The 72,089-nt window shown below is 44.7% G+C and overlaps 1 protein-coding gene across 1 annotated transcript; it reads right to left on the reverse strand.

The window, feature by feature from the left end:
• Positions 1-2,316: 2,316 nt before the first annotated feature.
• Positions 2,317-54,451, reverse strand: LOC142577909 (la-related protein 7-like). The gene is made up of 10 exons (XM_075687346.1): positions 54,147-54,451; positions 53,939-54,017; positions 53,539-53,639; positions 44,853-45,098; positions 38,852-38,960; positions 33,622-33,913; positions 22,700-23,036; positions 16,944-17,095; positions 7,235-7,328; positions 2,317-4,393 (listed from the first exon to the last, which is right to left on the reverse strand). Exons 1-10 carry the CDS (start codon positions 54,264-54,266, stop codon positions 4,328-4,330), a joined length of 1,596 nt encoding a protein of 531 aa, XP_075543461.1. The 5' UTR covers positions 54,267-54,451; the 3' UTR covers positions 2,317-4,327.
• Positions 54,452-72,089: the final 17,638 nt, after the last annotated feature.

Below are 72,089 nucleotides of genomic sequence, written 5' to 3' on the forward strand. Positions count from 1 at the left end.
CTCGTAATCAATGAAAGCTATATATAAGGGTTGGTTATATTCTGCACATTTCTCTATCACTTGATTGATAGTGTGAATATGGTCTATTGTTGAGTAGCCTTTACGGAATCCTGCCTGGTCCTTTGGTTGACAGAAGTCTAAGGTGTTCCTGATTCTATTTGCAATTACCTTAGTAAATACTTTGTAGGCAACGGACAGTAAGCTGATCGGTCTATAATTTTTCAAGTCTTTGGCGTCCCCTTTCTTATGGATTAGGATTATGTTAGCGTTCTTCCGAGATTCCAAGAATCTCGGAAGATACAGCTTGATAAAGGGCAAAAAAGTGTCACTGGAAACAAAGTTCACTGCACGCGTAATCACAAAACTTCGCAACAAGATAAATATACATACAAGTCCCCAACAAATCTACTTATATAAGAAAAAGTCACTGTATATAATGCGTCAAACAAGGCAAATAAACATGTTGCGCAAACACAGATTCACAGATCACAGCCCCCCCCCCCCCCCTCCTCCACTCCCCCTGATGATCGCACGCGGCAGGAGGCAGCGTGCTTTCTCTTTGCTTTTCCCCCTTGCGCACTCACCTATGCTGCCCCCCCCCCCACCCCCTGCTGCGTTTTCACTCGCATATACAGCATGCGGTCACGATGTTATCGCCCTTGGACTTGGAGGAAGAAGAAGAAAAAAAAAAAAAGAATTGAGGAGGCTCAATGTGTGCTCGTGAATAAAAGTCAAACTAGAAAAGTAAATAACAACGTAGTTACCTTTGCTGGCTTTTGTGTCTCGACATGGTTGCTTTGGCGCAGGTGACAAAAAATGTTGATATTCTTTTCTGTGCCATGACGGCACAATGAACCACCACAACGCTTCATCTCATCAGACCTCGCTGCGTGCTTTGTCAACTTGCCTGATAGTGTGTTGATTTGGCTTGTCTCGTTGTATGGTTCGATGTACCACTTTAGAAAGCTAATGCACCTTTGGCGTCAAATGTTTCAAACAACATTAAACCTACAAAGTTAGGGAATTAAAAATCGAAAGCACGACTTTGGAAATGTCAATGCACATTTCGCATCAAACGTTTGAGAACTTCATATCCATAAAGTTTCAGAATTGAAATCCATGCGCTCTGTAGATTCTGTGGCCTCTGCGAGATGCCGCGACGAGCCCGCTCGCCATCAAAATGCCCTTGAAACTGCTCGGATGGGGGCTCCTTGCGTTACAATATATGGCTCCCGGCACATGGGCGTTGCCGAGAAATCCAGCACAATTTCACAATGTTCGCGCTGAAATGTCTTTTCGAGCATGAAAAGGACATTCTAGAAAAATACAGCATGATTTCCGTCGCCAGGAGTTGTTTTAGTCGACGGCGCATGACAGCATGAAAAAATTTCGGGAAAGGGGGGGAAGCTGAAGCCTTATAGCCCCCCCTCCCCCCGGCTATGCCCCTGTCAGCATTGAATGAAAACTGTTTTAACCCTTAGACACAAACTGTGGTATATGACACTAGGAATCTTTGTGGATTTCAGTAAGCCCTTCGATTGTCTAGCCCATAATATTCTCTTAGATAAGTTAAACAAGTACGGCGTTAGGGGAAGGACACTTCAAATTTTTAGTTCATATCTTAAAGACAGTGAACAAATAGTGAACATAGACGGTTTTTGTTCATCCAAACGTTATCTGAAATGCGGCGTCCCTCAGGGCAGCATATTAGGACCTTTTCTTTTCAATGTCTATATAAACGATGTGATAACAATTTCAACAGAAGCCAATTCTGTAATTTATGCCGATTTCCCTATTTATCTCTGGTCTTTCGGCTACAGAAATAGTTTCAAAAGCGAACAATACCCTAAACAGCCTTTTAAACTGGTCTAAATTAAACAATCTCAAAATAAATACAACTAAGTCAAAAGCTGTTATTTTCCGCGCTATAAAACGCCACTTGGGGACTAACTTAACCATTAACCTAGGCAATATTATTACTGAGGTCGTTGGCCACCATAAAACACTGGGTGTTGTATTTCATGAGCATTTTCGATGGACTGAGCACACTAATTACATATCCTTAAGTTTATCAAAAGCTGTTGGAGCACTTTCCTGGTGTCGTGGCATTCTTCCAGTGCACATTAAAAAACAGATATATGTTTCATTATTTCAATCACACAATGCATATTGTCATCTTGTTTGGGGCACGGCGTCACCTACTAACATGAATAGAATTGTGAGCCTGCAAAAGAAAGCGATTCGTGTCATTGCAGACGAAGAGCACTGCGCACACTCCAAACCGCTTTTTATTCGGTTAAGAATTCTGCCCATAAATGTGATGCTGCCACACAATATTGTTTCTTTATTCACCACTAAAGACATGTTTCATACTAACTTCCTTATCAGAATATCAGCGCTCAAGGAACGCACACCGGCAGCCAACACTCGACAATTAGAAAAGTGGTGTGTTCCCAAAACTCGAACTAATTACGGTCAACAAATGTTAAAGTATATTACTATACCTTACACCGGGAGCGATAATACAACCTTAATTGATGGCCCGCAATAAATAAACGTGCTTTAATTGAATACTTTTTAAACAGAATTGCTAGATCGGCAACAGATTTATATCATGTAGTTTACATTCGGCTTTGTGCGTTCTTTTGTGTGCATTAGTTTGTAATGATTTTGCAGGCATTGTATAAATTCACTTTTTTTTTCTCTCTCTCGCTCTCCGTTTTTGTAACAGTTCATTTTTCATAAAAATTTTAACTTGAAGTTATACATGTGTGCACTTGAATGGTGAGTGTATATATGCCGCATGCGTGCGTATATGTGAATGTATATGTAGGTGTACATATATGTATATATAGGGGCGTATGCGCGCCACTTCTACGGGTGCTTGCGTGTGTATGTGTGAATATAACATGTCAGTGTACAATACAGTTTTGAATTGGTGTACGTATATGTAATAGTTTTTTTCTCGTTCTTAACAGCTTGGTGTGAACAGTTTCTTTCTTTTTATTTTGTTTGTTTCTCGTGTTGCTTTTTTTTTTTTGTTGTTCGGGTGTATGACATACACTGCTGTTTTGCCGCTGTTGCCACTGCCTGTAGGGCCCCAGGCCTCGTCAAGCTGCTCAATGAGCAGCTTTTTGTCTGGGGTCCATTTTTCCTTAAGGAAAATAAAACCGATTCTGATTCTAATGCATTGCTTTAGATCTATTTGCTTTTTGTTGCTTTCCATATTGGGTTTTTTTTTTGCAGCCTGTCTTGGTAGCCTCATGCGAATGCTGCGGGCATGAATAGCAGATTGGCAGGCAGATAGCTGCATCTGCTTTTGCGTCTAATCTCATAAAACTGATACGATGTTCAAAAGAATTTGAAGGAAATTTACACGAGGCAAATTTTCATGTGTCCGTATATTTAAAAAGAGTGAGAGAGGGAGAAATTGTTCAGGCTAGGGGTTGAATGCAGGCCTTGTTGATTCAGAGCTGAATCTCTCAACCACTCGACATGGAAGGAGTGGAGTGACACTTTTTGATGACCAAACTTCTGTAGCTTCCACAGCGTTGCACGCAAAGTACGAAATGAAGTACAGGTTAGAAGCTGTATGAGGAAAAACAGAAAAAGTAGTTCTGACCTGGTGCTAAACTACGAAAGTCAAATATTAATATAAAAAAGTTGTGCTGGCAGCGAAAGTTTTTGACAATGAAAATTTAATTTAGTTGACTTCCTGAGTCTTTAGAACAGTCGTCATGGATGAATGCATGTATGCGCAAAAGCAGGCAAGAAACTTGTGCAATGACAGTGCAATAATTGTACAAACACTGGTGCAGCCCCAGAATTTCTGCCAACGAGTTCGAGAGCGGCCAGAAAAACATTAGTTCTTTTAAACTACCTAGGAAAACTGCCTATAAGAGAAATGACAAAATACTTTTACATCGCAAGACTTCCTATATCAAAGTTTGTTATATATTGAGGTTCAGCTGGACTTCTAATTGCTCAATTAACTTCAGGCGTCATGCTGTGAAGTTGACCCTGGAAGTACTCCTGGTTATGTCTTTTCACAGGCCACCTAGTACCCTTGCAGAATAGAGAGAGCAATGCGAAAGCAATGGGCTGAGAACTTAAGCATGTGCAAGTGTATGCATAAGAATTATGTCATAGCTCATATCTTCACCAAACTGTATTTTTTGATGATGTAAACAAAAGCTGTGCTAGGTATCAGCTACTACGTTTTACTTTCATCCACATTTTAATTTTTGAAATTAAACGTAAGGTTTATCAACTATTCCCTTGTGCTGATCTGGATGTTGCACAAATATTTGATTTTGAAGTCTTGGCTTCAGAGGTCATCAAAACGGATGTGTAGATTTTTCTTCTCCATCATCTTTTGGGCCTTTGCCATGACCTGCAATAAGGAAACCCAGGAAAAGGCTTCAGCTCAAATCCCTTTCATTTCAGCCATAAAGCCCTTGCATGCCTTGCAGGCAATAAGGAAAGTGGGTGGCCACACAGTAATCAGACACTTTTCCTACTGAAAAAATCATCACCACTAGCGCACTGACCATAGTCACAATGTTGGTGTTCTAGCATCGAGAACTAACCTGTATTCTGAATTGCTTATTCCTAGTACTAGCAGAGACTGGAATCACTTTCCTGCCTCCATCGTCTTCATACAAGATCTCGCAATGTTCAAGTCTGCACTTTGTTATCACCTACACTAAACAACTTGCTGTTATTATTTTCGCTATTTGTTTATTGTTTCATAGTCATCCACTCCTTTCTGTAATGCCTGAATGGCTCTGAAACTAAGGTAAAAAAATGAAATGAAGTGAATACAGATTCTCTCCCGGGGTGTGGGAACCTGCAAGTGTTGCGGGAATCACAGCTTCAGGCACTAATCTATGAGCTTGTGGTGAGGATCAAGACACCACAATTTCTGCCCCTTCCCAACCTTGGCATCTACTTTTGACAAGAGTGAGGAATATAGCTACAATTTTCTGGATGGCCAATTTTTCAGACCTGCTCTATATTTTAAGACTTACCCCCCCCATGGCACTGCTGCTTACTCCAAAGTATACTGAACAGTAACCGAAATTTCGGACACTGCATGGTGTCTTACTCAAATTTCTCGATATGATCCATGCATGCAATGTGCAGGCAAACACGTGCGGTGGCTGTGAACAAACATCACACCACTCCCTTTGACACCTGTAACCTTGGCTTTTGTTGGCTAGTCAATTTCATGGCGCTCCGAATGCCGTTCAGCCCTGTGAAATGATCGACAGCTTGGTACCAAACCATAACTTTTGGCCTCCAACTCACATAAAAACGACACTCGTTAGGCCTAGCAACCTAGTTAGCAGGCATGATGGCGGACGGCAACTCTTCATGAGAAGCATGCCAGTACGTTCACATATCGGCAGTCGTCATCGGCAGTACGGCCTGAGACTGCACACACTGGCTAGACTGAGAGCCACAGAAGCAGTGTTTGGCCATGTGGGTGACCAGCTGACACCTACTGTAGGTGCCTATTAAAGGGCCCCTCAAGGCCCCATGGCAAATTATGGTTTACCCTGGAAGTTGTTACGTGCCCTCTAGGGAGCGTTCTACCACAATAATTTTTCAAATCGGTGCTACAATTCAGGTGGATGACAATTTTTTCCCTTCCATGTACAGTGAACCAAAAAAGTTTATGGGCAATGGTATCTCAGAAAATGTTGAATTTCCAAGCAGCCTTTAACAGCAGCCAGTACAACCGTACATCACAATGTTGTTGGCATGTACTAGTGGAGGTTGTAAATATGAATATCAGGTTGCACTGTGAGATTGGTGCAGATATTGTTTTTTCTCAGATCCCATGGTCCGTAAACTTTTATGGCTGACTGTACTCTCTGGCACCTTGAGGGCTTCTGCAGAACTAATTTACCATATTCAATGTCCCAATGCTTTGCATTCCCAATTAAATAATTTGCCTTAGCTCTTCAAATGTGCTCGCCTCCTAGTTAGCTTAGATGGTAGAGCGATTGTCCCAAAAAGGCGTTGGTCCCGGGTTCGAATTTCAGACCAGGACGAATTTTTCTTCAACTGCGCGGGTTTCTTTCTGAGAAACCCGTATGGATTTCCTTTGTAGTTTTGTGCTCCAATTCAGGTGGATGATAATTTTTACCTTTCAAGTTAACGGGCTTTACTGTATGTACAAGAATACACAGCTACAACTTGATCTATCAACTTATAATGCTGTCACAGGGGCAAATTTAGTGCAACTTTAGGAGAGTGTACTTTGTCTCACTGAGTGTCGAATCAGCAGTGCACTGCTACATGGGAAATGAAAGTGTCATTAAGATTTGATGGTAATGACAATGGATTATCCATCCCTGTGATGGAGCCAAAAGGACAGAGATGCATAAAATTTCGGTTACTGACGATTCCATAAAGCTCAACTTTCCAGTTTGTAAATTTCATGGTGCTCACCCATGGTATGCCGCCCATTTCCTGGTTTTTGTGCGAGTAGATGGGTTTGCGTTCTTTCTTTTCTCTTGTCCTTTGATCCATTGTTATATATCAAACCTGAATACAGTAGCATGCCGAACCTTTTGCTCAGCTAACCTCTCCACCCATCATTAAAATTAATATCACCAGTGTGTGCACAGATTTTCACTACTGGTTGATATTACGGTTTCCTGGTGACACATTCTCAGCATATGCAAATTATGCACAAAATGGGCAGGCCATGCGGTATGAATAAAGGATGATGGCAGGGTGTGTTCAAGAGGCTATTGCCTTAGGCTAGCGGTCTGGCATAACGCAACTCCAACATTCTGAACAGTTGAGCACACAGGACTCAAATACAAAATATCATATCTTTTTGTTCACTACTGTATGTTAGTAATACCACACCTTTTTACACAAGGAACAATGTTGTGCACCTGTTTCACTGCCCAATGTGCACAATGCTACGCTGTTGCTCATCTTGGCTTATGACAGCACACCATGTCCAGAACATTTAAAGCATGCATCCTACGACAATCAGCTCTGACAGACTTGTAATAAGCTCGCATATTATATAAAGGCACAACATACAATGTTTAAACCACTTCTGTTCCTCTTTAGATTTCTCAAATTACCTCTTCCATATTGTATCACTGAAAACTGTTTTGTCCCTATCACGCCATCAGGCTTGGACAGAGTGCATTACACATCTCGAGTGTCTGACTCTCACTTGCAGTTGATACATTCACAAGCTCACCTTCTCAACACCTCGTTTCTTCTGTCTGGTCTTCTGGTTGCGGCGTGTCTCCCGGTCCAGGTTTATCTTTTCCCAGTAAGACTTCTCCTCATCCCTGTAAGCAAATCAAGCTATCATTACATCCTTGCCTAAAAGAAATGTCATCCGTGACCCCCACTAAATATTTGTTTCCACTACCAGTATTCAAGCAACATGTTACAGATCAGACACTCACAGTAACCAACCCACTGTAGAAATTAAGACCAACATCCTGTGGCCCAGGAGGATTTGTTCAGGGAAGAAACTAAAGCTACTACAATGCAGCAGACATAATGCGACAAATACAAAGTTGTGCCAAACAATGATGTGGCAGTAAGCATTCTCGAGTTCACGCTGCTCCTCTGGCGGCCATTTTTCCAAGAAATTATGCCTTCCAACCACTCAGAACGCCAGAGGAGCAGCGTGAACTCGAGCGGCTTTGGAGACTGGGAGGGCTGCCTTGAAGTATTTGGACTTGAGGGGGGGCTTCGTTGACAAACTGTAACGCGGCAATCAGCACTCGAATGTAGTTGTGGCCCTAATAGTGGTTGTAAATGTTCATCTCATCTGTGGGATCTGGGGCGCGCGCTGTTTCTTGCCTCTGCGTGTGGTGGTTGGGAGAGCCAGTTTGGGGGCGGAGAGGAGGGAGGGAAAGGAAAGCAGACTTGCAGCGCCGTGGTTTTGGGGCGCAACCGTGGTAGAGAGGCGGAGGGGCGATATGGGCATGCGTGGCCGTGATACGCACGCGACGGGCTGCCTTGCAATGTTTGGACTTGAGGGGAGGCTTCGTTGGCAAACTATGGCACGGCAATCAGCACTCGAATGTGATTGTGACCCTAGTAGTAGCTGTAAATATTCATCTCATCTGTAGGATCTGGAGCGCGCGCTGTTTCTTGCCTCTGCGTGTAGTGGTCGGGAGAGCCAGTTTGGGGGCGGAGGGGAGGGAAGGAGGGGAGGGCGGACTTGCAGCGCCGTGGTTTTGGGGCGCAACCGTGGTAGAGAGGGGGAAGGGCGATGTGGGCATGCGTGGCCATGATACGCGCACGACGGGCCGCCTTGCAACGTTTGGACTTGGGGGGGGGGGGGGGGGGGGGGCTTCGTTGGCAAACTGTGGCACGGCGGTCAGCGCTCGAATGCGACGAGAGAAATTGTTGAGACGTGGAGAATTCCCTTGAAGTGGGTCTGGTTTGCGAGATGGGTGCTTGTGTGTGTTGGGTCTCTTAGGGGATGAGGGGGGAAATGTGCGCTCGCCGAGAGGGCGTCGTCAGCACGAGACCACCACCAGGCTCCTTGCGGGGATGTGGAGGGCTTCGCGGCCGGAACGAGGCCTCCCCTCTCCGCCGGCCAGGCGTGGAAAACGCTAGACGCTAGATCTATACTATTCCTGCGCAACCTTGAGCGATCGGAAAGCGCGTTTTCCACGCTCCTCTGGCGGCCATTTTTCCAAGAAATTATGCCTTCCAACCACTCAGAATCAGCAAAAATCGACTGTCGCGGACAACACCAGCCCCTTTCCACATAAGTATGAGGCTCGGAGCAGGAGCTATAGCGCTTGAAAGTAACCGCTGGCTTGACGAACCAACCGACTGAGCTACCTTTCCGGGCAACATTGAAGGATCACGAGTTCAAATCACAAGTTATGTTCCTTTTTTTTTTCCCTTTCTTTTTTTTTTCTTTTTTTTAAATGTCTTTTCCTTCATTTTATCACTGTACGGAAACCCTCCTAAAAGAAAAATTATATATCCTCAATTATGTGTGGCCACACATGTGCACGTCATAAATACCAGGTTCTCTAGCCGAGTGCAATCCATGCGGTATAACAGAGCTCAGATTGGCCCACCTTGACTGATCAAATTGGGCACCACTGTAGGTTAAATGAGGCGTACAACTCCTGCGGGACCCGCCGTGGTTGCTCAGTGGTCATGGTGTTAGACTGCTGAGCACGAGGTCGCGGGATCGGACCCCGGCCACGGCGGCCGCATTTCGATGGGGGCGAAATGCGAAAACACCCGTGTACTTAGAATTTGGTGCACGTTAAAGAACCCCAGGTGGTCGAAATTTTCGGAGTCCTCCACTAAGGCGTGCATAATCAGAAAGTGGTTTTGTCACGCAAAACCCCATTCTCCAATATTTAATTTAACTCCTGCGGGGACGGTAGAGTATCCGTCTCCAGTGCAAAAGGACCGTGATTCAAATCCCGGTGCAGCGCAATTCTCCACCGGAAAATACAAAAAAAAAAACGTGTGTTGAGAAAATTGCACAAACAGGCCTGGAGTGCGGCCTGATCCCGGTGACCAGAACCGGTAACGCACTCTCTCACCAGAGCAGGATTGGCCACCCTGGTGCAGTACTGGGCCACAACCTCCTATATGAATACAACAATTAAACCCCGGCCCTCAGTCCCCAGCAGCCGCGAAGCAACTGACCACGGCGGCGGTCAGATCTGTGACGCTGCAGAGGGTGCTAAGAATACCTGGCTCCGGGCAGGCCGCCATTGGAATCTGAACCTGGCAACGTTTAACGTTAGAACGCTATCTAGCGAGGCGAGTCTAGCAGTGTTATTGGAGGAATTAGAGGGTAGTAAATGGGATATAATAGGGCTCAGTGAGGTTAGGAGGACAAAAGAAGCATATACAGTGCTAAAAAGCGGGCATGTACTGTGTTACCGGGGCTTAGCAGAGAGACGAGAACTAGGAGTCGGATTCCTGATTAATAAGGAAATAGCTGGTAACATACAGGAATTCTATAGCATTAACGAGAGGGTGGCAGGTCTTGTTGTGAAGCTTAATAAGAGGTACAAATTGAAGGTGGTACAAGTCTATGCCCCTACATGCAGTCATGATGACCAGGAAGTCGAAAGCTTTTATGAAGACGTGGAATCGGCGATGGGTAAAGTCAAAACAAAATACACTATACTGATGGGCGACTTCAATGCCAGGATAGGCAAGAAGCAGGCTGGAGACAAGTCAGTGGGGGAATATGGCATAGGCTCTAGGAATAGCAGAGGAGAATTATTAGTAGAGTTTGCAGAACAGAATAATATGCGGATAATGAACACCTTTTTCCGCAAGCGGGTTAGTCGAAAGTGGACGTGGAGGAGCCCGAATGGTGAGACTAGAAATGAAATCGACTTCATACTCTGCGCGAACCCTGGCATCATACAAGATGTAGACGTGCTCGGCAAGGTACGCTGCAGTGACCATAGGATGGTAAGAACTCGAATTAGCCTAGACTTGAGGAGGGAACGGAAGAAACTGGTACACAAGAAGCCAATCAATGAGTTAGCGGTAAGAGGGAAACTAGAGGAATTCCGGATCAAGCTACAGAACAGGTACTCGGCTTTAACTCAGGAAGAGGACCTTAGTGTTGCAGCAATGCACGACAATCTCATGGGCATCATTAAGGAGTGCGCAATAGAAGTCGGTGGTAACGCCGTTATACAGGAAACCAGTAAGCTATCGCAGGAGACGAAAGATCTGATCAAGAAACGCCAATGTATGAAAGCCTCTAACCCTACAGCTAGAATAGAACTGGCAGAACTTTCTAAGTTAATCAACAAGCGTAAGACAGCGGACATCAGAAACTATAATATGGATAGAATTGAACAGGCTCTCAGGAACGGAGGAAGCCTAAAAACAGTGAAGAAGAAACTAGGAATAGGCAAGAATCAGACGTGTGCGTTAAGAGACAAAGCCGGCAATATCGTTACCAATATGGTTGAGATAGTTCAAGTGGCTGAGGAGTTCTATAGAGATTTATACAGTACCAGTGGTACCCACGACGATAGTGGAAGAGAGAATAGCCTAGAGGAATTCGAAATCCCACAGGTAACGCCAGAAGAAGTAAAGAAAGCCTTAGGAGCTATGCAAAGGGGGAAGGCAGCTGGGGAGGATCAGGTAACAGCAGATTTGTTGAAGGATGGTGGTCAGATTGTTCTAGAGAAACTGGCCACCCTGTATACGCAATGCCTCATAACCTCGAGCGTACCGGAATCTTGGAAGAACGCTAGCATAATCCTAATCCATAAGAAAGGGGACGCCAAAGACTTGAAAAATTATAGACCGATCAGCTTACTGTCCGTTGCCTACAAAGTATTTACTAAGGTAATCGCAAATAGAATCAGGAACACCTTAGACTTCTGTCAACCAAAGGACCAGGCAGGATTCCGTAAAGGCTACTCAACAATAGACCATATTCACACTGTAAATCAAGTGATAGAGAAATGTGCAGAATATAACCAACCCTTATATATAGCTTTCATTGATTACGAGAAAGCGTTTGATTCAGTCGAAACCTCAGCAGTCATGGAGGCATTACGGAATCAGGGTGTAGATGAGCCATATGTAAAAATACTGGAAGATATCTATAGTGGCTCCACAGCCACCGTAGTCCTCCACAAAGAAAGTAACAAAATCCCTATAAAGAAAGGCGTCAGACAGGGAGATACGATATCTCCAATGCTATTCACAGCATGTTTACAGGAGGTATTCAGAGGCCTGGAGTGGGAAGAATTGGGGATAAAAGTTGATGGAGAATACCTTAGCAACTTGCGATTCGCTGATGATATTGTCTTGCTTAGTAACTCAGGAGACCAATTGCAATGCATGCTCACTGACCTGGAGAGGCAAAGCAGAAGGGTGGGTCTGAAAATTAATTTGCAGAAAACTAAAGTATTGTTTAACAGTCTCGGAAGAGAACAGCAGTTTACGATAGGTAGCGAAGCACTGGAAGTGGTAAGGGAATACATCTACTTAGGGCAGGTAGTGACCACGGATCCGGATCATGAGACTGAAATAACCAGAAGAATAAGAATGGGCTGGGGTGCGTTTGGCAGGCATTCTCAAATCATGAACAGCAGGTTGCCACTATCCCTCAAAAGGAAAGTGTATAACAGCTGTGTGTTACCAGTACTCACATATGGGGCAGAAACCTGGAGGCTTACGAAAAGGGTTCTGCTGAAATTGAGGACGACGCAACGAGCTATGGAAAGAAGAATGATGGGTGTAACGTTAAGGGATAAGAAAAGAGCAGATTGGGTGAGGCAACAAACGCGGGTAAACGACATCTTAGTTGAAATCAAGAAAAAGAAATGGGCATGGGCAGGACATGTAATGAGGAGGGAAGATAACCGATGGTCATTAAGGGTTACGGACTGGATTCCAAGGGAAGCGTAGCAGGGGGCGGCAGAAAGTTAGGTGGGCGGATGAAATTAAGATGTTTGCAGGGACAACATGGCCACAATTAGTACATGACCGGGGTAGTTGGAGAAGTATGGGAGAGGCCTTTGCCCTGCAGTGGGCGTAACTAGGCTGATGATGATGATGATGAAGCATTCTTTATGCTAAATTATATTTATCGAAAGCGTGACAGTCCTGCAGGGAATTCTGGATGATGACTTGCCAATGGTACCATGCATGAGGAAATGCTTAACATCTGTCAGACAGCAAGAAAATTTTCAATGGGAGTTGATTCGTTGTCTTTGTTATATCTTTAAAAGCCAAATGCAATGAAATTTCACTTTGACTAAATTGGTTATAAGTGAGTAGCATAGCTAAATTGTGCCAAGTCTTACAAAACCCACGTGTGTGCTACGAGAATACAACCAAGTTAGCATTGCTCACTGTTCCCTTGAGCAACTCAAAGCATTTCTTACTATGAGCTCAGGTCATTAATTACAAATAATTAAATAGCCAACTTTTAAAGCATTGCTTTAAATGCAAAATGTTCAATGAGGGAGTTCTACAGCCTATTGAGAAATATCCAAATAGTCTCTTTTCATGAAGATAGCTGCTCTGGTTTTAGTTTTTCCAGGCTGCAAAGAAAGTGCAAGAGATTTGAAAATGTACCATGTGACTAAGCACTTTTGTGAAGATACATTAGTGCCCTTAAACATGCTACTAATGAATGAGCTATGTTGCAGTTGCATGCAGACTGAACACATGAACAGGCTGTAAGCAAAAATGAGAGGCGATGGCCACAAGGCCACACCCGTCATCTCCATTGCAACACCATCCACTGCCACAACCTCTTCACCTTTTTTCGTAGTCTGTCAAAGCAAAAACACTGATGCGATTTCAAAAACTGCCATGCACTACTTATCATACAGTCAAACCAACTAATAACAACATTCAAGTGCCAAGAAAATACCATTGCTATAACCGATAATTGTTATAATTGGGTCGCACAAAACAAACAAAGGGAGGACATAGATCAAAACATTTTAATTAAAAAAGAAAGAAGTACAGTTAAACCTCAATATAACGAAGTGTGCTTATACATGATTTCAATATAACAAAACTTCACTGCCGCCCATGAAGGAATACCGAGATAATAAATAGCAACTGCTGCGGGCGCAGATGGTCAAACGGCTGAATTACATGCAGCTGCTTGTGAACGCACCTCTCAAATTGCGCGCTGCATGACCAAGAGCGACCAGCAGTGCCATGTTCTGCATAAAAACCAACTGCGATAAGATCCCATCGTGCCCTGCACGCTGTATGCTTTGGGCTCAAGAGAAAGCTTGCGAGCGTGAGTCGAGAAGGATGGTGGCTTGATGAGCGCCATCTTTCGTGCGAGCAAGGAGAAAGAGGGAGAGGAAGTTCGGGGCACGTTGGTGCGCATTTCCTTTTTTAGTGCACCCGACTGCACATGGCTGTCAGTGCTGCTGGGCGCATACACAGCCCAAGCACTGTTTTAGAGGTATTCTGTCATGTGTGCAAAGAGTGGGCGTGCCGAGATGGTGTTAAATCAAGTGCACTGTCTTCCCGCACATTTACTACTGGAGGCTGCGTAGTCTTGAATTTTGGAGACGCATTGAAGCGAGAGACTGATGAAGCATTTGCTCCCCACTGCTGGCGCTATTCCTGATAGTGTCATCCCACTGCAGGTGACACTATCAGCCGTGGGGGCACAGTGGACACGCAAGCATGGCTGGCTTTGCTTAGTACCACCTATGTGAAGATATCGTCAACAACACGGCATGAAACCGTATATTTTGTCGCCAACTCTCAAATGAAAGAAATTGTTTTTGTTTTTCTCATTTAAATTTGTGTTTTCCGGTTGCCTGATAATTCTGAAAATGTTGCGGCCTCTTCAGGGTAAGGAAAATCCGTCGGCGACCACTTATTTGCAGTAAATTTAAGGTTAAAATTCAATATAACAAAGCAAATTGCCAATTTTACTGGCTTCATTATATCAAGGTATAACTGTACATTAGAACTCACTTACAACTGGTTACCGGTTTTAACTAGGTGTGTGCTAATATTCGAAACTTTCGAATCGAATAGTCACTATTTGTAAATGTGAATATTTTTCTAATACTTCTAGAATATTTCAGAATGTCGTCATTATCATGATCAGCCTATTTTTATGTCCACTGCAGGATGAAGGCCTCTCCCTGCGGTCTCCATTTTCCCTATCTTGCGCTAGCTGATCACAACTTTCGCCTGCAAATTTCCCAATTTCATCATCCCACCTAATTTTCTGCTGTTCTGGACTGCACTTCCCTTCCCTAGGCACCCATCACGGAAATGGTTCACCGGTTATCTACCCTACGCAATACATGACCTGCCCAGCTCCATTTCTTTCTCTTGATGTCAACTAGAATATCGGCTATGCCCGTTTGCTGTCTGATCCTCACTGCTCTCTTCCTGTCTCTCAACGCTATGGCAAACATTTTTCGTTCTTCCACTCGTTGCGTGGTCCTTAACTTGTTTTCAAGCTTCTCTGTTAGCATCAGTAGAATGTAATGATTGTACACTTTTCTTTTCAAAGACAGCGGGAAACTCCCAGTTAGGATTTTGTAATGCCTGCCGTATGCTCTCCGACCCATTTTCATTTATCTGTTTTTCCGTCTCATGATCAGGGTCCCCTGTGAGCAATTGACCTAGATAAACATACTCCTGTACAGACTCTAGAGGCCGATTGGCGATCCTGAATTCTTATTCCCTCGCCAGGCTACTGAACGTCAACTGCACCCAAATAAACATAAAATAGGATAAAAAATATGATAAGTTTTCACCCTCACGGGCACAGTATAGACATAAAATGTGAGAACTTGCGTAGCGGAGCAGGCTGCGTTGCTTAGGTAGCTATACTTTACAGGCTATACAGAGATCATTCGAATTCTCTGAAGAGCCCAGTACATTGGAAGAAACTACTTGCTTGCTCCTAATGTTCCATTTGTGCTTTTTAATGAACAATGCTTCATAACGTACAATGTAATGACAGAAACTGGCTAACTTTAAGAATACCAGGATGTGAGCATTGTTTTATATTGATTCTGACAACGGTTATTCATTATTTGAAAATTATTCGATTCGATTCACTTCGCTTCTGGCACTATTCGATTCGTGTTTGATTCGGTCTCAAAATTCACTGTTCGCAGACCCCTAGTTTCAACAATATTCTGATGTAACAACGACCAGCTGCGGCACTAAGAACTTCTGTGAGTGTTCTATGGTAAAATAAACTTTTTACTATATTCTGATATATTGTTAAAACCAGTATTGTTATAAGTGGGTTTGACTGTACGCACTGTGGGCGCCTCCTCCAAGTCTATACTGGCTGTTTCAGCAATTACTTGCTGCCAGTAATTATACCTAAACAGGGGACTTAAGACAATGATCATTTTCAATGCCCTACATTTATAGTAGTGAAATACATCAGAAATTGTGTGATAATTGGTAATTTATCCAATTAACTAAATTTCTCTAGTTAACATCTTCATTATTGACAAGTGCACATGTTGCAATTGCAAAAGTGAAGCTGGTCAGCGCTCGAGGCATGTCTGCTTAGTAGGAACCATGAGACTAGCACCAGTCTAGAGATAACAGACACCAAACTTGCAGCAAAATGGATGGGCATCCTATTTATAGTTTTCCTATGACTTCTTCCTTGAGCTATGTGAGGCACCAATTACAGTTATTATTTTTGGGGCAGAGGTATCGAAGTTGCTGCTACTGTCACAATTCCTGCCAAGCAGTCATACCTCAAGCACTGACTGCCTTCAACTGCTTAATGCCACAAGGGCACTAAAGTAACTGATTAAAAAATAAGTTGGTATATAAAGTGTGCATTTGCAATTATTGCACAAGTTGTGGTGTCCACACCTGCGATAAATTTTGCCAAGCAAGCATTACTACTTATCCCAAATCCCTTATTTATTAATTCTGCAGTTGTAGCTAAAATACACTTTTTATATAATAAAAGCATCCACATGTGATGGTAACTGGTGGTTTGTAAAATCGCTTAAATTGTTAGCATTGGCTGTACGCACTCGTGAGTAACACCTGCAATGAAAATCACCAGGGAATTGCAAGTTTCATCCACAGCAGTTCATCGACAACTGGAAACATGTACACCCATATAAAGAAAGCAAAAAATAGAAAATGCAGAAAGAAGGGGGGAAGGATGGTGCTAGCTAAAGGCAGATCTAGCCTTGCAAAGGCATGCCAGGAATTGCTGCACCTGAACATGTCATTTTAACTTGTGTGGGGTAACAATACCACAGAGTTACATGTAGTGCAAGCATGTCACTTATCACTAATGTTGTTAAGGGGGGATAAACAAGGTGGAGAGACCAAGCAAAGGTACGGTGCCTTCACTCCACTACATTGTCTTACACTACATCAAGCAAGTGGTGGCTATTAGACGTCACAGTCAAAAGCAGTACAAAACTCTCAATACTGCACCAGCAAGTAGGGAGAGGGCACCACAGAAAGACTCCTTCTGGTTCTCAATGAATTGGTAGGCTCCATCAGGATCAGCACAACGCACGTATGCGACGCTGTCCCCCTCCATAACATCCACGTAAGCCACATTGGCCAGCTGCCGGATCTTGTTCTGCACACACACACACAACCAACTACATTGCACACTACACACAAGACAACTCTCTCAGTGCACAGCCTTCACTGTCAAGTGTAAATTAGTTTTCTAAAGAAGGCATCAAGGCATGGACTTCATCTTGTTAGAACAATGTTTGTGATGGAAGGCAAAACAATATGAAAGAAAGCAGCACAAATGCAAGGCCCTAACAACAAGAGATACATGTACTGTTGTATAGAATTGTGAAAAATGGTCTTTAAAGCCTCTTTTAAGTACTCCCTTTGAAAAGTGTCAAAGGGCTCATGCTATGGAAATTAACAAGATCGTTTTATTCCACAAGAAAGTTCCTTCCAACAGCATAACTGGGGTTGCTTGGAAAGTGCGTGGCCACCGTCGTGGAAGTCTGCCTGTTGCACTACTCTAGGAATTTTCCAGTGACTCTAGTCAGGAGAAGAGGGATGTGCAAGGATGTGCCACAAAAACGTAATGTAAGTGCAGTTGATATCGGATATATCAAACTCGGATATATTGAATTACTGTCTATATCAAACAGCCATTACATCCCTTTGAATATTGCATGCAAAGTATAGCATTGCACTATGCATGTATATCAAACTCCCGTTCACCATCACATTCTATATACTGAATAATGCGCCGCGCGTCTGCAAGTGTGCTTCTCCTAGCGGGTACGCGATCACTTTTCACGCCATTGAAAATATTTAATGCCAACACATTTGAAACAGCAGTTTTGGCTGATGCTGTCACAAAAAGAGATTGAATCTGCAGGGCAGTACAGTACAGTCCACTTATAATGATACGTCGGTTATAACGATGAGTTCACTTCAGAGTATGAATGTATGCAATAAGGCTGTGAGAAAAAAACCCATATATAATGATATGCTATTCGCTGCATATCGGATATAACGGTCGAAGTTCCGCCTTTTTAGTGGCGTTTTCCATGCAGAATAATAGAGAAATTTGCTTTGCTAAGTTCCTCTTAACTGAGATGGGGCGAAAAGTTTGCCTACACGAGTTCGAATCTGGCGCCATTAGCGTGCAGCGCATCCCGCCAGCACGCCGATTGTGAAAGCCACGGAGAGTATCGCAAGTTGGCGCAGCCTGCCACAAGATGGTGCCAGCTGCTTCATGTCCATAAGAGGCGACTGGAAGATTCGTGGAAGTAGGGAAACGACAAACAATGGAGACGTACAAATACAAAAACAAAGATCACAATAGGGGTTCAGAAACTTTGGTTATGGCAATTCATCGTGTTTTTTTTTCCTTTTCTTTTTTAACATAGGTAGGACATTACGCAATAAAATAAGAACAGCTTGGTGGCGCAACCCACCGCCCCATTCCAAAGGGGACGTTCATAACATCCATCCACCTATCCACGTCGCCGGCGACCACCCAAAGAAGAAGAAGAAGAAGCGAGAAGTGAACTGCACATGTGCTCCCTTTCTACAATCTCCTTCTCTTCCTCAGCGAGCACGAAAATGTGCCGCGGAAGCAGCGGTAGGTGTGTCGACAAAGCGCAAAGCTGTGTCACCCGAGACGAAGCTACAAATTTTGCAAGACTCAAAGTACCAGCTCGTGCAGTCGATGATAGCGACGATTCTGAAAACTGCGAGTGCCACGATCATGAAGGCTAGAACCAGTGACCATGCGGATGAATGGAAACGGCAGGCTTAGTGCGCCCGGCCGAAACCCCCATGTATGAAACCAACATGGTGGCAGCCACTGACATTACCGAACTCTGGGAGCACGCTGCTACTGGTAATAAAATAGGTGGTGCTTTGATGGAGGAGTTTCTCACTGCAGATAGCACTGCCACGTTTTGTGAAGAATCTGTGACGTAGTGATCGTTGTCACTACAGTCGGCGGCATTATGCGACGGAGGCGATGACAGCAGCGGCAATGGCGACAACGTTGACAGAGGCCCGTATTTGACACCGACCCCGATGTTCACGCAAAGTGTACTGTCATCGATAGAGTCGCTCATTGATTTCATGCATGCTAAATTATAGCCGCCAGCGTTCGCGCAGCCGCTGATTCAATGCACACCACGGTTGTGAACCTGAAACTTCTGCGAAAGCAAGTGCAGATTTCTGACTATTTCACCACCTGCACCGAACACCTAATTGCACCTAACGCTTGACACTCGGTTTAGAGGTATAAATAAACATTTAATTTTTGACAGCCTTCTTTCTGGAACGTCAATTTTTTATCGTAGGTGGCAAATTTGGTTTCGGAGCTATGAAGGTATGTTCGGCAGTTTTTTTTTCTCTCTTTATGGCAGTCAACATATACAGTCAAACCCGGCTATATCGCAACTTGCAAAAAAAAAAAAAAAAAAAAAAAGACGCCTATCAGTTCGATATAGAGCATAATTCGATATAAGCCTGCTAAATAATTGGGTGTCATAATAGCACATGCCATTTATAAAAGCACTTTATTGATGAAACTAGCTTAGTTTTGCATGAAATAGTGCTGCACTTTCTTCTGCTTGGGCAGTTTCGCTGCCTGCGACTCAAGCATTTCTCCAGATTTGAGTCGGAGCAGCTGAGGCCGCAACCTTCCGCATTCACGCAGAAGCACCGGACTAGTGCGAGCACACCAATCGCTTCAGAGGATGTGGGCAAAGGACCATCGTTGCTTTCCTCATTGTGCCCAATTTCACTTGTGCTGGGTGCGATGTTGGCAATATAGTCTTCGTTTTCTGGCTCTCTGGCGGTCGCGATACCATCATCTACACTCACAAACTCATCAACAGCTTCTGGAAATTCTGACAGCTCGCTCCAAACTTCGGCAACATCGGCAACGGCTTCGTCGCATTCATCAGAATTTACAGTCATCGCCGAGCACGCGGAAGCCGGCATGGCTGAAGCAATTTCGGATGAACCACTCGTACACGGCCGTGCGTACGCGTCGGGCGCCACGGGCACCAGGTGGCGAGTTTGGCCGCTTTAGCCCTAATCTCCCCCTTATTCAAGATCGTGCTGAGAGTGCTCCTCAGAATCTTGAACGCTGCGGGGACATCTGACTTCTCACCGCGTTCGACCCGATTTATGATTTCGAGCTTTATGACGAAAGGCGAATTCTGCCGCTTCATCATGGCAACACTGCGGGAGAAGGCCCACAAGGCGCACACACAATGAACCAGAAGAGCAGCGAGACAACTCGCACTTTCGCCATCTTGCACGACGAGGGCACAAGAACCTCTGATTGGCTGTCTGACCAAGCGCTGCGGCTGGGCCAGAATAATTTTTTGCAGCGAGGTGTCGATAGCTCGCTCGACGCAGTGCGGCCACGGTAGGGAGAGCAGTTGGATGGAGCCGCGCCACCGGGTTTTCCTGCCACCGCGAGGCAAAGCCAACTTCTGGGGGCATTTTTCCACCACTTGACGTTCGATATATCGGGCGTTGCTGCTATTTTTGTTTGATGTAAACATAATTTTTGCTATATATACTCATTGTAACTATACCTTGTCCAGAAATTGTTCGATATATAGAATAATTCGATGTAAACGGGTTCAATATAGTCGGGTTCGACTGTAGCGATGATCGGTTATAACGATCAGATTTTTCGTTTTTCTTGATATCATTTTAAGTGTACTGCGCTGTACACGCCATGGAGGAAAGATGAGCAGAGTTAGATTTTGTCTGGTGCAAATATGGATAGTGTGTGGCCGTTCATTATCGGCAAGAGCAGATTGCCACTCTGCTTCAATAACACGAATGGCTTACTGGTCCAACACGCTTTCCAAAAGAAAGCGTGGATGAAACTCAAGCTTTTCACTGAAAGGCTCCAGGCATGGAATGCTGAACTGGAGATGTCTAGCTGCACCACCAGGTTTGTATTCTTGTAGACCCCGTGAACAGCATTTTAGTGTTCCGTGAGTGGCCAAAACGAATCCGATCACAACATCCTACCCACTACGTGAATGGATTTTTGCATTACAATCTGGATTTAATGAAACCACTGCACGCCACAGAGTTTCCCACAATAATTACTAGAAGGAACTCTGGCACTGCCATCGCCTCCTCTATGTTTTCAATGCCAGTGCAATCGCTCGCTCCCCAATGGGAGCTGTTGGTGTGCCTTAGTTCAGCGAGTTGCTGCGATGCGACGTTACCCAGATGGTACGACTGCTTGTGTCAAGCAAGTGTCTCAGCGTGCGCCGCTGCAATTACGGTGGAGAAGCGGTAGGTGCTCTTTCCCTGCGCCTGTGAGGTTACCACACGTCTGTCAGTCTTCCTCCAACTTCCATCGTGAGCCACCACCCAGATGGTACTCTCCCCTGCGACTGTAAAGCTGGCGTGAATGTTAGCCAATGGGGGAGAGTAGGAAAGGACGTTAGGAGAGGGCGGTGAACGGTCTGATAGGCCGCATCTGGTGGGCATTGAAAAAAAAGAGGATGAGCTGGCACTGCGCTTGTTCAGCCACCATGAGAATAATGGTTAGTGCATGGATTTGTCTGGTCATCGTGCTTGAGGCTTGAGATGTTCTTGTGGCTTTGTTTATTACACTTTACTTGCTTTCATTGTCCTAAATTTCAAACTAATCTATAGTTGTATACATGCAGAAGACTCTATGAACACGCATAATCGCTACTAATTGCAGCAATTCAACCTGTAAAGGTGACCAAATGAAAACACACTAAGCGTCTCGACTTAGTCGCTTGCCCACGAGAAATTCATAAGGGTGTTTTATGCCGCTTGTCGATGCATGCAAAACCAAAAGCCGACACAAAGTCTGCCTGGTTGACTCGTTGCCGACATATGATGATCGGCCATTTAAATAGTGTATTGTAACAGGGCACAGCGGTCGGGAACGTCCTCGCACGATTCGTAGTACAATTGTGCTGATAGCGGCACAGCACATATCCAATTTATACAGGCTGGTTCGTTTCTGCATTGCATCTATTTCTATCCTATACTGAATAAAAACGTGCAACAAGCACTTGTAGGCTTGCAAGGCGCACTGTGGTCTGGCAGCAGGGTGTGGCAGGTGTAGCATTGCGATCAGTACATCAAGGACCATTCCACAGTGCAAGCGTCTTCCTGCATTCGTGTACACAAATAATTGAACTTTTTGTCTACTTGACACGGCCTTGGAGACGCCAATAGGTAAGTTGCAACTTATTATGATCTCGGAAAAGTGTCCGAGATGTGTGGAGGTTTCAGATAAACTTTAGATAGGCATATTTTATATTTATTTATATATCTATTTCGCAATCCCCTTCGAGTTCGATGCCCTTTGAGTTCTGGAATCCACCTGTATTATCTGTTTGCTTGTGCAAAACGGACCTGGCATAGTGGTTAGAATGTTCTGCTTAAAATTGTGTGATGCTTGGCTCGATCCCAGGTATCCCCGTTCGGATGACTTTATGTTACATTATGCCATGCCTGGACAAAAGTATGCTGAACAAACATAATTTGCAAATTTTTATAGCTCATAACTGGTGTTTGCAGTTAAATAATTAAGTATAAGAAAAAAAGAAAGAAAGAAAAGAAAGCAAACCCAATTTGTTTGCCCATTATTTAGCTCATAACGTGTTCACAATTAAATAATTAAAACCAAAGTAAAAGAAATAAAGAAAGAAGAAAATAAACACACCTTGAACTCGGCAGTGTTGGAGACTGGCTTTTCAGTGACCAGCTTGACAATAACTCCAGGCTGAAACTGCAGTGTTGGCGGGGCTTGCGCTGTGTCCATGTTGTTTGGTAGCTCGGTATTCCCTTTGCTGTCCGAGGACATCTCCCAAGCCTCATCTTCCTGAGATGTGAGAATCATGTCGGAGTCAGCTGATGCTTGTACTGGGGAAGAAAGTGTGTAGCTTGGGGATGGAGCAGGGGTGCACCCCGATGGTGGTAGCAGCAGAGAGCGCTTGATTTGTGCCATTGTAGCCTTCTGTAGGGCCAGGTACTTGTTCCTCAGGCGCTTCCATTCGCATCTGTGGCCAGGTCAGATTTAGACAAGGTAAAACCATAGTGTGAAAAGCAGTTGCAAAAGAACGCGAAGTCAGAGAAGGAAAAAAAAAAAGGGGGTAACTTATGAAGTCTTGCCATTTAGGTAAAAGCTATTTCCCTGGCTTTCAATTAAGTATTGTGATAGCACAGAGAAAAGTGAACAAAGATCTTTGTCACGGGTTTCTTGCAAATAATTCTCTGCTATAAGGAAGGACTTTTGATTCCTGCTTAATGACATAGCAGTTTCACTTCTGCTATAAGGAAGGACTTTTGACTCTTGCTTAACGACATAGCAGTTCCCCTTCTGAAGTTCTATAGGCTACATTTACGTGATCTGCAGTTTGTCGTCTCGAGTTCCAAATGGGTTAAATAGTGGCACGGTCCTAGGTGACTTCCTTGATTGCCAACTTCAACCTCGATGTCCGCGTTGACAATGCCGGTGATTAAGTGAGCGAAGTGCTGGACAATGATCGTTCCAAAGAAACCTGCAATCATTAGGCTGTCATAGCACGGTCAACCTCTCAGCTCACAAGTTGCCACCAATGGATGAAGATTCTGTGTATGCATTGACTGTACTTTTGTCTATCTGTGGTGACAACACGGCAATGGTCATAGTAGCGACTAAACCGTCTACAGCAGCCGACTGATAATTTGGACTTGCTTCATTATGCGGACAGCTCCGTGGCACCACCTCTAGCCCCATAGATGTAATATAGAAGAACAACCGCAATTTATTACACCTTGCAACTGCGCTGTGTTATAATTTGGACTGTGACTGCATGACAGTGTGCTAATTTGGTCACCAAGTTGAGCAGAAATAGTGATATTTTCCTATGATGCGTCACTGGCATGGCTGTTAGCCATGTTACGACACGTCCTTGAAACTGAAACTAGTTAAGCCTAGTTAAACTTGTAGTCACCAATGAGAATTCAGTGCTTTTGTCTATCTGTAGCAAGTGCGTGACAATGGTTGAGATACGGGCCACAATTCTGTAGCAATGCCTTCCCCTCAATTCTATGCCAACTTATCATCCACCCTTCATGGCTGGCTTATCCCGTTCATGAAGTGTGCGGAGCGTCGCTCTGACCACTGACAAAGCACAAGAAGCGTGAAAAGGAATAGCGTAAAAGGCATTGCTAGAAAATCGTGGCCACAGAACGTCTTCACAAAATTTGTTCAAATTTATCCCACAATCTTTATACCGGCAATTTATATCTTTTTTTGTGATGCACATCTTGTTAAAACTTTTATGCATGAAAAGTGCGTTCATTCTGCTATTTGTTTATGTATTACATAATAAATTGAGTGCAGCAGCTTCTTCAGAAAAAGAAATCTGGTGTAACCTACAAAAAACACTTACTTTCCTCATGTGCGCAAAGCAACGCGTTGACAAACTTGGACCATATTTTTAGACAATCACTTTCGAAGATACTTTCATTTTCGCTATATTTCATGCGACTAGCAGTGGACACGTCGACGGGCAGCTATGTTTCCACACTGTGATAAGACAGCGTGCTTAGCACTGTACCAAGAATGTTGTTGCTGGTAGACGCCGATGAGCTTTGTGCTAGTCAGGCGAAAGATAGTGTGCTTGACTTTGTGCCAAGAATGCTTTCACTCGTAAACGCAGATGCATCTTGCGTTAGTCATGTAAAATTGAAGGCATCTCTAAAAGTGACAAGTCGAGAATACGGCACACCTTTTTTGGCCACTTGTGGAAAAAAATCTCCTTGACTCGCTACTGCGCCCATTGGGCATTGTTAGTCTGCTATCGGTGGTTTGAAATGCTGCTTTCGAGACCTTCCGTGCTGCTCAAGGACAGTATGCGCCATCAGACGTGAAGGAGGAGAACTATATTTTTGTTTTCTAAGCAGTTAGCTTTTTTCCTGCCAGGCGATAATTTTTGAATGCGCTGTGAAATTTCACGATCATCAAAGTAGAAAGCAAAAATGGCCGCCTCTGGGAGCGGTGTGTGCGCTTTGACAGATCGTAGATCTCACGATTTCGCTGTGTTTGTGGCTGATTTTATTGATAGATCGAGCAGCAGCGAGTCTGAGGATGTTGCCGTTTCATTGCATTTTGACTCTGACAGTGACGACGATGCAAACCAGCCTGGAACATCGGCGGCCACAGCATGGCACGCCCAACTGCAATGCTTGCAGTTAAATTAAATTTTTGTAGTGGAATATATGTTCAACAAAAAATTTTGTTTTCGGAGATAGTGCCTATTAGAGGGCAATACATTTTGTACATTTCATAATTTTTGTTAAATTTTTTTCTTAGTACATAGAAGCGTGTCCTTACAAAATTTTTTCAATTTTATCCCACAATGTTGATTCCGGCAATTTATATCTTTTTTGTGACGCACATCTTGCTAAAACTTTTGTGCATGAAAAGTGCGTTCATTCTGCTTTTTGTTTATGTATTACATAATATATTGAGTGCAGCAGCTTCTTCAGAAAAAGAAATCTGGTGTAACCTATAAAAAACACTTACTTTCCTCATGGTAGGGAAAGAGCTAAAGAGTTCCTCAGATGGTTTGGGCAAATTTTGTAGATGTGTAGTGTACAGCAACAGTAAAAGATTTCCACCACACTTTAAGTGAACTGTGTTATACTTGGAGAGCTATGGACAATTACCCTCCTCCCTGCCCATGCTTCTCCTCAACTTGTTCACCAAGCGATCGGGGTTAAAGGGACACTAAAGGTTACTATGAAGTCAAGTTAAAGTGATAAAGCAATGCTCTAGAACGTCTAAGGCGTCAATATAAGCACGAACAGAGCTTTAGTAACCGAGAAATTGGGGTAAAGACATGACACAATTTGAGACCCTCCAGCGACATTCTGGTACTAGCCCGATGACGAAGGCACTCCTATCATAATTTATGTCACTGGTACTCAACTACTCGTATTAAAAAGATCATTTCATTAGGTTATATGACGAAAAAAAAAATGCTACTTGTCTACTTCTGTTCGATTCTAAGAAACAATAACATTTTGACGTTACCCTTCAGTAGTATGGGTGGTCGAAAGGTTTCGTTTTCGCTTGACTCTGCGCGCTCGACTCTGCGCAGCGCACGCTTTGGAATTTCAGTTGTTTCGTTATCGCGTCGTGCTGCGCTGGTTCTGCTGGCTCGCGAAATTTGCATTTGGAACAAGCAGCGAGAATGCCACGTCCATGTTATGTCGTGGGATGCGCGAACGGTCTGCGGAACTTGGCCAAGGGCAGTTGCAGCGGCAAATCCAACGTTACTTATCACTGTGTGCCAACGACTGAAACTCTCCGTTCGAAGTGGTTAAGTGCCATACCACTGCCACAGCGCGTTGGCAAAGAGCCGAAAAATCGCATAGCGTGCTCGCTGCACTTTTGTCCAGAGGATTACGAGTTCAACGCCGACTTACTAAGGTAGTGTGGAGTGTCTTTCAAAGCAATGCTTTCCCGTAGCGCTGTTCCGTCAGTCTTGCCTGCATTCTCCGAAGCACAAGAACAACTGCAGGTCAAAGAAGGGGCGGTGAGTGTGGCATTTGGTTTTTACGAAGGAAAAGCTACAAATGTGTGAATATGTACAGCCATGACATACAGTTGCTGTCATAGTAGTATGCAACAACGCCGGCAGCGCGAGCCCTCAGCAGCAGGTCACGTTCATCAGTGCTTAAATCGCCGAAGTCGAGCCCAGCATCACGAGCCAATGTGTCCTTGTCAGGGTCGTCCATTGCAACGAGCGTCAAAGTTGGCGTCATAAAATAAAGAACCAGGTTATCGTCGCGCGCTTTCCCTTCCGCTAGCCACCATAGTTCTGCTTTCGCACTGCTGTTGGCTCTGTCTTGGCTCTGTTTCTCGCCGTGCGTTTGCGTTTTGCGCAGAAAAGCCGCAGCGCCATCTGTGGGTGCCGATTTACTCACCGACAGCGCAACGTCACTATGACACCATGACGTCACCACTCCTCGATCAGAGGGCAGGCGATTTGAACTGCATTAGAGGTACGCGGATGCTTCAGAGCGCATTTTCTCTTAAAATAAGTCTCTTCTTCGCGTGAAACAAGCTATTCGAGGTTTCTGGGATGGTATTTCAACAGTCCACGTTGACTTAATATTAACCTTTAGTGTCCCTTTAAGCTCCACCTTTACTGGCTCTGCATCATGATGTGATGCCGTGTCGTCTACTTCCAGTTGCACGCGAAGCTTCTTCAACCTCTCCGCTGGCCACCTAGCGGTCAATCCTCAGCGAGAGCTATCCAAGAAAGCGTATGTTGCAACCGCTCTGTCGCAGCACCAAGCGTGTTCGGTATTCCAGTAACTGCAGGTGACCTGGCGTTTTAACGGATGAGCGGAGGTGTAAACTAAGGACCACTACTGCTGTGATAAAGGGGCTTTAGCGTAAATGTGATTGGTGCAGGCACCTGGTGGTGTAGAGCCTAACCAGCCAAACACAGAGCTAATACAGTTGAACGCACTTATCTTAGTTAATTCGGGTTTAATGGCGCAAAAGCGACTAAGGCCATGCTACACCAGCCACAAGATATTAAGAAATCAAACGTTAAAGCAACAAAAGCTGTGCTACTTTATAGTCTGTGCAAAAGAAAAACAAAAACCCCCCCCGGTTTTTTCTAAAAAGTTCAACAAGTCAGTGAAAGGCACTAGCAGATCATCTCCCATTAATGAGGCCTAGTATGAAGGTATCTGTAGGTTATAGAGGTTCCATAAAAGCTTCCGCCTCTGTGTTTCAGTATGTGGACATCTCATAATAATTTGCATTAGTGTAAGTGGTTCATGGCACTTCTCACAAGTTGGCGGGTTTTCGTTTTGAAGCAGAAAATTGTGTGTCAGGTGTGTATGCCCAATTCGAAGTCGACATAGGATCACCTCATAGAAGCATTGCTGGTGACTGCACAACCACCACTTGCCAAGCAGGGGTTTTATTGTAACTTATTTATGCAAGAGTCCCATTCTAATTGCCACTTTTATGCCAGGGCCTTATGAATTGCTTGGATACTGTCTTTGCATGGAAGTGTTGTGTGCATTATGCCTTTGTGCGCTGCCATGAATGTGCATCTATCTGCTGCTTCATTCCCTGGTATCCCAACATGGCTTGGGACCCAGCAGAATCCTATGGTTCTTCCGTATTTCTTATTGGCGGTGAGGAGTTACGGAGTCGCCATCTGTTGGAAGCGCCTCCCTTGCGTAGTATGAGGGATCACGTGGCGCGCTCCTCATAGGTTTCGCTTACGGCGCTCAATAAAAACACCACGCGGCAGCCCTCCTGGACATTTAGGTAGGTACTCTCAAAACGAGGGAAGTTTTCGACTGTCGATATAGTAATCTTGGGCAAACTGAAAGCACAGAATCGTTTACACACGCTATCTCTTTACCGAATACGTACAGTGAATGCCACTGTGCGTGGCCGCCGCGATGGAGTCTCCCGAACCGGCTTTTTGCGTGAAAGGTAGCTAAACGCTGAGAATAAACTATGTGAAATATGTTCGTATAGTGGGCTATCTGCATAACCAAATGGAGCATAACAGAATGGAGCCTCAATCCAGCGATCGCACGGGTTCGCAGCGACTGACTGCGTATCTGCATAAATGTCCGCGCACAATGATTTGCTTTCGCTGTGAGTGCGTTTTCGCACCATGCTGTGAGCTTTAGGCCACAGCATTTGACAATACACTAGTAACCATTGTTGCGTGGACGCTATCAGCTGGAACTGTTAAAAAATAATTCCGTTATAGAGACTTCGACGCCTAGCTACGGCGACTGTGATGTGCCCTCGCGACGATACAATTTTTTTTTGTCTTCTAAATTCTTGGACATTTCAATATTATTTCTCAAGTTGCGTCGCACTGTATGTTTATCGGTCTTCTCAGCGTGCGATTTCCCTCTGCTTGTTTTTCGTAATCCAGTGCATTAATTCATAACACAAACATGACCATATGATGTGCGTCTTACCGCTCCCTCTCCGTTCCAGTGAACTAGCCAATATCTACATCAACAAGTTCATAGACCAAACCGTCATGACAGCGGCAGCGGGTGCGGGCGAGCGTCTCAGTGTGCGTTTTCTGCTATTCACCGAACATCGCGCAGTCCCGGCGCCATAGCAGAAATGTTCCTCACGTCTGTGCTTGTTGCATACCCGAGTTGTAGCCAATGGCTGTCTGCCGGTTCTAAGTTTCGCCAGCCAAGCTTTACGCAGCTCCTTGCCCTGTGGCTATGTGTGAATAAGGCTGACACTAGGCTCCGTTGCGTACGTCCGGCACTGCGGCACTGAGCAGTAGCCTACCATGCTGCATGCCTCCAAAGGCAGCCACTACCTATTATAGTACTTTCAAATGTTGTCAAGCAGACACCCAAGGCTGTAAAGCCTCCCCACTTAATCAGAACCGCGGCGCAGGTGGGACTTTAAACTTTCGTTTTCAGCTCGCTTCGGCGCTTCCGAAGCAGCCGACGCGGCCGCTGTGTCCACGTGATCCCTCATGCCACGTCATGCCGACGGCGGCGGTAGCTTTTCCAGTGGTGGAGCTCGCCCCCAATAAGCCACCATGTTTAGGATATCGCTAAGCAGAGGTTCCCTCGTAGAGTTTAAGTTTAGAGCTCTGGGTGCAATTAATGAGTCAGTACAAATGATAGCATTCTTCTGCTTGTCGGTGAGTGAGTGAGTGAGAAACAACTTTATTTGGTCCAGAATAGACGCAAGTAAACTCAACGTCACCTGGCTAGGCCCACTCACGGACCATCAGGTGAAGCCTGACATCCCTCTCGCGGGCCCTCCGGACTGCCAGGATTTGAGAGGTCTGGTCCTGCGCCCTAATGAGCTTCATCCTTCCCTCTTGGGTGAAAGGGGGACCGGCAGAGGTGCAGCCCCACAGGACATGCTCGAAGTCCGCATAACCACCACACAGGGAGCAGTCCGGGCTTGGGAACCGTTTGAGGTACATTGTGTGCAGTGCCGCGGGGCTCGGGTAAGTGCTTGTTTGTAGAAGTCTCAGAGTGATTGCCTGGGCCCTGCACAGCGAGGAGTGCAGGGCCGAAAGTGCAGGGAAAGGCAGGAGTCTTCTTGATAGATAATTATGCTTGCAGATCTCGCTGTACGAGCAGAGATGCTCGGGTCGCCCAGGAGAGGACGTGTTACCCGGTGCACGGTCAGTCAAACCTCGTGCAGCCGAGTGCACCTCCTCGTTGGGGTTGAGCGAGGCACCCTCAATGGTTCCAAGGTGCACAGGGAACTAGGCCAATGAGTGATGTTTGAGGTCTTTAGCGTTTTGGATGATATGTTGGGCCTGGGGAGCCACCATTCACATCTGAAAGGCCCTGACAGCGGCCTTGGAGTCTGAATAAATTGTCATGTACACTGTCCGTCAATGCAAGAGCAATTGCAACCTGCTCTGCAACGCTGGAACTAGAAGTGCGAATGGTAGCGCAGCTGAGGACTTTGGAATCACAGTCTATGACCACTGAGAAGACTTCTTGAGTGCACGAAGCAGCATCTACGAAGCATGTTCGATCCTTATCCATGAGGGCACTGGCGAGCAGGGGTTTACCCCTAGCTCGTCTTCGTCCTTCGTTGTAGGTCGGATGCATATTGCGTGGCATCCGGTGTATGGAAATCTTGGATCTTAAGTCGTTGGGCAGCTTCACAGCGTCGGGACCAATGACCATAGGTTTACGTCCCGGCTTGCCAAGTATGGCTCGGCCCACTGGGGTACCGGAGAGTCTGACAAACTGAGAAAACTCTTGGGCTTCAACAATTTATTCGAACGTGTTGTGGATTCCCAACTTGAGGAAGTCTTCTGTGTGCGTTCGGATGGGAAGGCCGAGGGCAAGCTCGAAGACTTCTGATTAGGACATTGATCTTGTTGTGCTCCGACACGAGCCAGAAGGTGTGGATAATCCGGATCAGATTGTCCTCCCTGATTCCGCGGTACCTGTTGGCGATTATTCGGATCAGACTGAGGGTGTTTTCGGTCTTGGAACAAATGCGCTTCAGGGCGGCTCCAGTGGCCCCGTTCAACTTGATAAACATTCCTAGGACCCTGACAGTGTCCACCCGTGGAACTGGGGAGCCGTTACCGGTGAATAACATAATGTGGCTCTCCGTTGCTGGCTCCCAGGACCAGCGAGAACAGCCTCTGGGCCTCTTCTTGTAGAGCAAGAGCTCGGATTTAGTGGGCTAGCACCTTAGCCCGGTGGGGATAAGATACCGCTCTGTCACATCGATGCCTCTTGAAAAGCACCCTCGACCTGACCCTAACATCCGCTGGGGCACCAGATGGCAATGTCGTCCGCGTAGATCGTATAGTTAATAGAGTGTTTTAGTTGAGCGTGTTTACGCTTCGCTAAGCAGCTAAGCGGAGCGGAAGCGCGAATGCGCATGCGCCGTCCGCTTAGCCGTAAGCGGGCTAGCGGAGCGAAAAACACGGTCCGCTAAGAAGCTGCCTGAGCGGAGCGTGCCGCGCAGCAGTTTGGCTAGCGTTGGCGTCAGAACAGATTGGATTGGATGCAGAAAGCAAGCGCGCTGGCTAACACGTGGCGTTCCCCAAGACGGTGCTTGGGGAACGTGGTCACCGTGGTCACCTCCAGATGAAGTGACCACGGACAGATCGTCCGTGGTCACCTCATCTGGAGTCGAGTCGGTGGCCAAATGGACAGCTTTTGCCAAAGCTCTCTTCTGATTGGACTTGGTGTTGCCATCGTGCAGTAGGCGCCGGAGGAATCTCCAGCTTTTACTGGTTTTGAGCTGGCCCTCCACTGAATCGCACAGCTCGTCCCATTGCTGCTTATATAGCACCTTGCAATAAGCCTCTATCGTCTTGTTCATTTCAGAAATTTTCTTGCGCAGTCTTTTGTTATGGCGCTGAGTCTTCTATCGCGCGAGCAGTGCCTGCTTGGCTTCCAACAGATGCGCAAGCCTACTGTCCATCCTGTCCTCCTTCAGATTGGTTGTCACCTCCTTGGTGGCTCTAGCCACATCCTCTTTTATCTCGTCGCACCAAGAGTCTAGGTTCATATCCTGGTTGAGGATGCACTCAGAGCGGTTGGCTCGGAACAAGTCCCAGTCAGTGAACTTAAAGGTCCTCGTCTTATTACGGGCAGCCTTGATGACAGTTTCGATGATGCAATGATCGCTACTGAGGTCCATGGCTGCGTTGGTCCACTTGATGTTTTCCAGGTTCTTGACAAAGGTAAGATCCGGAGTTGTATCTCGGCACACCGAGTTCCCTCTCCTGGTCGGAAAGTCTCCATCGGTTACCAGCGTAAGATCTTCCTTCGTTGCCGTGTGCCATACGTCTCTACTCTTCTTCGTATTGGTCCGATAGCCCCTCGCCTGATGCTGGGCATTGAAATCCCCCATGACGACTTGATTTTTTTGCTGCTGTCTGTATCACATAAACTTTGGCGGTAAAGACTGAAGAAAAAGTATTTATCCGAATGCTATTTCCCCAATTTTTCATTATGATTCCGACACCCACGTATTCTTGTGTTTGAGATACGTCGGTGTAAATTTGTGTGTAATTTTTATATTTTTCTTGAATAGCTTGAAACTCTTGAATTATGTGTTCTTGTGGAATGTCTTTTTTTTTTTGGGTGTGTTAGTGTCCAGTCCCATAGCTGTGTAATATTACACCATGGGGGCAACCTTGGTGGCCTTTCAGCAACCTGCAGGACCTCATGAGGAATATCATAAGTCTGACAGTATCCCTCGTGTCGTAAGATAAGTGGCCGAATCATGTTAGATTTATTTGTGTAGTGTACCTGCGATTTGCATTATGCTATGATGTTGTAGCATATATGTTGTGATGGTGACCGAATTCTCAGTACATAGGAAAGTGTAAGCAGTGCTCTGCGGTGCTGTAAGGAAGGCTCATTGCAGTCAACGTATAAGCTTTGGACAGGTGATGTTCTGTAGGCACCGCTCGCCAGTCGTAGGGTGAGATTATGAATTGGATCAAGTTATTTAATGTAAGATTGCCTAGCTGCACCATAAACTACACTACAGTAGTCCAGAATACTACGCACAAGGGACAGGTATATATGTAGTAGGCATGTTCGGTCATATCCCCAGTGCTTGCGTGATAATGCTTTGAGAATATTTAGTGCTTTATTTGCCTTGATTTTCGTTTTGTTAATGTGGGCACGGAAGTTCAGTCTTTTTGTGAGAAGTTACGCTTAACAATTTGTAGTCTTCTTTGACCAGCAGCGTTGTACCATCCAATGTCAGAACTGGATCACAGTGTAACCTTCGCTTCTGGGAGAATAGAACTGTAACAGTTTTGTGTATTCTCTTTCTGTTACTTTTTTCATAGAAACAAATTAATCAACATCCCGACTATTACGAACAACATTTGTTCACCATAAAGTTGGAGAATTATTGATGATTCGCAGAGTCCAAATTATAGATCGGCGACTGTAAAACCACTCATGCAGAGTAACCCTGTGCTATGCACACACAAGTGATGAACAGTGTTTAGTATATATATATATATATATATATATATATATAGGCACAGAAAGCAAATGAATGCACTCTATTATAAGCTGCTGAAGCTACTCGGTGCATACTGACAAAACACTCACTTTGGCATTACTAACAATGAGGGTTGCTGCTCTTTGGACTCTGAGTGTTGTGTCTTCTTCTTGCGCTTGCGTAATTTTTTCTTCCTTTTAGCTTGCACTAACATTGAGCATTCCATTCCAGTGCCTCCTGGCACTTCAAACTCCCCTTTTGCTGTGCCAGTGTCCGAGCTCTCGGCGTCAGTAGTGGTTGCTACGTCCTCCTTATCCTCATCTGCTTTGATGTCCACAGAGAATGCTACGTGTCCAGTTGTCTCGCTGCTCCCCTCTCTTCTTCTTTTCGCAGGTGGAGCATCTGCAAGTGGACACAGCACGGTGCGGATGGCATCAACATTTTGATAAAGGTTAATATTTCTATAAAAGGCCTTTTGGCTCAAATCAAAGTGTAGCCTTGTGAAAGAAGAAACTTGGAAACTTGACCTTATTGTTATGGAGGAAAATTGACAGTGTGCAGTACAATATGAGCATGTCTGCCATTATACAATGGCAAACTATTAATTTTTCTTCAGTTCAAGTGCACAAAACAAGACAATAATAGCAGTCTGCATCATGTGGCTTGCACAACCAAGTCAAAGTGTTTAAGTATCCGATCACAGCAAAGCATCCATGTAGACTGCGTGCATGACAGTACCATTTTGCCTTTTTATCACCAAACTTCATTCCAAATGACTATAGCTCCTTGTTTCTGTTCACACACAAAGGTGTTTTGGCTGTCACAGCTGCAATAGGAGCAATTACACCTGTGAGTCTTCTGGTGCTAATTAATTCTGTTTGTTTAAAGCTTAGTTTTACCACATTCCTTGCACCTTCAGCATCATTAAAGATGTGCAGAAGCAGAAGAGATGTTGAATCATGAATTTTTTAGCAAATTTTGTTTCATCCACATCTGTGGACTCCAAGCTCTCGCAGATACTCAAGGTGTGGGAACCATTTAAGTTATTTCATGTTAACTGTGCTCGGAAATAGCAAGCCACTTCAGAAATTTGTGTAATGGAAACTATTGTCAAAATCAATGAAAGCATAAGTGGACACCTTTCTCTAGCTAGGCCATTTTTAGTGCTCACTTTCAAGCATTAGTGAGACGGTACAGTGGCACTACACTGTACGCCCGTCAGAGAAAAATTCGCAAATGCCGAACTGTAAGACTCTGACGGGCCCATAGTTCTCACTACAGAGTGAGACTATAGAGTGAGAAACTCCTTGAGCAGGCCTCTGCTTCCTTCAATGACGATGATACTCTGCTGCTGGTTTTGCTAGCTGCGAACCATCGATGGAAGGAGTGTTTCGCTTTTATGCATGCTTTGGCGCAGGCTTGGTGCAATTTTCCGCTAAAATGCCGCTTTGGTGCAGGATGGTGTAAAGGGTCACTCTCGGCACAGTTTGGCACTATCGGCACAGCTGTTCCACTCTACTATTTAGCACAGCTGTTCCACTCCTCTACCTCTTAGGCAGCTGTTATCGCTTCATCCTCTTGCAGAAAGAGAGCAGAAAGCCACTTCCTACCATAAAAGGATCTAACATTAATTCTCTGCCAAAAAACATGACGCTTTCCAGGTCTTTGGGCAATATGTTGGCACAGCCACTGAGTGCCACAAATGTCAAATGTCGCGAACTCGCAACATACTGTAGCCAAAGCGGTAATGCAAAAATTAACTGCTGTCTCAAGCTCAATACACACCCGTCGTAATCTCTGGCATTAAAGCAATACAAAGACAATTTTGGGAGCATGAGCTAACTTTCTTTATATTCACAAAGCGTGTAGAATATAGTTGACATTGCAAGTGTCAGCACCTCGTCGATTATGACTCTAAACAATGGTGGCAAGCCTCCTATTTTATTGCTACTAGATGGCACCGCCTGTCACTCCTTGAAAACACTGTCGTGAATGCATGATAACTGGCACTTGAGCCAGGAAACATATTCTCAGGGCATAGGCTGCATTTATAAGTCGCAAATTCGTGCCAACCGACATCAAAGGGTTAAAGGCAATTATACAATTGACTAAAAGTGCAGTTTGACAGAAATGTAAAGGCTGTCCTTTAATTCAATCTCCGGATCATTCAAACAAATTTTGCATGCCATAGTGAGATTGAATTATTGGTTGTCAACAGTACTCATCTACTTAAAACATGCACGAAGGAAGATGAAGTCAGGCAGCCTACATGCGATGATTGCCCTCACAACACCAGAGAAAACACTCCATTGTGCGCTTGGTGCTTTAAACTCTTGCAAAAGAAAACAATGAATATGGTACTATACGCTACAAGTTTGCTGTAATAAAGCTTTACTGTACCAGCTCTGCGCAAATGTGTCACATCCAGACTAGTACAGCACTTTCAAGGATGCAAAATTCCAAAGAATAATAACTTTCTTAGTCTTTCTTTTTTCCCCGTGCCAAATTGCATAACTCAAGGTTAACCACAAGAGAGCATGTAGGATAACAGAAGGGGATGAAGAGACAGTGTTGTGTCTTCATCCCCTTCTGTTTTCCTATGTACTCTCTTGCGCTTAACCTCAAGTTATGCAGTAGCAACTAGCCCACAAGTCTGTTCTTTTGGCCAAAATGTACTTGAATAGTGACCATTTTTGGTTAAAACTGAATTCACAGAAATAAATTTGGACTGATTCTCCTGGTGCTTTGTGATGTTAATTGAAAATGTCAAAGCACATACAAAACTGTATACATCGCAAATGCGGTACATCAAAAAATGTACTTCAGAAGAGTTTGCTGTTGGACTAGTGGTACCTGAACAAAAAGAGCGCAAGAAATGAGACAAGAAAGAGAGAAGCAGCTTTTTGTCCTGTTTCTTGTGCTGTTTTTGTTCTTAGCAAAACATGCAATGAAGGAGCTATGCTGTAATTTGCAGAAAACGTATCACCATGTGACCTTGATATGAGGCAGGACAATGATAACAGCTGGATCACAGGCAGTAACCGCTGTTAATTTGCAACGCAGCCAGAACTATATGTTGATTGCTCTCCTGATGGTTTCAAAGCAGCACATAGAATGTTGATGGTGATCTAGCATTTTTCTTTGTTTTGGCTAACAGACAAAGTGGGGACCTATATGAAATATAGCAGCTGGCATAGTACTAAAACCCATGAACTTTCCTTCTTTTTCTGCTGAACTCAAGAGAGTGCAAGGAAACAGATTCTTAAGAGGGAAGAGCTACTTGATAGGTGGTAGTGTGGTAAATTGCACCAAATTTACTAAACTATTAGACGGTTTTCATTATAGTCTGAAAAATTTAAACTACTTTGCTCAAAAATCGGCAAAGCTAGAGGCAGTTGTAGCTGAATACCTAGGTCCGTTAGCCTTCCCCCTTAAAAGAGATTGTAAAATAGTTTTATATTAACAATTTCAAATACTATAAAATTTGCCTATTTAAAGCTTATGTGAAACCCCCACACATCTTGGACAGTTTCTCGGGTTTGTGAAGAGCAGAAAATTACCAATTTGCTTCTCCAAGGCCATGTACAAGGCGCAAACTTTTTTTCACAAGAATGTTGCAAGTCGCTCGTGCTGCAGAATTGCAACGCTAATCCATGCCTGTGTCGCCCAATCGCACGACTACGGTGCACCTCACATATCGAAGTGCTTGTTGAGCGTTGTTATTCAGGATGAAATAGAAATGCATGCAGTGCAGAAGCAAACCAGCCTGCATGGATATGCGCTGCACCACCAGCAGCACACTTGTACTGTGAGTGAACAGGCCAGGCCGCTGGTCTGCTACAATGCACCGTTTAAGCACCCTATCATCATATGTTGGTAACGAGTAAACCAGGCAGACTGCTTTGTCACATTGTGGTTCTGGAACAAACTTCCTGTTGCAGCCAGTCCTCGCTTCTTGTTCGCCGTAAGTCCACCCGTCTCGTGTGCCACTCGGCGCTATGACACCTCACGGTCCCTTCGTTCTCAGCCCTTTCCTTCTGGCTGCTGCATCGATGAGTGCCAACAATACACAGACACTGTTAGATTCTAAAGTGGCTTTCAGCTTGCAGAACATCCGAGTCCATTTCCCACTCATGTGTAACCATGCGAGCATGAATGAAATGTGTTCAGCAGGGTGTGGGCCCGTGAATTGCACAGCAATGAGTCTTGTATGCGGCCACCATGATGGTCTTTGTGCGATGTGGTGTGCGATGGTTTTGTTAAATCCCAGCCGCAATGTAAAAATCTGACTATGTAAGGGCTGGGGTCGTATTTGTTGCGGCTGCTGGTGAAACCCTAAAATGCTGTTCGCAGAAAGCCCTTGTCATAAAAAAGGGAAACCCGGCAGCGCAAACACCTTCAGTTCGGCATCCCATGCAAAAGCCGCTCAGTCAAAAGATAGAGTGCCGTCCACACTTTCTTGTGGAACGCATATGGGACAGGGAGGCCTTTTGCATTCATAATTAAAAGAGCGCGGCAATCTGCTCTTGCCGATAAAAAATAGCTGCAGTTTGCTTAGGGCATTCATATATGCGCAGCGAGCAAAACTGAGACACACACCTTTCTCATTTTTCGAACATGGCATGTACAGCCCTTCAGTTTCAATGTCTTCTTTGACAGCACCTGCCAAAACAGTGCCATTTTGAGTTGGTCAGCATTAAATATTTCTGATGGCGCGAGAATTTATTGTTGCCTGTCAGGAGAAGCACACCTTCAGAGCAGTGCACTGCAGCACAGTAATCAATATGTCGAGTGTGGCTGTCAACAAGAGTTCGATACATGCTTGGTACAGTGCTATGTTTTCCATGGTATTTCCAAGGGGATTTTACAACTGATCTATAAAGACAATAACTCAATATATTCTAGTTTGATATATCCAGGATCAATTGCATTCAAGAAAAAAAAAGAAAGGAAAGAAAAACTGTAAATTGATACAAACATGTTCTTCAGACATGTACTGTTCTGTACATGTTCATAAAGACATGTACAGACACTGCGATACAGACATGTTCTAGAACAAAATAAAAGGATATATATCACGTTGAGCGAAATTTCTATGCTGTCTGCATAGCAGAAAAACAACCAGTGTTAGTTTGATCACAAGAACATATGCTTATGCCCAGCTGCTTTGTATATTTTGAACTTGTCCTGTGCCTACCTGTTGCTTTACTCATCCTGTAACAGGCAACAGCATAAGTTAGTAGATAAGTAAATAAACAAATACTACTATAAATGTACAGCAGGCTTGCGTGCATTGGAAGTGTGAGTTAAAGCCCACAGAAAAAATGCCTGTGCCCTTACCTTCGTCTTCAGACTTCTCTCCTTTGTCTTCCAACACTTCATCAGCGACTGCAGTGGGGCCTGCGGCCACATTGGAATGCCTGCTGCTCCCGTCTTGATAGCCAAAGTGCTGCACATAAAAACAGCAGATAGGTACAATGTGAAGTTAAATACAGTATGTGAGGCTTCATGTCTTAAAGCTGGCCAAGTCTGAGATGTAACCACGGAGTAGATGTAACTAAGGCCACTGTGTAAAATTCCTATAAGCTTTGATCCACCATGGCTCTTTAATCTGCAAGGAATAAAGCAAACCTGGCTGTGTATCACGGAGAATTATAGTTCGTTTTTTTCTTACACAAACACACGTACACACACAAACAAAAGGGAAGGGGGCTACTACATAAGAAAGAGAGAGCGAATTGGTGAAGATAATTTGTCAATTTTCCTTTGAAGTGATGCCAACAGCATGCCTTATACAGGACTAAATTCCATGTGTCCTCGACCATCTGGGCCACTATTTTGTAGGGATGCCTTTTTCAAAGTTAATGCCTTTTTATGCTTTTGGCATTTATGAGTGGTTGCATTTGACGAGTGCAGCGTCACTCTGACCCTTTTTGAATGTGTGAGCAGGAAGCAGACGTGCACTGTAACCAGCAAACGGACGCTGTCGTATCCTTTAAATAATGCTGCAGTACTTTGTAAATTATTTAATACCTTGCTATCACTGTTGCCCTTTAACTGCAATATTTTTCATACAATAATGAAGATCTTAATGTCATTTCTACCAAAGCACATGTACTTCAACTTTCGAACTGAAAAAGCAATTACTCACTGCAGTTTCACCTGAGTGAAGTATTGGCATGCTGTATATGCACACTGGCAACCTCTATGTGTGGAGCAAACTAAATATGAGGATGTCTGCGACAGATTTTGCCAGATTCATGTCTGTTTACAGACAGAGTTGAATTCTGGGGTTCTTACGCGCCAAAACCACAATTTGATTATGAGGCACGCTGTAGTAGGGGACTTCGGATTAATTTTTGACCACCAAATCTTTAAAGGGACCACTAATGTGAAACAAGAAATCAGTTTAGACCGATAAAGCAGTCTTTGAAAACTCTGTTGTTGTTAATATTATGATAGGATAATTACTAGAAGATAAAATGAAGGCCAAAGTAGCACGTTTTGAATTTCGTGCTGAAACCCGAATGGTGGTACATAAGTGCGATGTCACATATTTCAAAGTGTAATTTTTCACATTTAGGCAGCATTGACCGGTTAAAAGATTTTCGAAACTTGACATATTCAGTCTTTGACTCCTTTAGAATGCAATCTAGTGGAACTTTACCGCTAAATAATCACATAGGTCCTAGCAGATGACGTCAGAATTTATGACGTCACGGTGGGCTGTTGCTGGAACTTCAAGGTGGCTTTACCACCAGTCTTTCGTTCTTGCCCCTTTTCTGGCCTACCAAGCGTTTTCTTGTGGTAACAGTGGGATTTATGGCACTGGGGAAGGGTGATTTACTAATATTGAAAAAATAATTTTTCTCTTTAGTGTCCCTTTAATGTGCCCCCAATGCACCGGACATGGGTGTTTTTGCATTTTGCCCGCATCAAAATGCTACCATGGCGGCCAGGATTCGACCCGGCGATCTCGTGATTAGCAGCACAACACCACAGCTGCTAAGCCACCACGGTGGGTTTGCAGACAGAGTCGAAGGAGCATGAAAACTATGTGATATGCTGCATTTTCTGCACTTCATTCAACGCCACATTTTCTCTGTATTTGAGGCCAAAGCCACATCGGCCGAATTTGGTTTCATTGAGACTGAAAGCAAACAAAGTAAAAAGTGGCATAATTAGCATGTAATGTTGGTGCAGCCACACCACTAATTTGAATATATGTGCTACAGTTACTCAGACACATTAAAGACATGTTTGAAAAGTCGGAATGTGTGTGAAATGGAAGCTAATACAGATAGGATAGTCTGTAGAAATTGAACGAATTCTTGCTCTTGTAAAAACACTGGTACTGTGCACATAACTGAAGTACATGAACTAGTAAATGTTAGAGGTGCAGGTTGTACAGGTGTTGTATAGGTTCATACAGGTGTACTTTGAACTACACTCACATAGTTTGACTTACAGTAGTATCAACATTGCCAAATGGAACATGCTTGGCAACTTACAAGGAGCCCATCTTACAATTTTATATGGTTCATAACAGCATATCGCCATGATGGAATGATATAAGTAGGTGATGTGGTGAAATTAGGAAATTCACATAAGATGGCATCAGCTGGCGCAAGAAAGGTTAATTGGAGATGACATATCGCCGCAGAATAGCACGTCTGTGCCTATTCTTTATGTTTTATCATGCGTTGCCCTGTACTCTTGCCATCAAGCCAGCCCATCGTCATTCAGATCGCACCAACCACGAAAAAGCTGTATACCCGTCCTCTGCTCGAACCACTTCACACCTTTCTTCATTTTTGTCAAAACATCACAAGATTGGAATGACCTTCCCGCTTATGTTGTGCTCCTGTCCAGTAGTACCGACTTCGATCGAAAAGTTTTATGACATTTAACACATCTGTAAATAGCCCACCTCTCATGTAAAACCCCTTCACTAGGGCCTTTGAGCTACTGTAAATAAATAATAAAATAAATAGATGAAATAAAGCTACAAGCAACCAGTCACGAGATCTGTGACAGCAAAGATTGTGCAGCCAGTTCTGCAGCCTCTGCATCCCCTTATTATTCTTCCCCTTTGGTGGGTGAGCAAAGGGAACCAGCAGCACAACCCCCCCTTCTTCCTTTCCCTTGAACATTTCAACTTCCTTCACCCTAATCTCATCATTGTATCCCCTGCAGGATGAAAGCCTCTCCCAGTGATCTCCAATTATCCTTTCTTGCGTCAGCTGACACCATCTTATGTGAATTTCCTAACTTCACCACATCACCTACTTATCTGTCATCCTCGACTGCTCCCTTCTCTTGGCCCCCATTCTCTAACAAACTAGTGGTTATCTTGCCCATGTGCTACATGGCCTTCTCTACTCCATTTCTTCCTCTTATTGTAAACTAGAATATCAGCTAACTCCCTTTGCTCTCTAATCCACACTGTTGTCTTCCCGTCTCTTAACATTATGCCTAACGTTTTTCATTTTATCGCCCTATGTGCCATCCTTAACTTTTCAAGCACCCTACTCTATGTACCCTTTATTCTCATTCCCCATTAGGGGTGGGGGACAACAAACTTTATAAATAATGTAAAAAAAAAAAAAAAGTTTTTGCCCCGTTGAAGACAAGGCTCCTTGTTGAAATGTTGGCTCCGAGCTGAGGCTTCCCTTGTTCACGCACTGCTGATCCCTTGAAGTCTCCATCTTCATGTGCACCGATGTCTTAATTATTTGGATTACTGGAGCGCAGTTTCTTCTACTGATAAATATCATTATATCTTACTATTACTTTATCAATAATTTATACCATGTATTACTGCCAATGCAGTATGTATTTCAATTTGTCCTCCTGATTTTGCATCTTTTTTCACTTCTAATTTTTGTGACATTTCCTCTAACCCACACCTGTCTATAATGCCTTGAAATTAGGCTATCAAAAATAAATAAATAAATAAATAAATAAATAAATAAATAAACGAATGAATGAATGAATGAATGAATAAATAAATAACACAACCCAAATGACATAAGGATAGAACTTGTTTTCCTTTCATCTGCTGGTTTTCCCTACCTTGCAATTTACACACACCAACAAGCACTGCAATAAAACTTACAGATGCTGGCCAAATGGCAAGACCCAACTACCTCTTATGAAGACACCAAACACAATGACACCTTAGCACCGTTGTTTCATGTACTAATACAGTTCATTGCTACAGCTTACAAATGTATGGAGGGTGGAAGTTGAGTGGCATTACTTATGCTGCTATATGCATCATACGGGACGTACCATATTTACTCACATAATGAATGCACTCTTCGTTCAGAAAAACCAAAACAAAGATGAAGGGGGGGGAGGGGGTAATATGGGACGTAAATTTTATAGGAACTTTTTCACAAGAGCAAAAACTGATTAGTGTGTTAATGACAAAAAAAATGCATTAGGATAATTTAGCTTTGCAGTAAATATAAACATACACTGCTTGCAAACAGTAACAGCCTTTCGGTCTTTGGCCACTGTAAATAACAACGAGCCTGATTCGTAGCGAGCAGCTTGTGCTTTTCCACTAGTAATGCCTACAGACAGTCAACAATGCCCTCCAACAGCAACATTTCCAGGCTTCACCCCTTACTCCAGGGCTTTTGACTTAAAACCAGCCGTATAACTGGAATTACGGCCCATTGTGCACAGCACAATGCAGGAAGCAAAGTGAGCAACAGACAATTCTGTAATGGTCACCTTCGATGTAGAAAAAACATTCAAATCCCTTACACTGTGGGAATCAGTGCAAGCGAAGCTTTGATCTGGCAAGACAAAACGGCACATTATGATAAACACGTAGCAACTTTTGATGATGAATGCATCCTGTAATGGTCATCAGTGACAGTGGCATACATTGCAGAGTAAAGGTAGGTTTTATTCACGGGTGACATTCCTGAGCGATCACTTTTGCTAATACGTACTATCACCTTGGTGAGATTTCGTGTGACTCACGCTGGACGTGTCATAGTAGATGGCCGTAAGTGTTCCTGACACTGTGCTGCGATAACAAGCTTGGCACAAGGCCAAAAATATATGCTGAGTCATATACGCTGATGTGTGCGGAACTAAGGCACGCAAAACCTTGCAAAAGTATCCACAAATACTGACAACTTTTACTCGGCGAAACTGCTGCCTCCGACCACCACCACCACCACCACAGTGAAAACACATCAAATTGTAGAGCAGCAGGCAAAGGAAGCTTTGCTTTAAAAATATGGCTAACATACAGCTTGCTGGTTTATTAATTTCTAGCTGCGCAACTGTCTACGTGTTGTTTTGATTGGCCATTACCCTTGCACCACGGTGAAGAGCATTTCACTGCGATAGCAATTATATGGACACTCCAAGCGTATTGCTGCCATTGGTGTTTCCGTGGGTGTCGGCGTCGCCGTGAGGTTCCGTATAAAGTACAAGGGCAATAACACTCGCCATACGCCCTACACTGTATGTGCGAGTGAAAACGTGCAAGGTGAGCTGATGATTGTGGCTCAATGTCGCCTGTGCAAAAGGGATGAATGCGAAGAGGAAGCGCGCCGTGTTCTCTCGCGTGCTAGGCACCCAACGTTGCGAGGCGCTGGGGGCTGCACATGTGGCGGCTGTGCGTGGTCACGCGGCCGTATCTTGAGAGCGATCTCTGGCAGAGTCTAGGTGCGGCGGCGGCTTGTAGCTTTATGCGTGCTGTGTGTCCTCAGCGCTCCCTTTGCATGGATGCGATATACATCTCGAATGTCACTTTGCTCGCTGCTGCTGCTGCATTTCCTCACGCCAGCGTTTTGACAGCGAGTGTCTGCAGTCATCGAATGTGATGTGTTCATGTTTGCCGACTGCGATGACAGAATGCTTATTAATTTAGTTAGCAAGTGAATGTTTACAAGTTGATATGGCCGATAAAAGTACTATCCTTACTTCATATGGCTGTCTGCTAATTTAATATCGCAATTGCTGCTTCGCCTTTCGGGTGAAACTGCGTCTTCTATTTTTTCACCAAGAGATGGCTTCCGATGGCATGCGCTATCAATATCAGTTGGAGTGACTGAATTGGGAAACTACAGCCCAGCCATTCATTCGGGGCTCTGCACAGGACTAAAGTTAGGGTGCAATTTTAGCGGTGAAAAAAAAAAAAAAATTCTATATTCTGAACAGCAAGGTTGGGCATGCAAGGTTCATTGTGTGAGTGCATTCATTATGCGAGTTACAGACAACCTAAGGGGGAAAGTCTTGGGTTGCCTGACATGAACTCGTGAAGCTGAGGGGGGAAAAAAACGGCTCTGCTCGACCAGTAAGGTGCAATTACCTGGCAGGCTCTGTCAACATCTTCAGGTGCAGCGAACTCGATGAAAGCAAACCCCTTGATGCGGTTGTTGTGGCGGTACCGGGGAAGGCTCACGTAGACCACCCGCCCATATCGACTGAAGACTCCTTTCAGCCATGCATGATCAGCGTGCAGCGGTAACCGCTCAACATACAAAGTGCATTCATCCACATCAGTCTTGGCTGTGAGATCAGCACACCGTCGCACCCTCATGTGCTCCTCATCCATCTGCTCAGTGAGGGGTAGTCAGAAAAGAATGAAAAGATGGCTGATAAGGTGAAATCCAAACAGACCACAAGGTTACAATATCTGCGTTAACAATCAGCTGCAAGCAATGATTCAGTAAAACACTCTTTAAAAGCAGAAAGAATTATATGCACTGATAGAAACACAGAAGACAATCTTATACAGCTGAACGCCACTACAACGAAATTACTAGTACAACGAAGCCATATTCCTACCTTTCCTGTGTATTGTGAGCACCTTTACAGTGAAGACCGCTAGAATGCATTTGCCTGTACGATTAAAGAATTTGGGCGTCCTCGATGGATAAGTTGTTGCTTTACAACGCATGCACCTAGCGCTGCCGCCACAGCTCTCCGCAGCCACCACAGAGCTGTGGTCAGCACTATAACTAGTGATGTGCTTGACAGGCGTGCCAATCACAGGGAGAACTTTAGTCCTGCTGCACAGTTCCAGGAATCACTAGTCAACTCATACATCACATGTTGCACCACAGCAGCCGATGTTATGGCTGACGAATACACTGAGGTTGACAATGACACAACTTGCTTGGAACTCACAACTGATGATGATGTCGAAGCCAACAAGGACAGGAAAGAGGCGAAGGTCAACAAAGGCAACATAGTTAAAAGCCTGAACACGAAAAAAAAAAAAAGGAAAAAGGTGAACAACAACGGTGGCAACTGCGGTATTCGACACTCTGCAGCCGCACCTTGTATAGTTTCCAGGTTTCACCATGAAGTGTGCGTGAACCTCGATGACATAAGGTCGGCTGCACTCATACATTTCCTCAAAGGAAGTGTGCAGAAGAAAATTAGCGTCTTCTTTCGTTAAGTATCTCTTGAATTCATGTTCAATAAACTTTTCATTTTGCTGGACGCGCTTAGCCTGCTCTATCGAAGTGGTATGGTGCCTAATCTTTACAACGAAGTGACGTGTATAATGAAGGATTTTGGAGGTTCCAAGTACTTCGTTATAAAGGTGTTTGACTGTACTCCTTTCAGAAAATTTGAATCCAGAGTAACTGCACTATGTTTTATAATAGGTTTTATGCTCATCTGATCATTCTTGATAGACGAGGTTCAATGTTACAAATCAACACAAGGGCTTTAAAAGAAGCCATAGTGGAGGATTTGAGATTAGTTGCAACTACCTGAGGTTTTTTAACACGCACACAAAGCACACGAGTGTTCTTTCATTCTGTCGCCATCGGAATGTAGCTGCCATGGTTGGAATAGAAGCCATAAACTAAGGCACAGAAGCAGAATGTCACAGCCACTGAGCTACCACGGTGCGTGGTTTTAAGGTAAAACCTAAAGTAATTTCTAATGTATATATCTACAGTAAAACTAAGTACTCCTAAAAGGAATGCATGTTGAAAATAAAGCCGTTAGTACCTCCTAAACTCCTGATGATATGTAATTGCTGCCAATCATGAGTGGCGTACTAATGGTGTTTTAATTATGGTAGGTACTACTGGAGCCATGCAATCTCTTTCACATTACACTGGCTGAGCCAGCCAGCACCTCTCAAGATTGAGGGGCGGTGAGGAGATGCTTGCATGCAAATGAAGGTTAACATTTTCAAGAGAGCTGTGCTGAACACAAGGTGCTGCTGCGCACTCAGTACAAGGGTCTTCTCTTGCATAAATACTCTCACAAATGCACATCAGATATTCCAGCATACAATTACAGACACAGATACTATGTGCATATTTCCCTGCCACTGTAGTCTAGGTCCTGCGTGTGTTTGAGTTCACCTTCTGGCAGGCAGATTCGTGGCATCACATAGTGTCTGGATTGCACATCATGGAAGACATCACTGAAAAGACTGGGGCCAAGTTCTGCATGCAGCTGCCGATAAATATGTTTTTTTTCTTCTCATTTTTAAAGTATCATATGTACAGATATCTTGAAGTATGATATGTACTGACAGAGACATATTATTCCTTCAATAAAAATTCAATGAAATGCAGTGGTAGTACATTTTGCCAGTCTACAAAAATGTGATCGTACCATCCAATCACATGCGTATCATTAACTCACAGTGTGCAGTAGTCCAAATGTGTGCCAAGGAAGTTGTCACAGTTGCTATGTGTCTACTTTACTTCTACATTTCTAAAATAAATTATAGCTCTGGAACATGGCAGAATGGTGCAGAAGTGACCTTTACATCTTCTACAACAAGCATGCAAAACTGAAGCTAACTTTAGAAGGGTCAAACACACAGACACAAACAAACACACAGAAGCTTCAAAATGGCATTCAGGAAGACAGACGTTCTTAATGAGCAACTGAGCAGTATCACACCAGCCATGTAGTGCTACCAATGTTGGCTTGCATCGCTGAGACACTCAAAAGGCTTTAAATGATGACTGAAAAGATACATGACATGCCACTTCAGTTATTAAAAAAGTTTCATTTAGAGTACAATGTATCTGGTACTGCTAAGTGGTTTCCTATTGAAAGGTCACTCTGTAGTAACACTGCGATGCTAGTTTCAAGATCTAGAACTATCAGGTGGTTCTTGCAGTGCATGAAAGCTGTGACTTCAAATTTTGTTGTGACTACCTGAAGCTCCACCAATGTTCCTGGCAGCACACAACAGTCGCCTAAGGTTGTCAGATGGAGAATGTCTGTTTGCCCATCGAATACACTTCCTTGCATCCTATCGGTTGCAATGTGGGTTGTGTTTTGAATGAACTGCAACAACAAATTTTGTTGCTAAAAATGTTAAAATGGTTTGCCAGGGTTGTTGGCATAATAGGGTCTGTTGTTCTCATAAGATCGCTGGACACAAAGATTCATAGGGAATCACATCATGGTCTACTCTTCCTGAATATCCTTTAGCGTAGCCTAGCAGAAGAGAATTGAACTTCGTTGATATTCCCTTGGTGGCATGTTCTTTTTAGCATCTGTTCCACTGTGCAGATGTTATACCACTCTGCAGGTGCCAAAGATCTCATGAAGTTACTCTTAGCTGCTGTGCTTGCAGCTTGTTAACTCTTTCGTTGCTGCTAGAAATGTGCTCATTTTCGGTGCTTTTATGTTTCAACATTTTATTTCAAAATGTAAAAGTCGCAATGTATACTGCAAATGTAACATTATAGCCTGATTACTAGTGCTTTGAATGGATTTATAGCAGTAATAATTGCTCAGGATTATTTTTGATAATTATTACGTGGGACTTCAAAGAAGCACCTCAAGGAACACAAATGAAAGTAATAATTTGCTATATTTAGTAAGAGATTAAAAAAATCTTAAATATACAAAATATGCACCTGTTTCCCAGTTTCTAATTTTTGTAAGTCAGATGACAAAAAATTATTATGAAGATGTGTTGGCGTCAATACTAGCCATAGTGATGAGCATGCTATGCAGGAAAGCAGTAGTTTTGCAAATGTGAAAACGGGCAAGTTCCTATTGGTACAGGGAGCATTTATTTTTCCTCATTGTAGTAGGCACCTGGTTTGTTTTTTACTGCGTTCTTTAGGCTTGTAAAGCAACGGCTGTCAGGGAGCAGGCAGAAACTTCCTCTTGGTGTAGCTCTTAGCTTTTCTGTGCGAGTAAGGTAGTCTAGTGTGCGCTTAACTGGCACTGGAGCCTACAAATGCTTCGTTCAGTTCATGTACTACGCTGTACAGTAGCGTGGAGTGTTGCACGATATTGTACAGCACTGAATCAAGACACGTGCACAGGCAGTTTTCAAAATGTAAGAAATTAGGCAGCTAGTCAAGCTTTGGTTGGAGTTCGGCCTGAAAGAGTGCTTTTATGTGAGTGAAAACGCCAAGTGACAGAAAGGATTGCTCATAATAATTTGTACGTATGCTGTCAAAGAGCTGGTGAATAAAAGCAAACCATGGTGGGGAAAATAAAGATGCACTCGATGTTAGTAGAACACAATTATCAAAATAACACAACACTCATGAGCATCTACCGTAGTTGGAGACATTAATAAAACAGCCTATACTTTAGGTCGGATAATTGACAACCTGAGAGAAGCTTCTGCGTCTTCATTGCTGCTGTGATTTAAGAATCATGTTGCAGAGTGAAAAGTGCAACTTTTGTGTCTTTTTAATGAAGAAGTGCTAGCAGCACTAGAGGCTAGTTTCAATGATACCTCTAACCAAATTTTTTTTTCTAACCAATTTCTAACCAATTTTTTCTTTTCCAGACTCCCCCAATATGCCAAAAATTGTCAAATCTGACAAATAGCCCAAGTACAGTTGTCATTTCTGTCAATCAAATTGATTGATTTCTATAGGCATGGTAATGAAAGAGCTATGAAACTGTGACAATGAAAATAGTCTCAGCTGGAATGCGTGATGCTACCGTTAATATCGAACCAATTTAAGCCACTCCAAGACTGTCTTGCACGTTTCTCACTCTTACTGCTACACGGTTTCCTTTTACATCAACTGTTGGCATGGGCTCTTTCCTGGCTAAAACTGATCTACAGCTATGAAAGTAACTGATACCAGCTGCAGGTTGCAAAGAAAATAAAGAAATCCCACTCCATCATGGGATGTGATTCTGCATTCACCGTGCACAACTTGAGTGCACTACTACAGTACTACAGCAGCTGCTCCAAAATGTGCAGCACAAAACAGCAGGGAATAGCTGGACTTCTCTGAGTCATGCTACACCTGTGAAAGCGATGACATTGGTATTGTGCACATACTCTAGTGTGCTGAATGTGAAACATGTAAATTCAGACAAACAAGGTGCTGTTGCTACATTTTCCTTTCTTCTTGGGCTCTGTGCTGCTAACACAAAAGCTATCTTTGTTATCAATGAACCATGTGTTTCTGGCCTCGCCTAATGACTAAGTTCTCTCTGTGTGGGAAGCATGTAAACATGTACAGCTAAGAGCAATAGGACAAGCTTTCTAGCCATTAATACCGCAGCTATTGTTTTGAATGTACTATCTGTCAAGAATGAAATGCCAGCAGTGGAGCATGTGGATTCCAGTACATGCAATGCAGTCTAGAGATTAGCAATGGACAAGAGGATCAATGACTACACCGAATGTGCCATGAGCAGATCTCTGTAAAATGATTTCTCGGTTATCTCAGCTCATGAATGTGGGTGAGCAGCTGTCATTGGTGCAGCATGTTGGTTGTTCTGGTGCGTAGCTGCGGTTTATGAGGGAAGTGCATTCTCACTTTTCTTCTGAATACTGCTTTTGTTGATGCTCAAGCATTGCTCAAGCATGAATAACTGGCGGAGGACTTCAATTTGAAGAAATGCAGTGCATGTAACAGCCCCAAGCTTCCTAAAGTTGAACTTCTATTGATGTTGTAATAAGAATAAGAGCGGCAGTGAAAAAAAAAAGAAAAGTGAAAATAAAATATGTGCTCCAGACAAAGTGCAAGCACTTCGAATAGCAGCACTATGTGTCAACAAGTGCTGCTTGTGCTAAAATCCAACATACACACATGCTGAAAGGATGATGCTGCTGCCTTTACATTTTTTGACGTCACATCTTATGCACAAAACTCAATAGGCCTCAGTACAGAGAGGAGAGAATGAAGTTTAAGCGCGACAAGAGGAGTACCAATGTGGGAGCTGAACGGGGCACCAAATGACATAAGACTGATGTGAGTAAAATGTGTCAAAAAAAAAAAAAAAAAAACGCACCTGTGAGAACCTTTTACTACAAGCTATGACTGTGTTCCTTATTGCATAAAAAGACCCCACAGCAAAACAAATGTTTATCTCTCTTTCGCTCTCAATGTCTCTCCCATTGTTTCTGTGTAACATTTGTCAACCACTAATAAATGCCAACATTAGCAATTTTATTGTGAAATGCCAGACTTTTAAGATTGTTTAAGACTACTGCATAGACACCAACAACTCTGCACTTCATATTTGCATCCAGTTTAGGGCAAAACTGCTTTAAATAAATACAAATACGGTGACAGATTGACATTTGGGCCCATAAATTTTGGACCCACTCAGTTTTCGATCCAGCACTGCCGAACACTCTACAGGATCAGTGTATAACAGCAAGATAAATTTTGGTTGCCACTGCATCGGTATTTCATGAATAAAATTCATGAATATTTCTGCTTGGGGTGCATATCCTTCCAGCAGTGAGTGCCTGCTCATAGCATCCCTTCAGAAAAGTCTGTGAATTATTTTAACAAACAATCAACGCTTTCAGTAATAAACACATTTTGGTATTTCCAACCAAAATTTTGTATTTTGGGGCTTCAACTGCAGTATTTTTCAAACTTTAAGGTTAGCAGGCTTGTAACTTGGAAAAATTCCTGCTTGAAAGTAAATTATGTGAATTACATGTAGTCCCATGTGGCAGTGTGGACATCATAACAATAAAGGGAACCAACTTATCATCAATATTCAAAAGGCCACAACACTTTTGACGGTTGCAAGTAGTAGTCATTCACTATTATTAGCAACTGACGTGTAGACATTGCTGTAAAAACCCAAGCATGCCTTTACGATTAAAGGAATGAAGTCAGAACTTGCATACACCAACATTAAAGGTATGACGACACTCTCAAGACTAAATTCTTTATTTTAGGAGATAAATATGGTACTGCTGTCCCTTGTAAGGAAGGCCTGCTAATTATGCCTTTGAAGTTTAGAACAAATATTTTGTAATTTGTTAATTTAATGTTTTTCTTTAAAAAGCGCCAAATTTGCCCCTCATGCCAGCATTCATACCTTTTTGAGCAATTGCTGTATCCCACAATGCTTTGGAATTTATGTAGCCTTACCTGAGCACTCTGCAATCAACTCATCATCATCATCATCATCATCAGCCTGGTTACACCCACTGCAGGGCAAAAGCCTCTCCCATACTTATCCAACAACCCCGGTCATGTACTAATTGTGGCCATGTCGTCCCTGCAAACTTCTTAATCTCATCCGCCCACCTAACTTTCTGCCGCCCCCTGCAACGCTTCCCTTCCCTTGGAATCTAGTCCGTAACCCTTAATGACCATCGGTTATCTTCCCTCCTCATTACATGTCCTGCCCATGCCCCCCCCCCCTCATTTCTTTTTCTTGATTTCAACTAAGACGTCATTAACTCGCGTTTGTTCCCTCACCCAATCTGCTCTTTTCTTATCCCTTAACGTTACACCCATCATTGTTCTTTCCATAGCTCGTTGCGTCTCCTCAATTTAAGTAGAACCCTTTTCGTAACCCTCTAGGTTTCTGCCCCGTAGGTGAGCACTGGTAAGGCACAGCTATTATACACTTTTCTCTTGTGGGATAATGGCAACCTGCTGTTCATGATGTGAGAATGCCTGCCAAACGCACCCCAGCCCATTCTTATTCTTCTGATTATTTCCGTCTCATGATCCGGATGCGCCGTCACTACCTGCCCTAAGTAGATGTACTCCCTTACCACATCCAGTGCCTTGCTACCTATCGTAAACTGCTGTTATCTTCCGAGACTGTTAAACATTACTTTAGTTTTCTGCAGATTAATTTTTAGACCCACCCTTCTGCTTTGCCTCTCCAGGTCAGTGAGCATGCATTGCAGTTGGTCCCCTGAGCAAGGCAATATCATCAGCGAATTGCAAGTTACTAAGGTATTCTCCATTAACTCTTATCCCCAATTCTTCCCAATCCAGGTCTCTGAATACCTCCTGTAAACACGCTGTGAATAGCATTGGAGAGATCGTATCTCCCTCCCTGACGCCTTTCTTTATTGGGATTTTGTTGCTTTCTTTATGGAGGACTACGGTGGCTGTGGAGCCGCTATAGATATCTTTCAGTATTACATCTTTCAGTATTCAGTATTTCGGCAATCAACTAAAATAATAATAAATAACATCATACATATTTGGGAAATTGTTTACGGAAAACTAAACACCCACACAAAAACAAGCCTTTTGCTAGCATATATTCTCAGACAACAGGTGCAATTATGAAATATTACGAGTGGAATTGAATTATCCAGGTCCATTGCATGCAATAAAACAGCATGCAAAGTTTCAAGAAAAAGATCTGCATTGAGTGAAACTTCATCATCGTTAGCGTACGAACAAATTTACGTTTCGAGCAAAACGAGAATGACGACAATAAGTTTTGGTTTTACAAACCCAATGTACACCTACATATATAGTCTGTAACTTTTGAACAACACACGGTAGAAGCGCGATTTTTTTTGCGATAGTCAGAAGAGTATGTGGGGTTGCATAAAAACATAAAAGTAAACAATGCCGTTTTCTGAAGAAAATTAAAATTTCGACAGTGTCCTCACATCCTAATACTATGACAACGGGCACAGAAAACAGATAGCGACTTCACTCGTTTCTTTTTTCTGCTCTCTTAAACTTCGACACACTTGAGAAGTACAAATGTGGGCGCTCTTATGTACTTGATGCGCCACGACAAATGAAGTACTACTCCTCAGCAATAAACAAACTCTACAGTAAAAAGCTTCTCGCCTGGAGCAACTCCGATGCAGCTATGGCACCTGCGATGTCTCTGACGTCTGAAGTTAGGGACCGGATCTTGTGGAAGGTCAAGAACACCTCGAGATCCACGTCTGAAGGAAAACCACGAATGAGGTGTTAGCACGAGCACGGAACGAGCACAGCACGCGCTCATGTGCATTACGCACGGAAACGCGGGAAGCACGCCCTCGAGTTTGTGTATGCTTTAGCACGCGGCAGTAAACACAAGCGATACTTGTGCTTTGCAAAGTGTTTGTGTCAAATATTCTCGAAGGGTAGTTTTTCGCTGCTGGAAGGCCTTGGCGCTGAGAAAGCGTGCCAGTAAAGACAAGAACTGAAACGTCATTTTACCACCTAAATACAACGGCCGCAACAAGGGGCAATCACTTACATCCTTCCTCGTCTTTCATTACTAGCTCGTTCATATAACGGTCCTTGCGAAGGTTAGCGTCACTGAAGTAGAACTCCATCTGCGATGGGAAAAAGAGATCGGATAAACAGGCATTTGGCCCTGTCTTAGCTTTTTTTAAAGGAGAGGCGAAGAAGCAGCAAAAAAAGTGATGTCAGCAAAATTCGAGGCGCTGCTAGAAACACCAAACCTGGTCTCGAATGCTCTTGAAAAGTTTCTTCTTTCGCCTGCGTACTTTTCTTTTCTCGCTTTTGGACGTACTCGATTCTTGCAGTGACGTTGCACTGCTGCTCTGCGCGACTTCTCCCATGTTTGTAGGTATTTACAGCAGCTGCAGTCAGGTAAACGGACAACGATCGGTTCGCGTTGCCCGCAGGTACAGATAACAGCTACAGTCGTAGCACAATGCTAGACAAAAACAACGAAAACGACGAAACTAGCAAAGCATGCAAGCGTGCAACCGGCGCGGCATCAAAACAAATGTGACGCACATTGTTGCCGGGTCATCACCATCACTGCGTCCTCTCCGCCGCATACGGCGAATATGATCTACACTCTTAAAACGGTTGCTCCGTTTGTGGTGTATATTTGTCCCACAGCGATAATCGTCATCTGCCTTGCTTGCGTTTCCTCTCTTGAAAACTCGGCGCTCGGTACTTTCCTGTCGAGAATGCTGCGTCACACTGATAACGCGCATGCCGTTCGTGACTGGGAAGTACCGGGCTCGCAGCGTTAAAGAAAGGAAACGCGCGCAAGACAGATGACGATTATCGTTGTGGGACAAGGTAAGCCCAAAGGGTGTACATTTTTGTATACGCTCTAAGAAAAGTTTACATCCTTTGGAGTGTATATTTGCCGCACCACAAATCGTCATCTGTCTTGCCCGCATTTCCTTTCTTGAAAACGCTGCGTTATAGTTACTTTCCAGTCGGGAAAGCTATGTCATGCTGATAACGCGCATGCCGTTCGTTACTGAAAAGTACCGGGCTCGCCGCGTTAAAGAAAGGAAATGCGGACAAGACAGATGACGAGTATCGTTGTGTGGCAAATATACACCCCAAAGAGTGCAAATGATTTTAGAGTGCACTCTACACTCTTAGAATAATGTACACCCTTTGAGGTTTATCTTGTCCCACAACGATAATCGTCATCCGTCTTGCCCGCGTTTCCTTTCTCTAACGCGGCGAGCCCGGTACTTCCCAGTCACGAACGGCGCCGCGTTATCAGCGTGACGCAGCATTCTCGACAGGAAAGTAGCGAGCGCCGAGTTTTCAGGAAAGGAAACGTAAGCAGGGCAGATGACGATTATTGTTGTGGGACAAATTTACACCCCAAAGGGTGCAACCGTTTTAAGAGTGTAAGAAACGTTTGCACCCTTTGGAGTGTACCTCTGCCACACAACACTAATCGTCGTCTGCATTGATGCGTTTTCTTTCTTTAACGCTGCCATCCCGGTACTTTCCAGTAACGAACGGCATGCGCGTTATCAGCATGATAACATTCCCGACCGGAAAGTAGCGGGTGTGGCGTTTTCAAGAAAGGAAACGCATCAAGGCAGATGACGATTATGTGGCCGAAGGGGCACTCCAAAGCGTGTAAACTTTTCTTAGAATGTATACACACGCTGTATTAAAAATTTTAGCATGGTTTTACACCCTTTGTAGCTTATATTAAAGCGACAGTGTTAAGAAGCCCATGACGCAGAAAATTCGGCGTCAGACGTCGCCTCGGCAAAAAGAATTTCGAACCACGCATACCCAACCACTTCTCTACCCCCAAAGTTACTGATATACACCTTGTCTTCCATTATTTACAAAGTTATTCCTTAGAATTTTGGGAACGGCAGCCCACAAACAAATGAAATGAAAAAAAAAATACCCACAGCGCATGTCCTTTACGTTAGTTCTTCTCAGACTGAAATATTAAAAGTGCGAAACAATAACAGGAGATCGACCCACCAAGAGGCCGCGTTTCTACCAGAAAGCTCGCCTTCGTGCATAGCGTTTGCAGTCAGCGTTTCCCGGTAAACGTTACGATTACATAAACTGCAGTTGCCTGGAAGCATTAAAAGCAGTAAGGGGTCTCTGAACGCTATCGCATTCCACTCCTAAAGGCGAAGCTTAAGCGTCCTCCAAATTTTTGTTCCCCAACGATAATCGGCACCTGCCTCGCTTGTGTTTCCTTTCTTGAAAACTATGTACTCGCTACTTTCCTGTCAAAAATGCTGTCACGCTGATAACGCGCATAGTTGTGTCGAGAAATGAACCCCCAAAGCGTGCAAACTTTTTTAAGAGTGTGGGGTATTTCTTGTCCTCAAACTATAACCGTCATTTGTCTGGCTTGCGTTTCCTTGTGGGACAAAGATTCGCCCTAGATTCACTCTACACTCTTAGAAAAATTTACACCCTTTGGGGCGTATCTTGTACCACAACAATAATCGTCATCTGTCTGGCCCACGTTTCCTTTCTTTAACGCTGCGAGCCTGGTACTTCCCAGTCACGAACGGCATGCGCGTTATCAGTGTGACGCAGCTTCTCGACAGGAAAGTAGCGAGCGCCGAACTTTCAAGAAAGGAAAGGCAAGCTAGGCAGACGACGATTATTGTTGTGGGACAAATATACACCCCAAAGGGTGCAACCGTTTTAAGAGTGTAAGAAATGTTTACACCCTTTGGGTTGTAAATTCTTACACTCTTAAAACGGTTGCACCCTTTGGGATGTATATTTGTCCCACAACAATAATCGTCATTTGTCTTGCTTGCGTTTCCTTTCCTGAAAACTCGGCGCTCGCTACTTTCCTGTCGAAAATGCTGCGTCACACTGATAGCGCGCATGTCGTTCGTGACGGGGAAGTGCCGGGCTCGCAGCGTTAAAGAAAGGAAATGCGGGTAAGACAGATAACGATTATCGTTGTGGGACAAGGTAAGCCCCAAAGAGTGTAAATTTTTCTAACACTCTTAAAACGGTTGCACCCTTTGGGGTGTATATTTGTCCCACAACAATAATCGTCATCTGCCTTGCTTGCGTTTCCTTTCTTGAAAGCTCGGCGCTCGCTACTTTTCTGTCGAGAAGCTGCGTCACACTGATAACGCGCATGCCGTTCGTGACTGGGAAGTGCCAGGCTCGCAGCGTTAAAGAAAGGAAACGCGGGCCAGACAGATGACGATTATCGTTGTGGGACAAGATACGCCCCAAAGGGTGTAAAATTTTCTAAGAGTGAAGAGTGTAGGCAAAGGTACACGCTTTGGGATGTATCTCTGCCACACAACGATGATCGTCATCTGCCTTGCTTGCGTTTCCTTTCTTGAAAACGCCGCGCCCGCTACTTTCCTGTCAGGAATGCTATGTCATGCTGATAACGTGCATGTCGTTCGTTACTGGGAAGTACCGGGTTCGCCGCGTTAAAGAAAAGAAATGCGGACAAGACAGATGACGATTATCGTTGTGTGGCAAAAGGGTGTAATTTTGCTTAAGAGTGTAGACTTCACCCTCAGAAAAAATTACACCCTTTGGGGTTTATCTTGTCCCACAACGATAATCGGCATCTGTTTTGCCCCCTTTTCCTTTCTTTAACGCTGCGAGCCCGATACTTCCCAGTCTCGAACGGCATGAGCGTTATCAGTGTGACGCAGCATTCTCGACGGGAAAGTAGCCACCGCCGAGTTTTCAAGAAAGGAAGCGCAAGCAAGGCAGATGATGATTATCGTTGTGGGACAAATATACACCCCAAATAGTGCAACCGTTTTAAGAGTGAATTGCCACAGAACAATAATCGCCATCTGCCTTGCTTGCGTTTCCTCTCTTGAAAACACTGCGCTCGTTCCTTTCCTGTCGAGAATGCTCGGTCATGCTGATAACGCGCATGCCGTTCGCGACTTGGAAGTACCGGGCTCGCAGCGTTAAAGAAAGGAAATGCGTGCAAGACAGATAACGATTATTGTTGTGCGGCAAATATACACCCCAAAGGCTGCAACAGTTTACACTCTTAGAAATATTTACACCCTATGCGGCGTATCTTGTCCCACAACGATAATCGTTATCTGTCTTACCCGCATTTCCTTTCTTTAACGCTGCGAGCCCGGCACTTCCCAGTCACGAACGGCATGCGCGTTATCAGTGTGACGCAGCTTCTCGACAGGAAAGTAGCGAGCGCCGAGCTTTCAAGAAAGGAAACGCAAGCAAGGCAGATGACGCTTATTGTTGTGGGACGAATATACACCCCAAAGGGTGCAACCGTTTTAAGAGTGTAGAGTGCTCTAAAGATAGTTTACACCATTTGGGGTGTATATCTGCCACGCAACGATAATCGTCATCTGCCTTGCTTGCGTTTCCTTTCTTGAAAACGCCGCGCCCGCTACTTTCCTGTCGGCAATGCTATGCCATGCTGATAACGCGCATGCCATTCGTCACTTGGAAGTACCGGGCTCGCAGCGTGAAAGGAAGGAAATGCGGGCAAGACAGATGACGATTATTGTTGTGTGGCAAGATACGACTCAAAGGGCGCAAATTTTCTTTAGAGTGTAGGCGTAATGCAAAATTGCCCGTGTATCGCGCATTGAGTTTAAAGGGCAACGCCGGTGTTTTTTAAAACCATATTAGGATATTCTCGTTTTCAAATGGCATTGACAGACCTGTCACCGGTAGGGTGCTTCAATTCGCTTAGAAATTCATCAATGATTTTATATAACCAATAAACGAGATACCGAAACCAAAATGGGTAGCTGCTTCGTGTAGCGTCATGATGAGTCGATGACATGGAAGAAGGCAAAAATTTGTTAAGAGTGTATAGAAGTTGGGAACCTACGGTCTACAGCACGAATGATGCTGGCGGACCTTAAAAAAACTATGTAACTCCTTGAACCATTACACCTTTGCACATACTCCGGAGCACCTCGCACCTATTGTACCCCATAGCGCTCTGTTTTATTATGGCAGCATTTCTCTTCCCCTTTACTGTTATTGTTTTTCCCCATGTTCCCACATGTCTATTGGATTCGTTTATCCATATACCAAGGTACTTTTACGCGAGGTACTTCCTGGCCCGGTACTGACACTGTCTGTCCACTGTTTTCATTGAAAACTTAACAGCTGAATTTTTAACGCTGAATTTCAACCTAAATTCTCGCCTTCCTGTCCACAGATATTAGCCAGATGTTGGATATCACTTTGCTTGTTAGCTAGCAACACAATGTCGTCCGCATAAATTAAACCTGGAAGGAGGAGGAGGAACTTTATTATTGCAGAAACTGTTGCGCAGTTTATTCCTGGGTGGTTCCCTCTGACAGGGCTCCACTGGCGATGGCGGCTCGCCGGGTCTGGTCGAGGGTCGCCCGTTGGCTTCCCAGGTCCAGTTCGGAGAGTCTCGCCTCCGAAGACCACGTAGTGAGTGTGTGTGTTGTGACTCGTGGGGAAATTGCGTCGCCCGGATGGTCGGTACATTCGTGTGTTATGTGCGCGAGTGTTGCTGTGTGGTTGCTACACCAGGGACATGTCCGGGACGTATAACTGTCTGGGGAGATTGCGTGTAGAAGAGACAAGTGTGGGTATGTGTTAGTTTGCAGGCGGCGCCAGTCCCTTGCCTGGAGTTTATTGAGAGCTTTGTGTGGGGGAGCGTTTTGCGTTCTTCCGAGACGTTGGTCCTGTAGTATTTGTTGACCTGTCGTTATAACTCGTGGGTCGCTCGTCGGTCTGTCGGGGGCTGAAGAACGGTGTGGTCTGCCGCTCGGCTAGTGAGACCTCGAGCTGCGCAGTCCGCCTCTTCGTTTCCCCGCAGGCCTTCGTTCCCGGGGCACCAGACGATACCGTGGGTCCATTCTAGTAAGCGACCCAGGATTCGAATGGCTTGTATAGGGAGCGTTCCATTCATGTATAAACGACACGCCGCTTGTGAGTCCGTAAGGACGCGGGCGGACCTTCCCTTGCTCTCGGCGTCGCGAAGTGCGAGAGCGATCGCTGCTGCTTCTGCTGCTGCGCTGCATGTGGCGCGGATGGAGGCAGAGGCTACCAGGTTCCCCTGATTGACAACGGCGAGTGTGTATTTCGGCCCGCAACGTGGCGACGAGGGATACGGGCTAGCGTCCGTGTAGTATGTATATGGGTCTCTGAAGCAGCGTTTGTGCAACATGCGGGCACGCGCTGCTCTTCTCTCTTGATTGTGGGCGGGGTGCATGTTTTTTGGGATAGGGTCTACTACAATGTTCTCTCTAATGTGGTTAGTCAAGAGTTGTGTTTCTTCTTTGCAGTACTGAGGTGTCAGCGGGTACCCTAGCCGTTGAAGAAGGTGTCTTCCCTGCTGAGTCTTGTTGAGGCGCTCCCTCTGCGCTATGAGCGTGGCACTTGCTAGCTCCTCAAAGGTGTTGTATACACCTAGCGCTAGTAATTTCTTTGTGATTGTGCTTGACGGTAGCTGTAAAGCCGTTTTGTACGCCATTCTTATGAGAGTGTCCATGCGCTCTGTCTCGCTTTTGCGCTTGACTTGATACGGGAGTGCGTACGTGACACGGCTGATGACGAGGGCTTGTACCAGTCTTAAGATATCGTCCTCTGTGAAACCATCTTTGCTGCGCGCTACTCTGGCGATGAGTGATGCGGTGCTTCTTATAACGTGATTTAATTTCTCTGAGGCTACCTTTATGCCGTTGTTCTCCTGGACGTGCATACCTAGTAAGCGTGCGGTCGGGACGCGCTTTATACGTTGCCCTAGAATCTCGAGATGTATTGGCGGGGCTCGATGTTCCTTAGTTTGCTTGGGCCGGACTTGAAGGTACTCCGACTTGTGTGGGGCACACCTCATTCCTGCTGTGGTTAGGTATGACTCGATGTGTCCGATAGCTGTGAGTAATGTATTTTCTCCGTCGCCGTATGAACCCTTGGTTGCCCATAGGGTGATATCGTCGGCATAGAAGGCACATCCGAGTTTTGGGATGTTTTCCAGTTGTAAAGCAAGTTTTCTAAGTCGGATGTTGAAGAGGAAAGGAGATATTATTGTTCCTTGCGGAGTACCCTTCTGCGGTAGATCATATATGTCTGATTGTAGGCCTGCTATGCCGATGCGGGCTTTGCGGTGGCTGAGAAAAGTCACGGTATAATGGTATACTCGCTCTCCGCATCCTATGGCGGCGAGGCCATCTAGGATGGTTTCGTGTGCTATATTATCAAATGCTTTTTCCACGTCAAGGGCTAGGAGTATGTTGTTGTTGCTGCCCGGTTGTGAGTTGAGGACCTCTTACTTGAGCAGGAGGAAGACATCCTGTGCTGACATGCCTTTCCGAAACCCGTACATGCAATTGGGGTGTAGTTCATGTTCTTCCATTTGTTGTTCTATTCGAGTGAGTACAATTCGTTCAAGAAGCTTGCCCAGGCAAGACGTGAGCGAGATCGGTCGTAATTGATCGAGCCTGCACGGTTTTCCCGGTTTGGGTATAAGGACTATGTGAGCTGTAGTCCTTTCCTCGGGTAATGTTCCGCCCGGTGCCCATATTTCTTCGTTCAGCTGCTTTGTAAAGGCTCGCAGGGATTCATCACTTAGGTTTCTCAAGATGGCGTTGGTGATCCCGTCGGGACCCGGTGCAGTGTTTTTCTTGAAGCTCTGTGCTGCCGCGTATACCTCCGCACACGTGATGGGTGCATCAAGTATCTCGTTCGGAGGTCCCGGATATTGAGGGTATGGTTTCGGATGCCCGGTCCGGATTCTCGGGTATGTTTGCTGTAGTTCCTGTAAGAGTTCATCCTGGGTTCCCGGATATTCGCCAACGAGTTTTTGTAGGGTTGTGTTTGTTTCTGTTTTCGTATTTGAAGGATTGATGTTGCTGCGGAGTATCCCAGGTAGCACAAAAGAGATACGTAACGTTTTCGTAGCGTTTATCCAAGACGATAAAAACGGGTTAAAGAAGACACGAATGAGAGAACTTCGGCGGGAAAACGTCGGATATCTCTGCTAATGTCCGGCTTAATTACTTTCTTGAGACGATCTAGAACAGGTCTGCAAGACGTATTCGAAAAGCTGGTCTAGAAATAGGATTGGGAAAGACACAAGTAATCCCTTTGCCAAAACTATTCGTAACCAATTTCTAAACGTTTTTAGGACGTTATCAAAAAGCTGGTCTAGAAGCGGTCTTGAAAGGTTTACGATCATCTGAAGCTAATTTTCGCGGGTGACGGGCGCGATCAGACATCGTTGTTCAAAACACGCGTTTAGTTTCGCCTCACGCGACTGGCCTATGCCGCGCAGACGTCGTCAGCCGCACCCGTTGGCACGGCCTAGGCCAATCGCGTGAGGTGAAACTGATCGGGCGTTTCGAACAACGATCTCCAATCGCGCCCCAGATGAGTAGAAGCGTCGGTGTTGACTGTAAGAGCCATGGCGCAGTGCCAAGCACTGTTCCCCGCATGGCCGGCGCATCGTCTACCAAGTCGCACGAAAATGAGCCTGTTAGGAATAATAAATCCTTAATACCGCCTTTAGTAAGCTACGATGCTTACAACCACAATGGGAATGACATCCTGCAAAGAACAAATGGCCACGTCTTGGCAGGTGGCCAGACCAAGCCCTTCATGCCAAGAGTGCATGAAATGAGAACATTGTGACAAAGCAAGAACACTTTATTAAAATGTAATGCTTATGCAAGGTTCGAACAAACTGTGTGAGAAATGCAAATAGAAATAAAAGTACATCAACAATGACAAAAGTCGCAGAAAGGATTCGTAATGAACTCGAAAGTGAACATTCACTAGCACATAAACAAAATTCCAAGTACACATACAAAAATGAACAGAAAAACCTGGAGTGTACTAAAGTGTCTAATTTATCATAGTAAAGTGCGCGTGCTATTAGATGGACTAGAGTTATGCAGAAGTGACATCGGAGCGAATGGAAGAAGTAGACTGAAAAATGCAAGAGTATGAATTGGATGGTAACTGCCTCCAAGCAATGTTACCAATCATCTAGAAGCTTGAAAAGAGCACAAAAAGAAATACCACCGCATACCATCATAAAACAATCCTGTGACAGAAATAAAAAAATGGGAACAATGCAAAATTGGAAATATTGCCTTTAGGATATATCAAAGAAGGTAATGGCGAGAAAAATAACCATACAACAAAAAAGCAATAAAGTGAAATTAGTACAGAATTCTTAAACGGGGGATTCAGTGTAACAAGTGAACACTACTGTACTACAGCGAACGATGAGACAGTAATGCTGCATCTTGCCACTCCAGAACGTGAGAAATGAATATGCAAGCCTCATATTAGAAACCCACATAAACATGGAAATAAAATGGAATGCACTGGAAGCTGCATTTGTGTAACAAAGGAAGCAATGGTCATAATAAATAGTAAGTGTTTTATCTAAAAAGCCCTTTACAAGAGGCAAAGTTGTACCTCTCTGGCAAAAATAAAGTTGCAACGAATAATTTGCAAACCAGCAAATACATTAATTAGCACACTGACATGTCACACTTTGCGCACATCTCCAGTCTCCTAAAGTAAAAAAAAAGCACTCTGAATGAGAAAAAACGTTTAACACATGTAGCCTAGAGCAAATTCTTTGCCAGTTCACTCACACTTTCACATCCAAAAACATTTGCCACAAAGTCCAGGCACAGTTCCACTGATGTTTACCAATTCACCCCCACTTTCACGTCCAAAAATATTTGGCACACAGTCCAGGCAGAGCTTCATAGATAAACAGCTTGAGAGCACCCTACTGATTATTGTGCAGTCCCGCTGCTAGAAATAGAACTGCCGCACATGCTGGTAGTGGTTTCAATCTAGACACACTTGCTGCCCTGGACAGGTATGTTCAGATATCTGCACTGGTGCTCCATTTTGTCGAAGTAGACACATTGATGCACTACGCTGGTAATTGAAATGTTTTGAATGCACAAGTATTGGCTTCACCAGAGAGACTTGCCCACATACCACCACTGGCATATATATGCACTTGCTCTTCACTCAGTAGCATTGAACTTAAAGTGTTCCCTATGTGGGAGCCATGTGTAAAACCGGTGTCACACGACCACTCTCGATCGCGATCAAGCCCGATCCGGATCGAAATTATCGATGCGACTGGCTCACTCTCGTAGCTTGCGCAGAGGAGCCATCACGACCGAGAAATTCGATTTGTAACGGACTGGATAGCGGCTAAAAGAGCCCCGTGTGAAACAGGTATCAAATAATGCACAGACGTACGCTAGGAAAATGTGTTGCACAAGGACAAAGAACTGCGACATCCCCTGTTGTGCGAAGCGCGCGAACAGAACACATGTATATATATATTAAAAAAAAACTGCGAGAGCGCTTCGCGAACTCCATGCGCACACATGGCACCCGCACGAACTCGGCAGGCCGCCGTAAAGCGCGAAGGGCGCACAGCGTACATTCCGACACATGTCCCAAACTGCAAACAATCGTACTACCTAAAGCATACAAGTTATTTTATACCAAGGGCATACTCGACTCACGTATGCAGTATGCACAAGCGAGTTATGCAGCGTACATGCTGTATCCATTCGCCAAATAGTAAAATTGATAACGAGCACAAAGCTACAAGGGACTCAATACATTACTACCATTTGAGGCGTCAAATAACATCGAATTTGGCCGTTTCATATATTGGACAGAATATATGGACACATGTGGTACCCGGTAATACCATGAAATACCCATCACGTGGGTAAAGGGGGCGAAAACACAATCGAGAACCTGAAGCGCAAACGATAAAAGCACGGTATGGTGCACGCAAAATTCTGTCAGTGCGCTGTAGCGCGAGGGATGAAAATAGGGCGAGCACTTGACCTCACCTTTTGGGATACCGCACTAGTAGTGAATCATTAAAAAAAAGCCTGTTTGAACCAGTTCCCTTGTCTGCAACACTCTTGCTAAACGGGAGACTAAAATACCACGATGATGGCTCTATTGCGGAGATCGGCAAGGTGCGCACAGACAGAAATTTTGCCGCCTTTCTTCGCATTCTGCAAAATGCTTTCTTGTTAGGATCACGCATAGCGGCCGACCCCGACGCTAGGGACACACAGGCACGATTTCGTCCCTCTAACTTTCGTCCTTATACTGCCCTTAAAGCCTTAATTACAGCGTCAGTGAAAAGGCGCCTCACATAACATGACAATGAACTTGAAGAGCTGATTAGTGCCCTCCACTCCGCGCCCTCCAATTGAAAACACTACTGATTTCCAAATTAAACTACACAAACAGATCGCACAACCCAAACTAATCACAGAACGTCGTTGTCTTGACGGCAAAACCCTGCAACACTTACATGACAAAGGGCAGCGGCAGCACATTCAGAACAGCCGCTATCATACCACAGCGCAATGCAAGTGCGATAACGTTATTATGCCCGTCTCAAACAGATCGCACAACCCAAACTAATCACAGAATGTCGTTTTCTTGACAGCAAAGCACTGCAACACTTACATGACAAAGGGCAGCGGCAGCACATTCAGAACAGTCGCAAACAGACCATAGTGCCATGCGAGTGCGATAACGTAACTATGCCCGGCTTCACGAATAACGTAGCCGCCTTGATCACATAACAATTGAAAACACTACTGATTTCCAAATTAAAACCACACAAACATATCGCACAACCCAAACTGATCACAGAATATCGTTTTCTTGACAGCAAAACACTGCAACACTTACATAGCAAAGGGCAGCGGCAGCACGTTCAGAACAGCCGCAAACACACCACAGCGCAATGCGATTGCGGTGACGCGACGACGCCATGACGACGCGCCTATGCCCCGGCTCGCCCGGCTGCCCGGCATCACGAATCACGTGGCCACCTTGGTCACATGATTTGACGACGGTATCGCCACCTTGCGCAAGGTTGGATCGCGTTGATGGGTTGTTGAATATTGTAGAAGCCGCTAAAGAGGCTGACGCGCCGTGGCGTGGCGGTGGCGTTTTGAGTCGTTTGCAAAACGTATTCACCCCTCGTTTTTAAGCTGTCTGGCTTCCAACGTTATCAAAACGTATTCACCCCTCGTTTTTAAGCTATCTTGTTTGGAACGTCTTTGATGCGTCGATTTTGGTCAAAAATCCGTTTCAGACGTTGAATCCCTTAATACGACGTTTTCAAGACTTTGTGTGCTACCTGGGATGTTCCACGTCTTTTTGGTGCTTAGCGTGCCTTTAACCGAATCGCGGAACGTTCGCCAATTGTCCCTGTGAACCTTCAGGGCATAATTGCTGGCCTGTTTTGTGACGTTTGATATCCTAAGTCTAAGTTTGTGATTTAACTTCTGTTTGCGCCATCTTTTTGTGAGGCCTCTGCATGCTTCCCATAAGTGTATCAGATGGTTGTCGATTGCCGGCGTGTCGGTATCGGTTCGGTACACTTTAGTGTTGGCGTCATATAGTTCTTTGATGCGTTGGGCCTACTCCTTGATCGTGGTCAAGCGGCCTTGATGTTTCAATCCAACTCTTACACTCTCTCTGTTAAGGTCCTCAATCATTTGTTGTAACTCGTCCCCAGTGTTGCTGAACAGGACAATGTCATCTGCAAACCGAGTGTGAGTGAGTGAAAAACTTTATCAGCTCTAGATTCGCTGGTCTTCTGCGGTCTTCAGATGGAATCGTCCATCTTCTAGCACAACGGTCGGTTGCCCTTAGTCCAGGGCTCCGCTGGATGCTGCTGCCAGTTGTGCTCGCCGAATCAGACCTTCTTGGTCGACCTGGCGATCTATGGAGAGCACTCCCTCCCATTGCTCCGCACTCGGGTTTGGTATAACGGGTACCACGTCTATCTTCTGGCATGCCCACGTTATGTGATACAGCGTGGGTGTTTCGTGGCACCAGGGGCATTTGTCATTGTATTGTGTGGGATAAATTTTGCTGAGTACGTTTAGGTTCGGGTACGAGCCCGTTTGTAGCTGCCTCCACGCGACAGAGTCCTCTCTGCTAAGGGAGTTGTGCGGTGGTGGATACCGCTTTCTGCAGCCCTTGTAGTAATTTAGTATCGCCGAATAGTCTTGGGGTACAGGTTCGGTCTCCTCGAGGTCGCCTATGTTGGATGCTCGGTAATAAGTGTACCCTCGAGCTATCCTGTCCGCCTCTTGGTTCCCTGCCACTCCCGTGTGTCCCGGCGTCCATACTGTCGTAGGCCTAATTGGTTCTTCTTTTGTTTGTCGTTCTGTTATGGGGTCTCCGGAGCGGAGTATGCGGAGCGCTCCGTGCCCTATTCTGCCGCGTAGGTAGTTGCGGCACGCTGTTTGCGAGTCTGTAAGGATTGTTAGAGACCGTTTAGACCGATATCCCTCCGCTGCCGCTAGAGCGACGGCCGCTTCTTCAGCCTCGACTATCGTACAGCTATGTAATGATGCGCTGGTGATCTCGCGTAGGTTCGAATCAATCACCGTTGCTACCGCGTTGCTGTTGCTCTGCCCCGCTGCTCTGGCGTACGTGGCTGCGTCCACGTATACTGTCGTTTCTTGGGGTGCTAGTGTCTTTTGTAGGTATTCAGCCCTCGCTTCTCTCGTGCTTTGTGTAGGTTGGGATCCATGTTCCGGGGTATGGGTGCTACTTTTAGTGTGTTGCGATACTCGTCCGGAATTGTTTCGGTCCTCTGTATCTCTTGAAGTTGATCGGCGCAGCCTAGTTTCTTCAGGAGCTCCCTGCCAGATGGCGTCTGCTGTAGTCTGCGTTGTTGGTAGACTAGTTGCGCCTCTTTCAATTCGTCGAAGGTGTTGTGTAGTCCTAAGGCTAGGAGCTTTTCGGTTGAGGTGTTGTGGGGAAGGTGGAGTACGGTTTTGCAGGCTTTGCGTAGAATCGCGTCCGCCTGTTGTACCTCACTCTTGATGGGATTGTAGTATGGAAGGGTGTATGCCACTCGGCTGACGACCAAGCTTCTGACCAGCTTGAGTGTGTCCTCCTCTCGCATGCCGTGGCGTCTGTGTGAGATGCGCGTGATCATGCGGGCCACTTGTAGGGTGGATGCCTTGAGTAGGGCGAGGGTGTGGGTGCAGCGTTGGTTTGACTGTATCCACATCCCCAGGATTCTGATGAGCGTCTTTTCCGGTATCGGCTTCCCCTCGAGGTAAACGTTGAGCTTTAACTCGTCGCTGGTGGGGACTGTGCGGTTTTGCTTTCCTCTCCAAACTCTCAGCAGCTCGGACTTCTCAGTGGAGCAGGCTAGCCCTCTTGCTCTGACGTAGTCCTCTACGCAGGTGGCTGCCTTTTGTAACTTCTCTTCTTTCTGTCTGAGCGAGCCTGTGTTAACCCAGATGGTGATGTCGTCGGCATACAGGGCATGGTGTATGCCGTCGATTTCATTTAACTGTTTTGCCAAGCCAATCATTGCAATGTTGAAAAGCGTGGGGGAGATGACCGACCCTTGAGGCGTCCCTTTGTTTGGAGTAAGGAACTTCTCTGATTGGAGCCCTCCGAGGCCAATCGTTGCCGTTCTGTTTGAAAGGAAGGCTTTGACGTAGCCGTAGACTCTCCTCCCGCAGTTCAGGTCGTTCATGCCCGTGAGGATAGCTTCGTGGCTTACATTGTCAAAAGCCCCCTTGATATCCAATGCCATTATTATATTCTCCCCGCTCCTGGGGACGTTCCCGAGTACTTCTTCTTTGATTTGAAGCAGTACGTCTTGGGTCGATAATTTTGCTCTGAATCCAAACATGCTGTGGGGATACAGTTCGTTGTCCTCCATGTACTGTTGTAGTCTCAGCGTCACCACTCGTTCGTACAGTTTTCCCAGGCACGATGTGAGCGAGATCGGTCTGAGGTTCTCAATTTGCAGTTTCTTGCCCGGTTTAGGAATCATCACTACCTCCGCATGCTTCTACTCCTCGGGAACGGTCTCAGCTTCCCAGTGTTTGTTGAGAAAGTCGGTTAATTCTGCGACTAACTCTTCACTGAGGTTGCGGATGAGTGCGTTATTTATCTTGTCTGCACCCGCGGCTGTGTTTCTGGTTGTTTCGAATCGCTGCGCAGACCTCTTCTCGCGTGATGGGTCTGTCCAGGTTAACGTTTTCTCTTCCGCGGTAGCGCTCTGCGTAAGCTGCTGGGTTTGTGTCCCCGAAGTATTTAACGCGTACCTTCTCCAGGAGTTCCGAGTCTGGTCCCTCGAACTGGTGGATGAACCGGTAGATGGTTTTGTTGTTTTCTGCCTTGGTCTTGGTCGGATCTATGAGAGCCTTGAGGATATGCCACGTCCTCGCTGTGTTCAAAGTTCCGCTGAGGGAGTCGCTGAATTGCTGCCAATTTTGCCTTGCCAATTGCGCCGCGTACTCCTCTGCTTTCGCTGTGACTTCTGCGATCTTTATCTTTAGCTTCCTGTTGTATTTTTGTTTCTTCCACCTCTTGGTGATGGTTGCTGAGAGATTCGCCGTCGATCCTTACTCCTAAGCCTTCCCACTTTAATGACTTGAATACTTCTTCCAAGTACGCAGTGACTAGCATTGGAGAGATTGTGTCTCCCTGTCTGACCCCTTTCTTTATAGGTATCTTCCTGCTTTTCTTGTGTAGAATTAAGGTAGCTGTAGAACCTCTGTAGATATTTTCCAAGGTATCTACGTAAGCGTTCTGTACTCCTTGATTACGTAATGCCTCTATGACTGCTGGTGTCTCTACTTAATCAAATGCCTTTTCGTAATCTATGAAAGCCATATAGAGAGGCTTATTGTACTCTGTGGATTTCTCGATAACCTGATTAATGACATGGATGTGATCCATTGTAGAGTATCCCTTCCTGAAGCTAGCCTGTTCCCTTGGTTGACTAAAGTCCAGTGTTGTCCGTATTCTATTGGATATAATTTTGGTAAATATTTTATATAATACTGAGGGTAAGCTAATGGGCCTATAATTTTTCAATTCTTTAGCGCCCCCCCTTTTGTGGATTAGTATAATGTTTGCATTCTTCCAGTTTTCTGGGACCCTTGCAGTCGATGACACTTCATACAAAGAGCCGCCAGTTTTCCAAGCAGTATGCCTCCTCCATCTTTGATTAAATCGACTGTTATTCCATTTTATCCTGCCGCTCTTACTCGTTTCATGTCTTGCAAGGCCCATCTGACCTCATATCTAGCTATAGGAGGAGTTTCTGTATCCTGTTCATTACTGTTTCTAATGGAGGTATCCTGACTCCTCTGGGTATTGTACAGGTAAGTATAGAATTCTCCCGCTGCTTTTACTATATCTTCGAGATTGCTGATGATATTACCCTGCTTATATTTCAGTGCATATATCTTGGTTTGTCCTATGCCAAGTTGCTTTTTCACTTATTTCAGGCTGCGTCCATTTTTTACGACTTATTCAGTCTTTCTCACGTTATAGTTTCGAATATAACTTATTTTCGCCTTGTTCATCCGTTCTGACAGTTCTGCGAATTCTATCTTATCTCTTGAGTTGAACAATCTCATGTTTTTGTCGTTTATTTATTAGGTTCTTTGTTACTTGGGAGAGCTTGCCTACTGGTTGCCTTGGTGCCTTGCCTCCCACTTCAATTGCTGCCTCTGAAGCCAGCCTAGTTACGGTTTCATTCATTAGCTCTATGTCATCATCAGCTCTCTGTTCTAAGGCTGTATATTTGTTTGAAAGTGCCAGCCTGAATTTGTCTGCTTTTACCCTTACTGCCTCTAGGTTGACCTGCGTCTTCTTGACCAATTTTGCTCTTTCTCTCTTCAAATTGATATGAATCCCAGCCCTCACTGACCTATGATCACTGCACTTTACCCTACCTATCACTTCTGCATCCGGCACTATGCTGGGATCAGCAGAAAGTATGAAGGCAATTTCATTTCCTGTTTCACCATTAGGGCTTTTCCAGGTCCACTTTCTGTTGCTATGCTTCCTGAAAAAGGTGTTAATTATTCGAAGCTTATTCCTTTCTGCGAATTCTACCAGAATCTCTACTCTAGCGTTCCTAGAATCGATGCCTTAGTTGCCAATTGCTTGTTCGCCAGTCTGCTTTTCCCCCCTTTTGCGTTGAAGTCGCCCATTACTACAGTATACTGAGTTTGCACTTTTCTCATCGCTAATTCAACATATTCATAAAAATGATCTACTTCCTCATCATCGTGAATGAATGTTGGAGCGTAGGCTTGTGCCCCCTTTAATCTATACCTCTTATTAAGTTTGATTACGACTACAGCTACCCTCTCATTAATGCTATAGAATTCGTCAATGTTGCCCGCTATGTTCTTATGGATTAGGAATCCTACCCCTATTGCTTCTTATCTAGGAGACCTCTATAGCAGAGGACATGGCCATTAGTCAACGCTGTATAAGCCTCTCCAGTTTTTCCAATCTCACTAAGGCCGATAATATCCCAAACAATGTCTGATACTTCCTCGTTTGCCGGTTTCACACTTCTCACGTGGTCTGCCCGTCACACTTAGGTCCTGTATTCACGATAACGAGGTTATGTTGCTCACAAAGACTATGGCTCTTTGTACGTTACTGTCACGTACAGGCATCTCCTGCACCGGGCACACCACAACCTGCATCTGAGGGGACAGCTCACGCAAGACGTACTGGTTACTTCGTCCTGCGGCAACTGCGCCTCCTTTGCCTGCCTGTGCTCTTGAGATGCTTTCTGTCGTTCGGCGAACGCATCTCGTATCCCCCTGTTCCATCAGCTTTTCGGTTTCTTTTTTCCTTTCCAGCGAACATGTTGCTTCTCTTTCTGTATTTCTGTCGTTAATACACTTAGAAGCTCACTATATTCTCACTCTTGGCTCGGCCATTTACCAAGTTCTTCCTCAACTCTTGTGACTATATTTGTTACTTGTTCAGCGGTAAAATTTGGAGCGGCCATTTTGCGCTCCTTGCTCTTTTTCCCAACTGCATGTCCCATTTCCGAAACAATGCGTTTATGGTCACTCCTTATGCTGCTATACCCTTCCTTGTCAATGACCATTTATCTAAACTTATCATGAATTACTTTTGTCATGAGACATTAATCAACGGTCGATTGCCGGTTTTCCACTTCCCACCCGGTCTGCCCGTCACACTTAGGCCCCTGTATTCACGATAACGAGGTTATGTTGCTCATAAAGATTTAGTACTGACTTCCCGTTGTTGTCGGTACAGCAATCCAGATCCTGTATGTGGGCATTCATGTCACCTAATAGGATAATTTCGGCATCATTACCGAAACCCTTAAT

The sequence above is a fragment of the Dermacentor variabilis genome, chromosome 1 (genome assembly GCF_050947875.1).
Source record: "Dermacentor variabilis isolate Ectoservices chromosome 1, ASM5094787v1, whole genome shotgun sequence".
NCBI lineage: Eukaryota > Metazoa > Arthropoda > Arachnida > Ixodida > Ixodidae > Dermacentor > Dermacentor variabilis.

What these genes read in the sequence shown, in the direction of transcription:
- LOC142577909 (XM_075687346.1), bottom strand. Translation starts at nt 54,266, where the DNA reads ATGGGAGAAGTCGCGCAGAGCAGCAGTGCAACGTCACTGCAAGAATCG. An exon ending in AGAGAAGTCTGAAGACGAAG is followed by an intron (nt 33,914 to 38,851) that starts GTAAGGGCACAG and finishes GTCCACTTGCAG; the next exon opens with ATGCTCCACCTGCGAAAAGA. An exon ending in CCAACACTGCCGAGTTCAAG is followed by an intron (nt 17,096 to 22,699) that starts GTGTGTTTATTT and finishes GTGTGTGTGCAG; the next exon opens with AACAAGATCCGGCAGCTGGC.